The sequence below is a fragment of the Sorex fumeus genome, unplaced genomic scaffold (genome assembly GCF_029834395.1).
Source record: "Sorex fumeus unplaced genomic scaffold, SorFum_2.1 ptg000010l, whole genome shotgun sequence".
In the NCBI taxonomy this organism is placed as follows: domain Eukaryota; kingdom Metazoa; phylum Chordata; class Mammalia; order Eulipotyphla; family Soricidae; genus Sorex; species Sorex fumeus.
In genome coordinates this window covers 19,723,766-19,795,854 of record NW_026606067.1, presented here as the reverse complement: position 1 = coordinate 19,795,854, position 72,089 = coordinate 19,723,766, and the positions used below count along the sequence as shown (strand labels likewise).

At 38.8% G+C, this 72,089-nt stretch overlaps 1 protein-coding gene across 1 annotated transcript; it reads left to right on the top strand.

The window, feature by feature from the left end:
- Positions 1 to 27,603: 27,603 nt before the first annotated feature.
- On the top strand, positions 27,604 to 63,867 carry LYPLAL1 (lysophospholipase like 1). Its single transcript, XM_056110733.1, has 5 exons — positions 27,604 to 27,713; positions 32,682 to 32,781; positions 52,531 to 52,700; positions 62,474 to 62,589; positions 63,348 to 63,867. Exons 1-5 carry the CDS (start codon positions 27,620 to 27,622, stop codon positions 63,585 to 63,587), a joined length of 720 nt encoding a protein of 239 aa, XP_055966708.1. The 5' UTR covers positions 27,604 to 27,619; the 3' UTR covers positions 63,588 to 63,867.
- Positions 63,868 to 72,089: the final 8,222 nt, after the last annotated feature.

The following is a 72,089-nucleotide window of genomic DNA, read 5'->3' as shown; positions in this document are numbered from 1 at the left end:
ATAGGTCTATTCAGGTACTCTAGATCTTCTTGGTTCAGCTTTGGGAGATGAGAGGAATCCAGGAATTTATTCATTTCTTTTAGGTTCTCTTGTTTCATGGCATACAGGCTTTCAAAGTAGTCTCTGATGATCTTTTGAATTTCTTTCGTTTCTCTTGTGATATCTCCCTTCTCATTTCTGATTCCAGCCTACTCGAATTGGAGTCGAGCATCCTCCACCCAGATCCTCCAAATTCCAGTAGACGGGGGTCACACCCACCACCTGGCCCCCTGGCGCCGTGTAATCCCATCAATGGCCAAGACTCAGAGACTATAAAATTCAGCTCCCAAAACCGTGCGGCCGCGAATATCTTATCAGGACATCTTTTTATGACATCTTATTATCTCATTCCTACTTTGGACAAACTTGCAGGCTATCGAATGTAGCCTGCCCACAGGTCAGAGTCTGGCAAACTCCCCGTGGCGTACCAAATATGCCAAATACCAGTAACAGTGATGGGTCTCATTCTCCTAAAGAGCCTTGAATATTATCTCAGGGCTAGGATGAAAGAGATGTTACTGGGGCCTGCTCGAGGCAATCGACGAATAACAGGATGATGAAATGAAATTAAATGAAATTTCTGATTCAGTTTATTAGGGTTCTCTCTCTCTTTCTTTGTGAGTGTTGCTAGTGGTTTATCTATCTCGTTTATTTTCTCAAAGAACCAGCTCTTGGTTTCATTGATCTTTTGGTTTCCATGTCATTGATTTCTGCTCTAAGTTTTATGATCTCTTTCCTTCTGCCTGATTTAGGCTCTTTCTTTTGATCCTTTTCTAAGGTCTTGAGCTGAGAAGTCAAAATTTTTATTTGCATCCTTTCTTCCATCCTGAGAAATGCTTCCAGTGCTATAAATTTTCCCCTTAATATGGCTTTCACTGCATTCCATAAGTTCTGGTAGCTCGTGTCTTCATTCTCATTTGTTTCCAGGTATCTTTTGATTTCGTCCTTATTTTCCCTCCTGACCCACTCATTGTTCAGCATTGAGTTGTTTAATTTCCAGGTCTTTGATTTGGTACTCCATGTCTGTGTGTGATTCACTTCTATCAGTGCATCGTGGTCTGAAAAGATGGTTGATACTATTTCTATCTTCCTGATTCTATTGAGGTATTTTTTGTGTCCTAGCACATGTTCTATTTTGGAAAATGTTCCATGCACACTGCAGAAGAATGTATATTCTTTCTTTTTGGGGTGTAAAGCCCTCTATAGGTCTATAAGCCCTTTCTCTTCTATTTCTTCTTTCAAAACCTATGTTTCCTTGCTGAGTTTTGTTCTTGTTTATCTATCCAGAGGTGATAAGGCAATGTTGAAGTTTCCAACTACTATGTGTTGCTAGCAATGTCCTCCTTAAAATCTATTAGCAGTTGTTTTAAGTATTTTGCTCTTTCCTCATTCGGTGCATATACATTTAAGAGTTTTATTTCTTCCTGTTGTATGTATCCCTTAATGAAGTGAAAATAGCCTTCATTGTCCCTTCTAATCTTTTTCAATGTGAAATTAATGTTGTCAGATACTAGTATGGCCACCCCAATTTTTTTGAGGTAGCTGTTTGCTTGCAGGATTTTTTCCATTTTTTGACTCGCATCTGTGTTTGCTCTGACTGTTAAGATGATTTTCTCGTAGGCAGAAGAATGTTGGGTTCTGTCTCTGAATCCATTTTATCACTCTGTGTCTCTTAATTGGTGAATTTAGACCATTGCCATTGAGAGAGATTACTGTTATGGGGTTTTGTGTCATCTTTTTGTAAGGGTCTGTTGTGGTTGTAGGGTTTGTCTTGTCTTATAGTAGCCCCTTTAGCGCTTGTTTTAGGTTTGGTTTTGAGTCTATGAAGTTCCTGAGCTGCTGTATTTCTAGAAAATAGTATAATGATCCTTCGATTTTGAGTGAGTTTAGCCGGTTAGAGTATTCTTGGTGAAGCATTCATTTCAGTGAGCTTTTTCACTACATCTCGCCACTGCCTTCGGGCTTGGAGGGTTTCCTCTGATAGATCTGCTGTGAATCTAAGGAGTGCTCCTTTATATGTGATTTCCTTCTTTGACCTTGCTGCTTGCAGTATTGTGTCTCTATCAGCAGCATCGATCATTCTAACTATGATATATCTTGGAGTGTTTTTGTTAGGGTCTCTTTTAGCTGGCACCCTTCTGGCTTTTTGAATCTGAATGGCTGCATTGTCAACCTCTAGGAATTTTTCAGCGATGATTTGTTTAACTGTAGCTTTTTCATTGAGATTGTTTCCGTGATCTTCTGGTTGTCCAATGATTCTAATGTTGTTCCTCTTGGAATCGTCTCCTAGGATTCTGATTCTCTCTAGAGCTTTTTTGAGGTCCCTTGCCATTGTTTGTTGTTGCCTGTTGGCTTGGTGCAGCTGATCTTCCAGCTCACTGATTCTTTCCTCAGCTATGGTCATTCTACTTTTGAGGGCACATATTAAGTTTTTTAATTCATCTACGGAATCTTTAATTCATGATATTTCTGTGCATAGCTTTCCAATTTCTGCTCTCATTTCTTCCTGTAATTTGTCGATTTTTTCTGTCTTGTTACTGGATATCTGTCTGACTGTTTCATTGAGTTCATGAACATCTTTATGACTTCATATCTGAATTCTTTGTCAGAGAGGTCCCTTAGGTGAGTAGCACCTACAGAGGCTTCTAGACTCTTTTCATCGACTCCCCTTGTGATGAGGATTTACATTGCTTATTCATGTTGGTGTGTAGGAGTGGTGACTAGATTTCTTGGTATGACCAAACTACCTGCGGCCGTGTGAGCGTTGAATCACTGAAAGTTAGGTCATGCCCACTTCTACAGAAGCTACGCCCACTTAGGAAGGGGGGGGCAGTGGAACTTCATGTGTGTGAGGGGAGTAAAGACTGGATGGGGGAGAAGACCAGCTCAGCTTGAGGGACGAAGAGGAAGAGGCAGAGGCTCAGGGCTGCTTTGTCTCCCAAGGTCTGAGAGGACACCTGGGGGGCTTTCAGGGAGAAATCCAAGTCCTGGGTTCGAGAAGCAGCAGATAAACAGACCTGGGTGGGGGAGAAGATCAGCTCAGCTTGGGGGACGAAGAGGAAGAGATTTTCTGACTTTTAAATCAACAAATTTTCTATAACATGGGGTCCTTTCTTTTCAATTTTTCTTATCACTGAAGCCTGAGATAGAGTGACTGCCCAGCATGTCCCTCTCCTTGAATATTTACGGTGTGGCTTATAAGAGAGAAATACGCCTGATTCAAACTCCGCTGTGTTTCAGAAGGGAAGTTTCATGCCAATTCTCTAATAAGTTCCATAGCAATTCTCCAACACCAACTGTATGTCCTACAATTCAACTCAGTGCAAACACCATTCAGCTGGAGACGGCACTCAAAGAGAGGACCAGTCTTCCACTCTGAGGCTGCCTTTACATTAGAATCAGTCACAACTCCAGAATGTCTCATCTTTTGATCTTCTCACCAACCATCAATGGATTGGAAGTTCCATTGATTCCCTGCTTGGTTTTGATTAATTTGCTAGAGTGGCAACAGAACTTACAGGGACATTGAACTTATAAAATTATTGCTTTGTTATAAGTGGACAGTATTTAAGTACAACCACATACAAGAAATGTATGAGAAAAGTTACCAAAAAAGAGTATAGGACTTCAATGCTTTCTGATTTCACCATTCTCCCAAAATTCCAGGGAGAATTTACTCAGTTTACTCAACTGGAAGTTCAATAGATCCCATCTTCTGAGTTTTTAATGGAGGCTACATTATATGGGCATGACTCATTAACTTATTGACGGTTTTATTAATTTAGTTAAAAACAAATGTATTATAAAGTAATAGAATGGGAGACTAACACCCAAGAATAGTAGAGATAAGTACCAGGAGGACTAATCCACAGCTTAGATGCCGGCCTCACATGCTGGGGGTAAAGGCAGCTCAGACAGAGAAGGGACCAGCAAGTCAAGAGTGCTAGGAGGGCCCGCATGGGATGGGAGATGTGGGCTGAAAGTGGACTATGAACCTAACATGATGGCCACTTGGTTCCTCTATTGCAAGCCACAACACCCAAAAGGAGAGAGAGAACAAAGTGGAATGCTCTGCCACAGAGGTGGGGTGGGATGGAGGGGACTGGGTGGCGGTGGTAGGAGGGATGCTGGGACTATAGGTGGTAGAGGGTGGGCAATGGTGGAGGGATGGGTACTTGGTTATAGTATAACTGAGGCACAAGCACAAAAGTTTGTAAGTCTGTAACTGTACCTCACGGTGACTCTCTAATAAAAAAAATTAAAAATTAATAAATAAAATAAAATAAACAAATGTACTAATTTATAGACTTTACCCTCTAGAGGTCAAATAGAAGTGACAGAGAATTCCAACCCCCTAAATATGTGGTAGATTTCACATCTAACCAGATCCTAATCTGACATATCTTTCAAAGTCACATCATTAGCATAACAAAAAAAGATTGATTGTACTCAGCATTTAGGGGAAAGTTCCAGAGGTTAAAATCTCTATGCAGAGAAATGTGAACTAAAGACCATACATTCCTTTAAAAAAATCATAATATCTGAGATTGGAGTGATAGTACAGCAGGTACGGTGCTTGCCTTGCACATGAGAAACCTGGGATCACTCCCCAGTATGCACTGTGGTCCACCAGGCCCACCAGTAGTACTTCTGAGTGCAGAGTCAGGAGTAAATTCTGAGATTCACAGCATGTGGCCCTAAAATAAAACAAAATGAAACAAAATCACTATATTAGACAGATATCCTAGAGCTGAGTCCCAACTCTGTTATTTACTCTGTACATAAAATATCCACTTCTCTTAAGTACACGTTTAAGCCTCTAATATAAATAGAAAGGTTTGCGAAGGATTGTGTGAAGAGTCTTTAAAATTATAAGCTCCAAGAACAAAAATTAATAAATAGAAATCATCTCCCTGAGGTTAAGGATCATAACACAAACATTTGATCAATCAAAGTACCTTATATAATGTACTCTTGATAGCATTGAACTGTAGCACTGTCTTCCCATTGTTCATTGATTTGCTCGAACGGACACCAGTAACGTCTCCGCTGTGAGACTTGTTACTGTTTTTGGCATATTGAATACTCCATGAGGAGCTTGCCAGGCTCTGCCACGTGGACAGGATACTCTTGATAGCTTGCCAGGCTCTCCGAGAGGAACTGAGGAATCAAACCCTGGTGGGTCACATGTGAGGCAAACGCCCTACCCATTGTGCTATTGCTCCAGCACAGCAAAATGAAAGTAAAAGAAAAAAAAATTTTTTAAATGCTTGCTGTGCCAGAAAGTGAAGCAATGCTATAAATGATGGGGGAAATACTCAAAGGACATGTGATCCAACTTGGCTGAGCTAATACTATCCAAAGCTAAAGCAACTGGAAGCAAAAGATTAACTTCTCAGCGGCTCTCAAATGTATAGAATCTGTGGTATTTCTCAAATCCAAAAATGTTTTCCCAGGGCTGGAGGGATAGTACAGCAGGTAAGGGACTTGCATCACACACAGGCAACCCATGTTTGATACCCCACATCCCATAATGTTCTCCAGGACCACCAGGAACAATTCTTGAGTTCAGAGCCAGGAGTCACCCCTGAGTATCACTGGGCATGGCCCAAAACCCATCCCAAGCTTTCCTATTCTAACTGGCAAATGTTAGCCTGCTCTCCAAGAATTGAAGGATTGAGCAGAATCTTAATAAACAACTCAGGCCAAAGTGATTGCTTTCCATACAGACAGCCCAGTTTCTATTCCTGGCATCTCGTAGTCTCCCAAGCACTCATTGCCAAGAGAGCAGAACCAGAATCAAGAGAACAGAACCAAAAATCTGGTAGGCCCAACTTCCCCCCCCCCAAATTCTTAGATTGATATTTAATTTCTCAAAGTACATATGACTACTTTATACAATGCTGCTCTCCCACATATTTCATATAAAATAAGCATACAAAAGATATGTACCATATTTATAGCAACATGTGCCCAAAGGTCCACAAGAGAATTCTTATTAGACAAACACATGGGCCCATAAAGGTCTCCTGTATCTTTTTTCTGTTTTATAGCCCCAATCTTATTTCCTGTTTTTCCTTTTGTGTTTTCTCTTATAGTCTAACTACATCATATTACATGCATCCCTTTTATCATGGTGAGCCAAATGTTTTGTAATGGAATATTTTAAAATTTTTACAGCACATGTTCAAATTCACATCTTCCACTTAGGTTGAGGCCTATCTGGTAAAAGTTCATCTATGTGAAATCTTCTCTGAGGATAACTCCCCCCCACCCAAGAAGCCAAAACAGTTTTATCTTTTGTGCCATTCTGTAAGTTATTCATCCTAGGATTATGGTATCTTGAATTAATTACAATAATTCTTCCTAAATTAGTGACTTCCAAATCTGGTTAAATATCAGAAGTACTGGGGTCCTTTGTTAGGTGTTTGGGGGAGCCCACACCCAACAATGTTCAAGTCTTAATCTAGGCTCTGTACTTAAAGATCAATCGTGGCAGGATTCAGGGTTCAGGGGACCATATGCAATGTTAGAGAATCAAATAGAGATTGTTTACATTCAAGCAAGTGACGAGACTACTGTATTATTTCTCTGACCCAAACACTGAAATCCTTTTAAAATTTACAAATACCTAGAACCATAATCTCCAGTTGTATTGTAACTGGAATGATATTAGGCATATTTTAAAATTCCTCAAGTGATCCACAAGCACAGCAAAGTTGAAAACTACCATACAAGGGACAGAGCAATAACTCAGATGCAGAACATTTACCTTGTATGCAGCTGGCCCAGGTTCAATCCCTGGAACCCCATATGTTCCCCCCTTTTACCCCCTTTATTGTGCTCAGAAGATCATTATGTGGTACTCGGGAGAGTACACAGGTCAGCTGTGTGCAAGTCAAGTCCTTAACCCAATATACTATCTCTACAGCCAGGATTCAGACATTTAATTTAAAGAAAATTTAATATAACTACAAAAGTGTTGCATACAAAATCTATATTAATTGATCCATATTAATGGCATGCTACCTTACCTTGGGAAAGCATTTTTACTTTAACATATTTTCTCCATAGCCTTTATACTTTGTTTGAAGATATGTTTACTTAAATTTTTAGTTTAGAGGTATATGACTACCAAAGATTAAAAACAGAGCCAGGGATAAAAAGTCACTAAGCTGCCAAACTGTTCCAGCAGAGGGGCTGAAGCTATAGAACAGCAGGTGGTGTATTTGCCTTGCACACAACCAACATGAGTTTGATACCTGGCAACCCATGTGGTCCTTGGGCATCTTCATGATTGATTCCTGAGTACAGAGACAGTACAGTACTCTTGATAATTAAACATTATTAAACACTTGTTCCATATTGTTCTATATAATTTTACAAACTGATTTAATCTTTACCACTAGCCTGTAGGATGGTGGCTATAACTATTTCTATCCAATGAAACATCTGATGATTGGACAAAAGATGTAGGAAGTGATATTTAATCCCAGAAAACCACTTCATGAGCATTACTGCATTAGGGTCAGCCATCTAATGAACTGCATTAGATCCATGACCAGCCCACCTTCACTCTTTTTCTCTGGTTCCTGGGACCTCTGGGTGAGAGCCCACAAAACACCTGCTTACAAAACACTGTACTCACAGAGGTACCTAGGCCCTTCTACAGTCTCTGATACTCTTCCCCTAGCTCCAACACTGGTAAATGTGGGACTGAATGAGAAAACATGTTGCATACAGATCGAAGGGAAGATGCAATGCTCCCATGGATAAATGATCCAGGAGTTCCTAGACCACATGGGCCAGGTCAAGGATCTTTCTGTATGTACATCAATTTCACCATGGGCTAGGACAGCTTCAGGGGATAGCTCCACTGACAGACATATGTCTTGTGGTATACCCTATGATTTTGACATTTTTAGTCACTCATATGAGCACCCTCCCTTCTACAGCTGGTCCAGTGGATAGCATTTAAGGTGAGAAATGATGCAAGTTTGAGCCATTACCAATACCATTTTACATTCAAATTCTTGCATATTCAGAACTTCAAAATGGCATTTTACTTGAAAATAGGGCCTTTACAAATACAATTCATGAAGAATTTTACGACAAAATGATCAAGGCTAAGAGGGCACCCTTTAGTTATATTCAATGACTAGATTTCATATCAGTAAAGGGACAGAGAGGTTTGTAGACAGGGACAATCAAGCACATAGAACTCAGACAAAACAGTCACTTAGGAAAAACAGTGACCCAGAACTGCTGTCATCTGAAGACCAAGGCAGAGGAGGCAGGACACTATTGGTGCAAACCAAGAAACAAGCAAAGACTGCCTGAAGTTGCCAAAAACTGGAAGAAACAGGAAGAATTACGCCTGGGGGGAAGGGTGGTCCATCATGCTGACTACAGAATTCTGGCCTTGGGAAATGTGAGTGACACACTTTTTCTTTTAAAACAACCTATTTTGTGGTAATAATTTTACCTCAACCTTCTGGGACTAATTGAGCACTCCCATTGCTTATTCTGTAAAGAATTAGGAAAGGTAGTTCAGTGACTTTTAAATTCATTGAAGAATCAGAGATTCTAAATATAGACGTAAGTTGAAAACTCTGTAAATCCCATGCTAAGTGGAAAAGAAATTCTGTTAATCACATTTCATATGGAGAAAATACCAGCTATTACTGGCAACAAGAGCAAAACATACTTATAATTGAGACTTTTTTCCTAGTATGATATGCATCGACACAACTCTACCAGGGCATGCTCTTCAAAGACACGTTCTATAAAAATAAACTTAAGGGAAATATTTTAGAAAAATATGAAGTACAAAAATGTAATAAACTATTATCATATTTCTGCCTCCCAATAACCATTACAAGAAATATTTTGAATATTCATATTACTAGTGATTAGTACCCACTACAGTTTAAAATATATTCCACAGTAAAGTTCATTTAAGATATTCATGAATCTGGACTTTCCTGCAACCAAAAAAAAGTAGAGACTATCTAAGGTTTTGGGTTATCTTTGATTTTATTCTTTTTAAAGCATATTTTAATTGGGTCTATTGATGCAAATTAGTATGTTGTACAGGATGATTATTCAAGTGATACATAGTAAAGATCCAAAATTTTAACTTATTGGGTAAAATAGAGTTTGTAAAAATTGTATGTTTTGCAATCAAAATGGGTGTTCACACTATGGTGCCTGTTACTCAAATGTAGCTGAGACTGGAAAAAAATTTCCAGGTGTAATTAAATGGTCTTTTTCATATTATCCACCCATACAGTTTTCTGATTGGAATGCAGTAATTATTAATAGAGCCTGTTCACCAGAAATCTTGGCCCCAAATGACAAAAGGAGTCACCCAAGTCTGATTCCGCATGCCAGACATATGCCTCTCCATGACATCTCTCTGCTGTGAGCCACACTGTACTAGTCAATTTTAATACAAGTGAAGGACACAATAATAACTCTGTTTATGGACTTCTGATATTCTGTGGCTTCCTTAATTTCTTAATTCTTTAATGGATTTATTTCTTAAATTATTTCTTAATTCTTTAATGGATTTATTTTTTCATATCACAAACAAGGAGCCAGGGTAAGGGCAGATTGTCTGAGGTTCAAAGCTCTCCCTGGGCTACACACTCCAGAGCTCTTCACAACCCTCCCTGGCAGGATGCTCTCCCATATTCTGATCCATGTCTTGCATCTGCAAGTTTTCTGCATCAAATTTGTCATCAAGTCCTGTCCTCTTCTTCCCTCCATTTTAGTTATCATCATTATCATTGTCATAGTTGTCATTGTCATTGTCATCATTGTTGTCAACATCATTGTTGATACTGTTGTCATTTATGTCCAACATTCAAGTTCAACTTTCCTATTTCACTTCTCCAGACACCTGTTTTGTCTAAATGACAATTGTGGGCATGAATGACCCTCTGGCACCTTTAACAATATCTACTCAAGTCTATGTGCCCCAAACCTGACTTTCTTGGTGGTCTCAATTGACTCCAGGTTAAAGTTGGAGTATTATCGCAGGTTTCCAAGAGTGTATGTTCTGTAGTTCACTGAAGCTGTCCACATTTCTTTTCCTTCTAATCTCCAGTCCAGCTGTTGTTCCCCAGAGATTGTGCCCTTTATAGCTGGACCCTCTGGCTTTGTGGTTTTCCTTTCAGCTTGATCCCAACTCTTATTTTTTATTTTGGACACACAATATCCTCCCTCTTTCTCATCATAAAAATTCTGTAAATTCCTAAAGATTCTCTTCTGTCTTCCTTCCTCTCCCATGCAACCTAGGAATTTTCCAGGTCTAAAATTATCCATGTTCATTGTACTTTGTATGTAACTTCCTGTTCTTTTCTTGCTCACATTCCCTCATTTTACTCAGTTAGCACCTGTTCAGGCTTTATCCTATCATTAATTTTCTAGCCATATGCACCTTCATGGATCCATTCTTTTACTACATGGTCTACACAACTCTTCATTATCATCAATCTGATCAATAGTCTGACACTAGCTGATGTAATTCTTTTTCATAGTCAATACAAGATCAATGCATTTCTTAATTCTTTTTAGAAGCTCCTGGTACAGGTTTGATTGTAATGGATATTAGCTCTTTAATACTTTCTATTTGCATGTGTGTTTATTTAAAAATTCTACTACAATTCTACCATAGAGGTAGGAAGGTGAGTAGAGGAGCAGGGATGTTGTTGGTGGGAACGATACACCGGTGAAGGATGGGTATTGGGACAGTGTATAGTTAAAACCTAATCATGAACAACCTTGCAACTGTATAACTCACAGCAATTCAGTTAAAAAATAATCAAAACAAAAATTTTACCTAATTATTATTCAGTTTTTTTCTCATAAGCCTACTTAGATTTTCTGAAGACCTTAGTCTCTTCCTTATTCCATTCTTTTTAGTAAATGGATATTATAAAATATAATAATTCTTAGCTTTTTTCTCTTCACATTTATTTTTGTCTTCATTTCTTTTCCAATTTCTTTTAATTTTAAAGGAAGAATATCCTGACTTTCCAAGGCATTCTTTGCATCCCCTTCCACTTTCGTCAAATTCTATTCATTCCTTTGCCTTGTCCTTGTTTTTCTTGTTAACATTGTGTCTGGATCATCCTCACTAATGATAATACCCTCCCTTTAATCTCTGTCTTCTTCAAGCTATACAAGTAAGCCTTTTTATTTTATTTATTTAAAACCAAGCTCCCGGAAGAGAACAAAGCAGAGTCTCCTGCTCCCATCCTTGGCTGTCCTCACAGAGCCCCTTGGAGGAGGGCAGGTTGAGTTTCTCTCTGTGCCCTGAAAAGAGCCCCGGAATCTGAAGACCTCTTAGACCCAGCCACAACCATGCTGAAACCACTCTCCACACAACTCGGACGAGCCTCATGCATGAAGGAACCAACAGAGGAACCCAGGTGAGTGGGACCCGTGGCTGAGATTTCCAAGCCTGCTCAGTTTGGGACTGGAACTCCGCCACCCAGATTCCCCATCTTCCAGTAGCTAGACAGTTACACCCACCAACTGCCATGTAACCCCATAAACGACCAGGATCCAGAGACTATAAAACCAAGCTCCCGGAAGTGCGCAACTGAAAATGCAGTCATGCAACCTCTTATTCTCTAGTTCTCACTCTTAGAGAACCTGGCAGGCTACTGAGAGTAGCCTGCCCCATATATGCCTGACTGGGGATTAAAGGCTGCCCCCAAAGCCTCCAGCCCAGTCGGAGAGCCTGGCAAGCTACCGAAAGTATCCCACCCACATAGCAGAGCCTGACAAGCTACCCGAGAAGTACTTGATATGCCAAAAGCAGTTACAATGGTGGTCCTCATTCCCCTGACCCTGAAAGAGCCCCCACTATGCCATCAGGCTACACTAGCATGTGACAGGTATGAATGGAGTTGTTGTTGGTGCCCGCTAGAGCAAATCAATGAACAACAGGGAGATAGTGAAAGTGATAGTGATTTATTTATTTATTTATTGCTTTTTGGGTCACACCTGGTCATGTACAGGGGTTACTCCTGGTGGTGCTCAGGAGACTATATGGGATGCTGGGAATTAAACCGGGGTCAGCTGCGTGCAAGACAAACACCCTACCTGCTGTGCTATCGCTCCAGCCCCACGTAAGCCTTTTTAAAGAATTAAAAGGTGTTTGTCTATTCAATATTTCTTAATTAATTTATTTTTATTGAATCACCATGAGGTACAGTTACAAAAATATGTTTGGGTTTCAGTCATACAAAGTTCCAATACCATCCCTCCACCAGTGTACATTTCCTGCCATTAATGTCCAACATCCCCACTTTCCCTCCTGCTGCCCCCCACCACCCCTACAAAGCTTGATCTATGGCAGGCACTTTTCTTCTCTCTCTCTCTCTCTCTCCCTCTCTCTCTCTCTTTCTCTCTCTCTATTTCTCTCTCTCTTTCTGAGTGGTTCCTTCTCTATCCCAATTGCCTTCTCCCCCAATATTTTAGGCAGGCTGCCAATCATGGACCAGTCCTCCTGGTCCTTGTTTCTACTGTATTTGAGTATTAGTTTCATATGTCTATTCAAACTTACTCTATACTCCAACTTGAAATTCTTTAGTCAGACTGACTCTTAGTCTTTCTTCTCCTCTGGAACTGCTCTGATGAACAGCTATGCATCTTCCTGCTATGAGAAGACCCATACCATTGTTTAGTCCTCAGGCTTCTGCCCAGACTTGATCAATACACCTCAGGACAGTTGTCTCCTGTGCTTTCATGACATTCCTCGATATTTCCTGACTTTTCCTTCAAACATAGGTTTTCTAGGAAATCCTCTGTCCTCTTTTTCTTGCTACTCCTCTCCTCTTAATTTTTATCTGACACTTACACACTGATGACTGCCCAAATTTACTCCCATTCCTAATCTAAGATGCTGACCCATCATATTTCCACCCTCATCCAACTTCTACTCACCCTAAAAGAAACTGAAAAGTTGGACTCAATGTCTCCACTCTGCATATGCCCCTTTTTTCTACATTCTATATTTATTTCAATAGCTTAAACAAAATGTTCAACTCCAAATTCAATGGATAACAGTCCTAACATTCTAGCTTTCTAATATATCCCACTTCCATCGTGAAAACACTGACACTCTCAACTAGTTCATTCCCCCTCCCAGTCTACTGGAAAAAAATAGTTACAATGAGAATCTTTTTATAACCTTTTTCAATATCCAACAAATTAGCCTTAAATTTATTTATGTTACCATAATCAGCTAGTTACATTCAGGATGATAGCAACTCCTACATTTAAAGAAAAATTTTTCTGATTCAAGATAGGTTTCTAAGTAATAAATTGTTTCTTTTGTCTTCCCAAGTGAAAATATACACTATACAAAAAGACTGATTGAGAAAGCCAGTGTAAAATTTTTGCCTGTGTGATTTTTATTTGAGTGATGGTTCCTATTTTCTTTTATTGCTCAAAGTACCAGGTGCTCATCTTGAAGCCATTTCTTCTGCTTTCCAGATGCTCAAAGATGGACTTTTCCCAGCAAGTGGCTACATAACCGCTTTATTTCCCATGGTTATTTCTTAATTTTATTTTTTTTAATTTTAATTTTTCTTTTATTATTTCACCAAGTTACAAAGATATCCATGATGAGTTTCAGGAGTACAGTAATGGAGCACCAGTCCCTTCACCAGTGTCCCCTTCCCTCTATCAAACAGCTATGTGGTCAGCCCCCATCCCCCCCATCCCTTCCCCACCCACCTTCCATCACCACAAATGTTTTTCCTGTAAGGCACTGTGGTTTTCAGTACTGTGAAAGCAAATCATGCGTATCACTTTACCTCCTTTTGGCACCCAGTTGTCATCCAAATTGACCACTTCCCCTCATCACCATCCTAGTGGCTGCTTTCCTGTCCGAACACCCCCTCACACACACACTGTGAAAAAGCCTCCACATTGGACCAGTTCTTCTGCCCTTTGTTTATATTATCTTTGGGCATTATTCTCCTACAATGTTTCTTTGTATCTGGCAAATGAGTGGCATAGGTCTGTCTGACCCTCTCCTTATGCAGTTCACTCTTCATGATGCTGTCAGGATCCATGCACATATCAGCAAATGACTTATTCTTTCCTAATGACTGCATAGTATTCCATTGTGTATGTGTACCACTGCTTCTCAGTTCAGTTGTTTGTTCTGTTTTGGGGCACTTGGGTTGTATTCAGATTTTGTTTCTTTGGACTAGTACTACAATGAACATAAGAGTGCATATGACTTTTATAAATTGTGTTTGGGCCCCTAGGGTATATTTCCAGGAGTGGAATTGCTGGGTGATATGAAAGTTCAATTCCTAGCATATTTAGGAATTTTTATGTTTGCCAAAGAGGCTGGATCAGTTGACATTCCCACCAGCAGTACTCACTTCTCTTTAGTTTACCTGTAGAAGTGAGATTTGTAAAATTAAAGTAGACATGTTTACCTTATGGGTATTTTCAAATAGCCTTGCCAAGCATCATTTGTACTTGCTTTCATTTCTGTCAACATTTTTTTTCAGAGAAATACATACAGAGGACATCTGGGTGAATCCCAAGGAAGTGAACTGCACACCAACAGATTTTCAGATCTTTTTTTTTTAATTAGTGAAACTCCATGAGGTACAGTTGTAGACTTACAAACTTTCGTGTTTGGGTTTCAGTTATACAATGATCAAGTACCCACCCCTCTACCAGTACCCATTCTCTGCCACTAATGATCCTACCCTCCCACCCCCACACCTCATCCCCCAACCCCACCCCACCTCTGTGGCAGGGTATTCCCTTTTGCTCACTCTTTCCTTCAGGGTCTTTTAGTTTGCAATAGAGGTATTGAGTGCCCATCGTGTTCGGTCTACAGTCTACTTTCAGCACGCATCTCACATCTTGAGTGAGTCCTCCAAACATCCTTTACTTGATGTTCCCTTCTTTATATGAGCTGCCTTTTCCCCCAGCATCCCATGGTTATTTCTTTATACCTCACATTTCATGTTTGTTAAAGATTAAAAATAGACTTCAGGAAACAGATCTTTAGATGTCTCATTTATTTCTGTAGCACTGTAGCACTGTCCTGTCCTCCCATTTTTCATCAATTTGCTCAAGTGGGCACCAGTAACGACTCACAACAAATTGTGAGACTTATTGTTACTGTTTTGGGCATACCGAATACATCACAGGGAGCTTGCTAGGCTTTGCCGTACAGGTGATATACTCTCGGTATCTTGCTAGGCTCTCCGAGAGGGATGGAGGAATCGAACCCAGGTCAGCTGCGTGCAAGGAAAATGCCTTGCCAGCAGGGCTATTTCTCCAGCCCATTTATTTCTATGAAATTCTTTTCTTCAGTTGGCATAAAAATGAAAAATGTAGCTTTCTAAAATGCCTGCAAAATGTCTGGTGTCCTGGCTTTATTTCTGGAATAAGATTAGCAGTTTAAGGATGAAAACAATTCACTGAGTTAAAGATGGTCCCGGACATTTAGATGCTTTGAGATGGTTTACAAAAAGACTACTTTATATTTACCACATGCAAACAAAGTCATTGAGACAATCAGACTGCTTCTGTTTTTTCTGGGAGCACATGAAGGGGATCATTGTCAGTGCCAACCTACAAGTAGGCACGTTTGACACATGGGTCTCCCTTCCCTCTGTGGTTAACTGAGAATTTGAGCATATTTTTCAAGGCTCATTAGGTTTGCAAAAGCTCTTCTTCTTCCACTCTACTTTTCAATGAGAAGCTTTATGGAGAAGAAGACAGAAAGCCTGACTGTGTGTTGATTTTTAAGCCTCCCTCACAACATAACTATGAAGGGTTTTAGCCAAGCTTAGTTGTACTCAAGATGGAGCTTTAAAAAACTTAAAGACACTCCCCCTTGTTTGTCACATGCTAGGGTGTGTGAGAGAGCAAGAAAGTGGCAGCCAAGGATTAAGTTTGTTTACCTTAAAAATTTTAGCCTGTAGTCAATCATTTCACTTTAATGTGCTACATAATGCTACAGTGATTGTTTGAACACATTTTCTGCTGGCCAAGCCAAATTCTTTGAAATCAATTAACTTTGCCTTCTTGAAATTGTCCCCTTGGAATATCTGAAGCAATCATATCAAAATCCAGCTATTTAAGTGAAAGTTTTGCATTATTTTAAATACATACATCTTGCAGGATGCAAACGCATTTAGATTAGCTATTCAATGATTCATTGATCTGTTTGTTAACTTCTTGATCTACATTTCCTCTCATTATGTACGTATTAACAATTACTTAAAGGAGCCAAACATTATACACTAACAATTATTATCATATTACTCCATGTTATATGTTTTGTGATGCAATATCACACAATAACAAGGTCCATAAAAATCCCATCCCCTACCCTAAAGAAAAGCCATAAATTTAGGCTAATATAAACTTGTCTGAGCTTTTGCTCTCAGTTTCACACCAGGGCGTGGTGCCACGCAGCTGGAGAGCTGAGCTAATAAGTGTTGAAAAATGAAAAATGCTGCTTTATGGCATCACATAAACTGGCAAAAAGAATCCTTTTACCTCTACTCCATTTTTGACAAACAAATGCCAAGATGGAGATGTTGTAAGAATAAGACTTTATAGTATTAGACCCATGAGACAAACAGAATTTTCTTTTGGGATTTTCGTTTTATTGGATACTATATGCAATAAGAAGTGGTACAACATTTATAAAATCTAATCATTTTTGTCCAATTTTGAGTCTCAAAGGAGTGATTTCCAGAGAAACTGTTGGAAATACTGTCTGATGATCCATTTCTCCAGTAGTGAAACAGGATTATCCTTTTACCAAGAGAATCAGCTTTCCCTAACAACGTAAATACGATACTAGGAATGTGCAGATCGAGGAATGTGACATTTGACAAATATTTGTTAATGACTATAATAGAATTCAAAGAGTAATGCTAAGTGTGCTTGTGTAATTTACATTCTACAATATCACCAGGACCCAGCTGTTTTTCTTGAGTGGGTTTGCTTCCTAACTGATGGCCATTCACTCACTCTCACACTCAATAATGCACTAGCCATTCATTCAGCACACAATCAGCAAACATGTTTGCCATGTTTTTTTGCGTTTACATGTCCAAGTCACATAGACTTATTAAATTATGGTAACTTCACTATTAGTGTAAGACATATCAAATGTATCATGAGAAGGAATTTTTTTATTTAAGGGAAAGAAATCAACTTGATAGAGCCAATATAAGGAAGCGAGGAGAAGCAAGCAAGTATATTGTCAGTGTATATTCCTTCTCCATAAAGAAGCATTTTAAAGTTGAGTGAAAAGAGGAGACACAGCAGCTACTGGTCCAACCCTGTGACTCTAGGTATACTTAGATTCCTGGGCAGGGAATTACTGATTAGTGTTTGAACAACTGTAATTGTATATTCCATAAATGTCTTAACTGGTTTTCTGTAGTTTGAAATACTTTTTTCTCTCTGCTGAAGTTGTTAAAATCTTGTCCACAAACAACTTAGAGTTATTATTATCTACTCGATCTCATAGCTTGTGTACCATTTTCCTCCCCACTGTACATAAGCTACTTCATAATAATATCAAAGTCTGATGATTCAATTCACCAACAGAATTAACTTTGGGCTGGAGCGATAGCACAGCTGATAGGGCGTTTGCCTTGCAAGCAGACAACATGGCCTACCCTAGTTCTATTCCTCCACCCCTCTCGGAGAGCCCGGCAAGCTACCGAGAGTATCTTGCCTGCACGGCAAAGCCTGGCAAGCTACCTGTGATATATTCAATATGCCAAACACAGTAACAATTGTCACAATGGAGACATTACTGGGCCCGCTCAGGCAAATCAATGAACAATGGGAGGACAGTGACGTAACATTACAAACATGCTATGGCTATTAGTTGTATGAATGTCTTTAATGCATTCAGTCAATATCTGATGAAATACTCAGTGTGCCAAATAAAATCTGCGGTTGTGAATAGAGAGAAACTGAAGGCAAGACTTAGATTTAGGGAAAATCACCACGTGTACCTGTATTATGTGCAGATTAGCAAATAACAAGATGAAAGGAGAAAAATATTATTAGCACTTATAAAATGAAGAAGCCACTGGGGAAAACTGTTTTCTCAAGTCCCCAAAAGCATTTGAGCATATTATATTTATCAGATGAAGACTACAATTCGTGAGCTGAGTCATATTGCCCTTTGTATGTTACACCACTTAATAAACTACATCACTGGAGTATTTCTTGGCAAACACTCATTTTGCAAGTGAAAAATGGTTTCAAAAAATGAATCTATTTTGTTGCTACTATTATTATTCTGTTTCACTACTCTTAAATGGTAAAACCAAAAAATGGATGAATATGAGTAGGTACTCACTTTTAAGCAGATCATTTTCAAATACATCTCTATTTTTTCTAGTTCACTCTGCAGCAAGATTCTGACTTTATCAGAATCTTATTATCAAGCATAAGAATGTTCAGGATGTGCTCAATACTGGAATTTGACACCAACACAAGATGTCCAGGTAGGTGAGTCATCACTGATTTGTATCACTTACACTGGGACTTTGTAGCCACTTGAACTCAAGTCATCAAAATACAAACTCATTATACTGGACCCAAAATACCCCTAAGTACTCAAGTGAGTTTAAGTGACCCAATTGTAAACAGCCAGGCTGACAGGAACCCTTAAAAGAAGACCACAAAGTACATCTTCGAACAACGTGGGAGGTAGGCCAGAAATTTCAACACAACAGCATGGAGAGAAGGATTGTGGAATTTGAGGACTCTCTTGAGAAGAGGATTTAGCTAACCACAGGTCAAACAAGACAATAATTATAAACAATGACATTCTGAGACAGATAGCCTTAGTCACAGTCACATTTTCCACTTCAAGGGACTTCATTAGAAGATTCAGATCCTGAAATAATTGCCAACATTAGCATAATCTTGAAATGGAAAGAACAATGTATTTTCTAACTTTTGATGTGGAACATTATTTAAAAGGGGGAAAAACATGTTATTTTTAGGATTTATGTGTTTTGTCCTTTCCCTCTTAAAATGAAATATCTGTAAAAGCTTCTTAGATTGACACTAAGGTTGATTAGATTGATTAGATTGATTGCTTGGACACAGTTATGATAGATTTAAAGATAATAATTTCCCCTTTTATCATCATTATTTGCAAAAATACAGGTCTTTGGGGGGTATAGTTTAACATACCATATATGTTCAGGATTCATCACACCTACCACCAAAATTCCAGAGTCAACCCACCACCCAAACAATCTGTCTACCCATTTTCCTACCATCTTCCTTTCCCTCAGATCACCACAACGTTTTCTCCATGTCAAGGAGTCTAGTTTATTGTTGTTTTTGCAAGTTAACTAGCTTCAATTATTTATAGTCAATGCATAACTAAAATCATCGAGACATGAATGATATTCTTAATACCACACTCCGTACTCTTCTTATCTTCCTTCCTCTTCTTCAGAAATGAATAAATCCTCTTAATGATATAACCGGGGAAACTCTATGCCTCACACAAAGCACAACCTGTAGGGAAAACTGCAGGCATTTTGTATTTATGGTCAAAGGCCAAGGGTTCACAACAAAAATCATGTCCTATGTGAACTGAAATAAGCAAGAGATTTCATTTTCAATGCATTTTTATGTTTTCTGGAAGTTTGTTTTAAGACAAATAACATATTTATTGACAGTTCAATCTTTTCACAATCCTGATGAATAGTTTTAAGACAATGATGAGATTTAACTCTGCATGTGTCAGAGGAAACATTGAATGTGCCCTCTTTCCTGGAATTCTAGCATGTCTTCTCTGAATAAGCAACACATTGGTGGTAGTTATTACTCTGAGTGGCTTCCAGATGTTAACCATGTGACCGAACAGAACTATTCTCTGATGAAAATGGCTAAAGAAGGGAATTATTAGTATATACAGTGATTTTAATAACCATGAAACTCAGGGGTTTTTCCTATTAACTCCACCTGCATGATGTAAAAATCATGCACAAGTAGAATACTATTTTTGTAGAGATGGGGAAACTAGATAACATATGAATCTAACTTTTTTTTAGACCTAACACAAAAATCACTATAATTTATCTCCTAGGGATTAACTTTTTAATTTAAATTAGTGTGTGCTTGATACAAAGGAATAGACCTTCTTAAAGTCTATGGTAAGGTATGGTTTTTATCTTTCTCTTTTAATGTTTCATGTAACTTAGGTAAAAATATACTATTAACTTTTTTTGTAAAAATTAAACAGTGATACATATTACATGTTAAGAAAAATAAATGACCTACATTTTTGCAAGTGAAGGTATGTACTTTTTCTGGTTTCCTTCAATCATATTATCAGAAGAAAAGGTAGCAGGCTTCATGGGTGGCATTTGTCACTGAAAAGCGAGACATGAAACAATATTTTTATTAGAGCCACCCCACTGGTATTCATAAACAATCATTAATATTTTTTGATTCAGACTTCATTGCAAGTAGAATATCCAAATTGCTCAAAGAAACTACTCCCCATGTTAACAATTTTTCAAATTCCATCTTTGGTGTAAATTGAAGCAAGAAGTTGAGATAGGCAAGTCTGCAAAATATTGACAATAGTGTTTTCTGAAAATTAGAGTTACTGAGTAGATTGCTTATTTATCTCTCACACTTTTTCTATTGGTGCAGCTATACTTGTTGATATTTTAAACATTCTTTGTCTACAATGTATTTTATAATGACATGTAAATATAAATAAATGGGGACTATTGAAGAGAATTAAGTGAAAACTCTCTCTCTCTCTCTCTCTCTCTCTCTCTCTCTCTCTCTCTCTCTCTCTCTGTCTTTCCACAAAGATACACAAACACACCTCTACTACCCGCCTTCCAGTGAGAGAAAAATGCTCTTTATTTTTGTTGATATTAAAACTTTTAGGTGCACAGTATGAAAGTGGGGGTTGGAACATATAAAAATTAATGATAAAAATACCTAGCTGAGAAATCAGAGAGAAAAAAACACAGGGGTAGAAGGAAGTACAGCATCTGTGGGAATATCATCTATGTTGGTATCTTACATAGAAAGAGGGAAACTAGGCTTACTGTCTCTTTAAATCAATCAGAGTTTGAGATGTTCCCCTGAAGAATTTTTGGAAAACTGGTAAGGCCTTGAATACAGCCAACTGGGATTCCATCCCAATCACAACATCTGGTTCCTTGAATACTGCCAGAAATGATCCCTGAGCAACAGAGTCAGGAGTAATCCCTGAGAAAAGCTGAGCATGGCCCCCAAAATACCAAAAATAAATGAGTCAAAATTAAAAACTCCTTCCTTCTGAGTAATATCCAATAGTCTAGACACTGGGAATATAAGATGGAAAAAATAATTTGCATTCAATGTCACACAAATAGACACAGAAATAGAAATTATTCCATATTTAGTTTATGTTGTAAATTTAGACTTTGAGATGTGTAACATACTTTCTTAACATGAAACATTCATGTAAAAGTGATCTCATTTGTTTATTGTTTCTATGCTTGGATTGGCAAGCATTGTCCTAAAAAAGTGTTTTCTAAAAATAGTAACTTACTCTAAAGTGCATTAGATGCATTGAAAGTGGAAAGAAACCTTTTTTTGTTTTGATCTTATTTGGATCTTATTTTCATGCCATAGTTTTTAAAATTTTTACTTTTATTTGTTATCATTATTATATTACTAAGTAGGGCATTCATGTTTATAAATGAACAATAAATATCAGAGCTATTTATATCCTATTTATTTCTATCATAACACTTATTCATAAAGTATATTTTACTCATGAGTCATTGAATAAATCTTAAAGACAATCTGCATAGAAGTCACAGTTTTTTCTATGAAAACTGGATAATAGAGTCGCTAATGCCAAGTGAACATATTTTTACTCTTTTTGTATTAAGTACAGTGTCTCTCACTTAAACTCTCCCTGGTTCAGAACTGGAATAAGCTATAACAATTAATCTTATGTAACCTTGGCCTTGAGTGTACAAAATCATAGACTAGAAAGTCAAGCCTGACATCCATATATTCCTAGGGAGTCCTCTAAAATATATACAAAAGCGTGCAAGTGGTGTGTGTGTGTGTGTGTGTGTGTGTGTGTGTGTGTGTGTGTGTGTGTGATGTTCCAGTCACTTGAGACAGTCCCTACTTTAAGTTGAACCTTAAAGTGCTGGCCCATCATCAATCTGGTCAGTGCCATAAGATAGTACCATTCCCCACAGACATGCTGACATTGATGCTCCAGTCACATATGCCCCATTCCCCATTCTTCACAACCTGACTTCCTGAAGTGTGGATCTTTCCTTTCTTTATCCCTGAAAACCAATAAATTTATTTTTCTTCATGTTCTAGCTTTGCTTCCAAATACAAGATTTCTTGGCTATTAGTTTTTTTTTTTGGTTTGTTTGTTTTGTTTTTTCTAAAAAAAAATCTGCTTCCCAAGTTCAAGTTCTACTTGGAACCCTGATGGTGGCTGTCCTTGATTTCTCCAAGTCCTGGCCAGGCACCTCTCTAGCTCTTCCTGGCTTCTAGCCTGCATACCCCCATACAAGCAGACTGAAAGAAAGCAAAAGTTCATACTTAATTAAATGCATAATTTAATCCCAAAAGTAATCTCTAAGATACAGTTCTAGGTCCTTCTGGGGAATAGAAAGAAAATTAAATACTTCCTGACCAACAATGATCCTCAACCTAGTCACACAGTTTCAGGTAATCCATTTGCTCTTAAAAGACGTCATTGAGTCCTGAGAATAGTGGAGGGAGTAGGAGACCCCACATGTATAACTTGAAGAATTTAACTAAAAGCATTTTAGGTGCCCAGAACTGAAGTTCTGACTATATTTAAAGCATATGATTGTTCTTTTCTAAAGAGTTTAATTGTGATGTTTGATAAGAATCCAGAAACTTCAGGGATTTCTTTTTCTCTTTTAACATTTTCTCTCAATAAATAAAGTATGTGTTTAAATGAGTTTGCTTTAATTTAAAAATATATAAAACTGAGCAATTTTCCCATATTTCATTTAATTTAATATATAAAAACCAACCAATGGAGAGAAAATATGACCTATTATTTAAAAATAAGAGAAACAGGGTCTTACTGCATACTGTCTACATGATGAATGCAAATTGTTTCACTGTAATCATTTGAGAATACAAAGTTTACTACTTCAGTTGGCTAATCTGTCACTTTTAAATACTTTTAAAGCCAAGAAGTGTGCCAAAACATATTTCTAAGGCAGCAAAACATAAAAACAAACATTGATTTATCACTTGTTTAATTACAATAAATATTGGAAAACGTGAATAAAGTGAGATACTTATATCCTTTGCTTTGCTTTTTATCTGATTTTCTTAATTTAGACACTGAAATTTCCACAAAGTAGGGTGCAATGATAGCAGATATATATATTATATTTTGACCAAAACCAAATAAAGAACAACCAAAAAATGCAGATGCAGAGATAAAATATATGCAGTACAAGAGTAAAACATATAAAATATATAAACATAAAATATAAAATATAAGCAGTAGAAGATTAAAACAATATATGCAGAAAGACATGCAGAAAGAATAACACAATATATGGAAGAAAGTATTTCAGAGATAACTTCCCTCCTCAATCTAGTAAGGCCAAAGAGCTGCCATAAAAGAAGCAAACAGCCATTCTGAAACTTAATTACATTTCAAAGTAATGCAGCTACATGAAAGGAACATAAAAAGTTTGTTCAATAGTTTCCCTACCAGATGGCATTTCTAAATATAGTAATCTAAAACCTTCTGTTTGTTCTATAAATAAAGATGAAAGGAACAGCAACAATAGCTAAGCATTTAAATCACTGGGAATAAAAGAGCATTTTGATTAGGTTGAGAAGAATCTGGATTATTCTAATAGTGGTCCTGAATCAGGGGAGGCTCAAGTGTTAGGTGAAATTCAAAATCCCAACTTGCAGGTACTGTTCATCTACCTGCTCAGACTGGTTCCAATCCAGGTGGAAGAGAAATCACAATTAAACAAGACTAGAGTAAATCTGAAAAATCACAGAAACTCCTAATAAATGGACTAGAAAGGACCTCAATCCAAATGCCAGAAGTTTGTGTTTTAAGTAAAATATCTGGGGTATGGCCTTGTCTTCTTTTTTTGAGCTAACAAGTAATTACTGATAAAAGTAACTCCTGAACTCTGAAGTCAAGTTCAACATGTGAAACCAGATTTTTCCAAATACAGACTGTGTGACCTCTGCCCAAGTTCCTTACCTCACATTGGCAATAACAGATATAAATAGCACAGATTTTTGAGGACATTTACTCCATATAGTGCTTGGCACCTTTTAAGTCCTGATCGCTGTCACCTGCTTATTATTTGATTACATTTCATTAGTTATCACCATCCTAAGTGTTAAATAATTATGTTTCAGACTATTCTTTTGTCTTTGCTATCTCTAAAGCTTGGAGGCAATACCCAGGAAGGCTTTCTGGCATTAAGTATTATTGTAAAAGTGTCATCAAAGCCCTACCTGCTATGTCTCCATACTCATTCTCCTACTATTACACAGTCCTCCTCTCACTTGGATCTTGCATTTTATCGAGTCATGAATCTGGGCAAGTCTAGAGATAGAAGCATTTAAAATAAAATGGTTGTCAGAGATAAGCCATCCCAGACTGTCCTATTCATGACTTCATTTTGGAGAGCTTTCATCCCAAGATCTATTGGCTTGACTGAAATAATTCAGAGTTCCTTTTTGATCTGGTTAATTAATGGAATGAAAGACCAATTCCTTCACAACCTTGGTACAAAACTTTGATAGCATAGAGCGTAATTTGGCAACTGAACAGTGAAAGTGAGTGTTTAGTCTCATGAAGGATAATTACCTTTGAACAAATAAAAGAGAGGTTGTAAATGCTTGAACTTGATGACAATTACAATGAGTGGGAGACCACAGGAAGTTCTGCAGGACATTGGTTCTTTGTTTATTTAAAAGAATAACATTTTATTTTATTTTTTAATTGAATCATCGTGAGATAGTTAGATAACTTTCATGTTTGAGTTTCAGTTATACAATACTTGAACACCCATCCCTCCACCAGTGCACATTCTCCACCACCAATGTCCCCAGTATTACCGCCCCTTCTTCCAATCTTCCCCCTGCCTCTATGGCAGACAATTTCCCCCATACTCTCTCTCTCTCTCTTCTTTTGTGCATTATGGTTTGCAATATAGATACTGAGAAGTTATCACTTTTGGTCCTTTACTTTCAGCACACATCTCCTATGCTGAACAATTCCTCCAACCATCACTAACTTAGTGATCTCCTCTCTATTCCAGCTGTCTTCTCCTCCAGCTCATGAGACAAGCTTCCAACTATGGGTCAATATCCCTGGCCCTTGTGTCTACTATCCATATTATGTTATTTTATATTCCACAAATGAGTGCAGTCATTCTATGTCTGTCCCTCTCTTTCTGACTCATTTCACTTAGCATGCTACTCTCCATGGTTCTTATATGAGGAATGAACCTGCTGTTGAGGCTACAGCCCTCAGTATAAAGGATGTCTATGATTAGGTTATTGTAGAAATAATCACTCTAGAGATAACTGCCTTTGGTAGTTGAAAACAAGTGATAAAATGTAACTTACTATTTGAAATGCTCTAAGAGTATAGTTTAGCCATGTGCAAAAATTACTAAGAAATTTTTCTCATCCTACAAAACAGAAAATCTATACTTATGGAACATTATCTTGCTTTTCTCTTTTCTCTTCAGTACCTGGTAATCACTGTTCTGCTGTTTGTCCTTGTGAATTTGCCTAGTCTAGATACTAATCTAGATACAAAGAACAAATCCTCATGTAACTGGATTTGCCCTTTGATCTGGTTTAACTCACTTAGCATCTTAGTTTCAAAATTCATCCAGATTGTAGCAGATGTCAGAATTTTGCTACTTCTGAAGGGCTATATAATATTTCATAGTATTCATATACCATACTCTGCTTTCCACGTATTCTTCAATGAGCATCTGTCTCTGATTTTTGGTTACTGTGATTTTTGTTATGAACACTGAGATTCAGGTAATTGGTGTGAGTGTACCTTCTTTCATCTCCTTTGTCTAGTGACAGAATTTTATGTGTCACGGGGTTGTCTTTAACTTGCTAAGAGCAGACCAGTCACTGTGCCATATAACATGTACGAGTTCCAATTTCCAGTTCCTCCACTTCCACGTCGACATCCACGTTGGCGTTTTGCTTCTTTTTGACTCCTTTCAATAAAAGCCACCTCCAAGAGGAAAGAGAGAGAGAAAGAGAGAGAGAGAGAGAGAGAGAGAGAGAGAGAGAGAGAGAAGAGAGTGGGAGACAGAGAAAGAGGTACCTGTCATAGACGCAGGCAGTGGGAAGGGGAGTCAGGAGGAAAACTAGGACCATTTGGTGGTAGGGAATGCACACAGATGAAGGGACAGGTATTGTTGGAACATTGTATGACAAATCCATTCATGAACAACTTTGTAAATGTGTATATAACTGACTCAATTTAAAAATTAATAGAAGTGATAGCCCAACGGGTAGGGCATTTGTCTTGCACATGGCCTACACAGCAGACCTGAGTTCGATTCCTCCACCCCTCTCAGAGAGCCTGGCAAACTACTGAGAGTATCTCATCCGCACAGCAAAGCCTGGCAAGCTCCCGGTGATGTATTTGGTGATGTATTCGATATGACAAACACAGTAACAAGTCTCACAATGTTATTTGGTCCGCTTGAGCAAATCGATGAACAACGGGAGGACAGTGATAGAGGGGAGGAGAAGGAGGAGGAGGAGGAGGAGGAGGAGGAGGAGGAGGAGGAGGAGGAGATGGCAATGAAGAAAAGAAAGAGGAGGAGGAGGAGAAAAAAAAGAAGAGGGGGAGGGGAAGGGAGGGGAGGAGATAAGGGAGGAGGAGGAGGGGGGAAGGAGGAAAAGGAGAAGGAGAAAACCACAACAACGAAAGAGGAAGAGGAGGAGGAAGAGGAGGAGGAGGAAGAGGTGGAGGAGGAAGAGGAGGAGGAGGAGGAGGAAGAGGAGGAGGAGGAGAAAGAAGAAGAAGAAGAAGAAGAAGAAGAAGAAGAAGAAGAAGAAGAAGAAGAAGAAGAAGAAGAAGAAGAAGAAGAAGAAGAAGAAAGAAAGAAAGAAAGAAAGGAGAACAGAAGAAGAAACCTAAACACTGTAAAGTCTAACCCCTTTAGCTAGCTCTGCAACCGATTTAAAAACGACAGCGTTACTGATATGGCCAACCCAGGCCGAACCGAACAAGCTACTAAGGAGCTGTGCATACAAGAAGGCGCTGGGCTTTCAGAGTGCAATCCCCACGGCAGGCCAACTAGCGCCTCGCGGGTTCACCTCCAAAGCGGTCGCCGGAAGCCCCTGGTGAGCACAGCCCAGGGAGCAGCGCAGCCGCCCGGAGGCCCACGCCGGGCGCAAGGCGCACGCGCGAGCCCGGGCGCGCGCCCGCTTCGAGCCTGCGTGCGCGCGCTCGCGGGATGGGGCCGACGGCGCGATGGCGGCTGCGTCGGGCTCCGCGCGCTTGCAGCGCTGCTGGGTGTCTCCGGCGGGCAGACACAGCGCCTCGCTCATCTTCCTGCATGGCTCAGGTGCACGGCGGGCCCTGGTCCTGGGACACCTCTTCCTGCTTGGCCCCGGCGGGCGTCGGGAGAAGGCGCCTGGCCCTCGTAGGAGCCGTGGCCGGGGAAGGGTGGCTCCGCCCGCCCGGTCGGGCCGGGCACGGGGCAGGGAGGGTCACCCGTGCCCCGCAGCCCTGTCCCCCCCCCCGCCCCCTCTGGTTCCCGAGCCCCGCTCGGCGAGATCGCCGTGCACAGTGCTCTCCGTGCCTCCCTGCCCTCGTTGCTTGCCCCTCACCCGCACACTAAGTCTTTAGGCAGGTAAGTCTGGCTGGAGACAGACAGTGCCACTCAGGGCCTTGGGTAACTGGCCGCTGTGCTCAGTCACATCGGAGCTCTGGCGTTGCTTGAGCTGGTCAGCTGAGTCAGTTTCAGTTAGAAGTTTTCTCTATCCTGAGGGACACTCTTGCCTGTCCTGCAGTGCCTTTTTCCTTTCTCTCATCTGATTCCTGTCCCTTTTCCTCTCTTTCTGGCTCTCTTTCTCTCTCTTTGTCTCTCTGTCTCTCTCTTTTTTCTTACGTTGGCCACCCTTAATCACCAGTGGACTCGTTTTTTTGTTGTCGTTTTCATGAAATGTGATGCAGCCAGTGAGTGTCTTTAAGGGGCTCACTGCAAAACAAACAAACAAAAACCCAGCTCAATTCATTTGAGTCGCCAGTGGACATCATAAGAAGGTGCATTTTTTAATGCCAAGTAAATTGGAATAAAAAAAAATGGGCCAAGAGATTTGATGGAGAAAGTGGTTTCTCTGTGACCTGTGGGGTTTGGTGATAAGCTCTGGAGGAGATTGGAACAGTGGAATGGAGATTGGAAAATGGGCAGTTGTGGGAAATCAGGCCAGGCTGGAAATGATTCCAGGCAGAGTCAAATGTAGGTAGTTTCTGGCCTGAGATTGCTTGTCCATTAGCAAAAGTAGTGGTGGAATTTGGATGCAGTTCTAACTCCCCGTCAATGCCTTTGTGAGCTAAGGTGAAAAAAACCTTGAGCTCTGTTTCAAATGAGAAAGCAACCAGCCCAAGACATTTGAAGGCAAAGACTTGATTAATAAAATGTTTGGCAAGTAACAAACAATGCCTTTCAAGGAGGACATTCTTCAGGGGTCCAGTGGTGTTCACTTATAAGCACCCACCAATCCCCCAATACCATAGTACTTTTAAAAAGTATTCATCATTTTCCAGTATCTTCAGAGAGAATATACGCCTGTTTGTCTCTTTTTTTCACCCTTAAGGGCCAGATTCTCTAAAGTAAACACACTTTACTTATTAGCTCCAAGTGACTGGCATTTTTTATCTTTTTTTTTTTTTTTTGGTCTCTAAAACATTGTACATGTATTTTCCCCTTTGGGAGCAATAGCACAGTGGCTAGAGCATTTGCCTTGCGTGCGACCCACTAGGCCGACCTGAGTTCGATTCCTTTGCCTCTCGCAAGAGCCTGGCAAGCTACGGAGAGCATCTCGCCCGCACAGCAAAGCCTGACAAGCTACCCGTGACATATTCAATGTGCCAAACACAGTAACAACAAGTCTCACAATGGAGATGTTATTGGGCCAGCTCGAGCAAATTATGAACAACGGGAGGACCAGTGCTACAGTGCTACTTTGAATAAAGAAATTATCCAAATAGTTCTGCCAACTATTCAAGCAGAGTACATAATTCTTGTTTATTGTATTTTAAGATTTTAGGACACACCCCAACTGTGCTCAGGGCTTATTCCTGTCTCTGCTCAGGGATCACTCCTGATAGACTTGGGATCATATGGGGTGCCAAGATCAAGCCGGGTCTGCCCATGTGCAATGCCAGCATCCTGCCTACTTTACTATCTCTCCAGTCCCAATTCCTATTTATTTTAGAGCTCCATTTAGTTAACCGAACTATTTGGAGTAAGTTTTACAGAAGACTTAATTATATCTAGTTATATTACAATGTTTGAGCTTCTGTTTAATCCAAATACGGGCAAACCAGTTTTCACTATACTCACAGAATATGGTGCTGGCTTTTCAAAATGTGAACTTTATGAATGGGCACTGGATATGGATCAGCAACATACATTTTGCTTTACAAGACTAAAAAGTCTAGATGAGATTAGTTCTCCCTTGGGATACTATGGTTGTCCTTATATATTCAATAATTACCTACTGTGATTACCTAGTTTAGCATCTCTATTCCCCACTGAACTTTACATGAGGGTCAAACAGGCATGTTTATTCTCTGATTTTCTGACCCTGTACTCAGAGTTCAAGAACTGAGTAAGCTTGTGTTCCCCGTGACCTGTGTATTGCCAAATATAGTGGACCTCTTCCAATCTTCCTCTTATTTGAATTGGAACATGTAGCTTTCTTCTTAAACTATTCTACTTCTATTTATGTGTTGTTGTTTTTTTTTTGTTTTATTTTGAGCATTTATCTGCTTGCATCATTAATTGTTATTCTTTAGAATTTATAAGAGATCTCTTCTTATTCTTCCTTTGCTTTTTGTTTTCTCCTCCACTGGATAAAATCCAAACTTAGAGATGCTAGTTTCCGAGATAGATGATAAAGTGTATGTCTCCAGTTTTTTTCCCCACTGAGCTCTGGGCGTATTTCTCTGGCTGCTTCCTAGCTGCTGACTCCTTCCTGCGTTCCTGCCATTGTTCAGGACAGCAGGCCTGTGTGTATGCAATGCTGAGTGATGAGATGAGTGTTCCTGATGTTTATAGCCCAGTAGGGGCATAGTGTCAACTCAAAGGCAGTAAACCAGGAGAAGGAAGGATGGAGGAGCAGGCTCCTCTTGAGTAGGTGACCACCGCCAGCAATCAGACCCATGTGAGCACTGAGTAGACAAATGACAGGACATGAAGCTGGTTCTCTGGCAAGTTCAAAAACTGTGCATGGTGTGTGCCTGCAGGAGAAGTAGTGAGAGCACCTGCAGGGGCATTGGTGCCCAGGTAGGGCAGAGCAGGAATTTTCTCTAAAGGCTCGGATAGTAGCAATTGTTTATGATTCATATGCTGCAAGTTCACCCCCATATTTTTCTGTTTCACACTGCTACCTTTTCTAGGTTCTTTCTCCTTTTTTTTTCTTTCTTAAAATTTATTTACTTGAACTTTTTCTTGCAGTCGAGGTAACATGGTGACTTACATAAGTGTTGATGCTGATGCTCTTGGTGTAGGAAGTCACTGACCTGGCAGTGTCCTGTTCTCTGTCTAAGGAGCTCTTTGGAACTGTGCAAACCACAGTTAGCGTCTCCATTCCCAGGACCTGGGATCTGCCCTGCGGCTGCGTGGGGCCTGGGATTGTGTCAGGAGCAGGAGCCTCTGTGTGAAGACCGGATGTCTCCAGCTGCTTCCGTGGTGTCACTTCACCATCTGGCTGTGGCCCAGAACTGCCTTCATCCCTCCCACCCTCTCGCAGACCCCAGCAGAGGTGCCTGTTTCTGCCGTATCAGGCCTCTCTTTATACACAGCAGTAACCCTAGTCTCAGCATCTGTCTCCTGTTCTCCTGCCTGATTTTCCCACAACTTCTAACCTCTGTTCTGCTATCTTCATGCACTTCTGAAGCCATCCATAGAAGTGTTCTCCCTTTTCTTCCCCCCAAACCCCTCTAGGGCCTAAGAGTCTGCCAAATTCCTTGATTTTCTCCATCTCCTCTTGCACTCACTGATTTTCTAACCTTCCTAGCTGCTCCCTCTGCCCTGTGCCATCTGAGATCCTTCTGTGCGTCCCTTTCCTCCATCCTGGGTTAGAGCATTAGCTGCCTGGTCTCCCTCCATTGGGTTCTCAGCACTCCCTAGACAAAGCATCACAGGAATAAAGCCCACAGCTGCCCTTACCCTGGGGCACTTAGATGCTGGGGCCGGTTCCTTGCCCTCTCAGTGGGGTCAGCACTGAATTCTCTGAGCACACGGAATAGTCTTTCACAGTATGAGCATAGATGCCATGTCTGATTTTCATAAGAAACTTTGCTCCGAGAGAGGGGGCTCCTTCTCCCCCAACCATTCCCCCCAACACCTTCAGCACAATGCCAGACACTAGTAAGTATTCAGGAAATATATTTTGGATTTTCATCTTCATGAAAAGATTCTGTAATAGACTCAAGCATTACCATTAAAATATCCAGTTCGGGGCTAAGAAGAACTTCTGTTTCTTCCCAGATTTGGAGGTGGGGCAAATACAGATGAACAGATAGTAATACTTGACTGAGTTTTTGTTATTTTCTCACCTGGGGGTGTCACTGTCACTGTCCTCCCTTTGTTCATCAATTTGCTCGGGCCCAGTAACGTCTCCATTGTGAGACTTGTTACTGTGTTTGGCATATCGAATATGTCACAGGTCTCTTGTCAGGCTTTGCTCAGTGGGCGAGATACCCTCGGTAGCTTGCCAGGCCCTCGAAACGGGGGGAGGAATCAAAACCCGGTCGATTGGGTTGGCTGTGCGCAAGGCAAACGCCCTGTCCACTGTGCTATTGCTCCAGCCACACCTGGAAGTGTATTTATCATTATTTTAGGTCACGTTTGTCACCATGTTATAAAAATTCAATTTTCTTCAAGTTCAAAATGAAGATGGAATATCTTTTTTGGGAAAATTGGAATTGTTTTAACCAAGAAAGGATACCTATGGTTGCTCCAACTACAATGTTTAAAAACTCTTGAGAAAATTTTTGTTTGAGAGAATAAGAGTGAAAAAGAACACCCAGATATAGTGATATTTTAAATTGTTTTTATCCTTGGCTTATTGATTGGTTCCTGAATTTAAAACTCAAGCTCAAACAAGTTCTCCAAAGAATTCACTAGCCAAAATATTCCTTCCTTTTTTACCATTTCATTCACATCAGTTTTTTTTTTTTAAACTGTGGGCTTTTTTAAAATTCCAGTCCAGCCTTTGCATGACAAGAGTTAATGGATTTCTTTTAAATGCACAGTGGTATCAAAATGCTTGGTTTTAATCTAGATTTTGTGATTCATCAGGTGATTCTGGACAAGGAGTAAGACGGTGGATCAAGCAGGTTTTAAATCAAGATTTAACATTCCAGCACATCAAAATTATTTATCCAACAGCGCCTCCCAGGTATGTAGTAATTTATCTCCTCTGCCGAGTATAATTCTTGTGGCATGAAATACATATAAATACATGGACCAGCTGGATGTACTGTAGGCGTAGCTGTATTTAAAGTAAAGTAATTTAAACTGGAGTACTTTCTTCTACAATCTATGTTTTTCTTTGTGCAGTTATGTTGGACCAGGACAATAGGCCACTAATGGGTGCAGGCCTCTAGCAGCTACATTTCTGCTCTGTAAAGGACAATCCACTCCCCCAAAAGTACCCAGTCCACCATCTCCATGGGGCCTGGGTTTACAGAGCCTGTTTGAAGTTGCTCCTCCACTGGACATGTTCTCAGTGATTAGTGTCTCTGTTCTTTGGAGGGCCGAGGGGCTGCAGTGTGGTCAGCTGTGTATATTTTAGAAAAACAAATAATCCGAGGCAATAAAAGTTTGAATAGCATCATTGTCTTGGAATCAATACAAGAAGAAATTGGCACCTGAAAATATAAAGACCTCGTCATCTTTATAGTACTAAGTTTTCTTTAGTTTTAGATTTAATCTAGGTTAGAAACATTTAAAAACAATCCCGCTTTCTTCAAAAGTCTTTTAAATCTCAATTTTACCCAGTGAGAATGACATTCTGAAACATTGCTACCTTATTTTAACTGTTTCTAAGATTACTAAAATGAAGAAATAAAGATCTCAGAAAGATTATATATGTACGTATTTCACAGACATTTACTATAAATAAGATCTATACTGTGAAACACTGTAGTTCAAATCTCTATCCTTGACATGAAGGAGTAAATAAAAATTAAGAATAATAATGCCATTATAGTGTACTAGTAGTATGCAGATCAAGTCACTGTCACTGGCATTGTCCTCCCATTGTTCTTTGATTTGCTCTAGCGGGCCCAGTAACTTCTCCATTGTGAAACTCCTTGTTACTGTGTTTGGCATATGATATACGTCCATCACCAGTAGCTTGCCAGGCTTTGCCATGCGGGCGAGATACTCTTGGTAGCTTGCCAGGCTCTCAAGAGGGATGGAGGAATTGAACCTGGCTCAGCCAGGCCCGCTATGTGCAAGGCAAATGCCCTACCGTTGTGCTATCACTACAGGAGTTCTGGGCTGTAGTGTGCTATGCCAATTGGGTGTCCGCACTAAGTTCGGCATCAATGTGGTGACCTTCTGGGAGTGGAGGACCACCAGGTTGCAGACCAAGTAAGTTTTTTTAATACTCTTTTCAACAGTAAATATCAGAATCATCTGCGGACCCAGCAAAATCATTTTGGATTCAGCATATTGCACATTTTTGTAGATCTGCTTTAGTTCTCTTTGTTTTCCATATTAGAAATAAAATTACACTGATCACTGACTCTCAATGGTTGTGAAACTTTTGATTTAGGTTTTTCTGACTGTTGGAAGGGATCTTATGAGCATTGTAACAAGGAAACTGATTTAATATTTGGTCATATTTGAAAAAGTATTTCAATATTGCTGTGAAGTCATTACTTTGGTTTTATGAATAGTATATAAATCATCAAGATTTAATTTCAAATGTTTCACTCTCAAAGTAATGAGAAAGTTTACTTCAATATGCAATTTAATATAAAAAGCTGAAATATTTTAATTTTCAGATGGGTTGGGATTCTGTGGGTTGGTTCATCTTAGGGTTCAGGATTCACTCCCAGTGATGCTTGGGGAACTTTGTGGTGGTGGGCATCAAACCCAGGGCTCGCATACACAAAGCATGCATTCCAGTCCTCTGGACAATCTCTCACACAGAGCTAATGATTTTCCTTCAGAAATTTTTATTTCTGATTATGTTCCATTTTGTTTTGTTATGTTCGCAAGATACCAGATTCTTTTAGCTCCTCAACAAGAGTTCTTTTAGTTCCTTCAGTTCAGCTCAGAGTTCCCCAGGCTTTAGGACTACTAGTGGTGATTTAATATAACTAGAGTAAACAAAATTTTGTTCTGGTACAATGTTTTAGAAAACTTTTACACTTTTCTAGATAAAACCAAAACTTGAGTGAACTATAAGTATTGTAAAAAACTGATGACTACTGTTAAGAATTTATTACAATCTTTAATATGTTTGATGCCTTACTTTTATAAATAAAAGTTGAAAATGAATATGTAATTATAAATTCTGCCTTTTTCTCATTCATTTAAATTTTAAAAATTATATAATTTTTACTGTAAAATTTTGTCATTTAAATGTTTTATAAAACTGTTTAGTAGTTATAGGACAATTAAAAATTATTTTTCTCTTTCACACTGTCTCACTATCTTGGTTCTTATATTCTATTTGTCTCTATAAAAATATCTTTTTATCTTATTTTCAATTGGCCTTTTGGAAAAGTCCCTAGAGTTGTCAAAAAATCCCTAGAGAATATTTATTCAGAGGTCCTGAATCTTCTTTTTTTATTCACTGAATTTACTTATCCACATTTTTTTCAAAAAATGCTTTGCATTATTGTCAACAGTGTATTATCTTACTCATTTCACTCAACACTTACTAGCAGTAATTTCTCTTTTAAGAAAAATATCTTTTTTTTTGTTTTTTATATAGGAGTACTGCTTTTATTCAGCCACTGATTAGCTGATTAAATTGGGTATGAACTCCACCTTTCTTTTTTTTTCACAGTTTTATTTATTTTTTTGTCTTTTATTTATTTATTGAATCATTGTGGGAAGAGTTACTAAGCTTTCAGGTTTAAGTCTCGGTCATACAATGATCAAACACCTTTCCCTCCAACAGTACTCACATTTCACCACCAAGAACCCCAATATACCCCCCTCCCACCCAACCCAATGCCTGTGAGGCAGATGATTTCTACTTAACTCTTCTCTACATTGATTACTTTCATCATTTCGACAAAAGATGTACCATTATTGTTTAGAATTTCCCCCCAACAATCAGAATTGCTGAAAAGGCATTGTGAAATACTTTGTTTTCTATAGCTGGTTATGAGAATCATATAATGTTGTGCAGCTGCTATTGTGGCTACGCAGTTTTGGATTTCTGCAAAAAGCCAGATAATTTAGTGATGGGTTTCTGTGCGTCTGGTGTTATGGTTGTGCTGGAGAGCCGCTTGTGGGGGGTAACTCAGGACCTTGGTAGGGCGTGAAGGATGAACCGGTACCACCCTCCTTCCCATGAAACTGCAGTTGCCCTGTCACCGCTGGCTCATACATGGCTTTCCTATACGCTCTGAGGCGGTGGCCACCTTGCTGCCGATGGGGAGAAAAGGCGGGAGCAACACCCTTTCCCTCTTGGGGAGTCATGGTGCCATAGTTTAACGCACGGTCCGTTCACTTTTCTGCCGCAAGCGCCAGGCTCTGGATTAAGTCCTTTTGCCTCTGGAGCCATGGCCGTGCAGGAGAGCCACTTGTGGGAGGCAACTCGTGACCTCGGTAGGGCGTGAAGGACGAGCTGGTACCGCCCCTCTTCCCATGAGACTGTGGTTGCCCCGACACCACTGGCTTTCCAATAAGCTCTGAGGAGGCGGCCACCTTGCTGCGGGGGGGGGGGGGGGGGGAAGCGGAAGGGATCAACACCCTTTCCCTCCCGGGGAGGCATGACACTGTAGTTTAACGCATGTTCCATTTACTTTTCTGCCGCAAGCCACCGGGCTCTGGATTAAGTCCTTTTGCCACTGGAGCCATGGCCATGCCAGAGAGACGCACATGGGGGGCAACTTGTGACTCGGTAGGGCATGAAGGACAAGCCAGTAACACCCCCCTTCCCATGAGACTGCAGTTGCCCCGTCACCACCGGCTTACACCTGGCTTTCCAATAAACTCTGAGGCGGGGCAGCCACCTTGCTGCCAGGGGGAGAAAGGCGGAAGGGAGCAACATCTTTTCCCTCCCGGGGAGGCATGGTGTCGTAGTTTAATGCATGGTCCATTCACTTTTCTGCTGCAAGCTTTCGGACTCTGGATTAAGTCCTTTTGCATCTGGAGCCATGGCCGTGTATGCAGTCCAGATACATTTCTGCCAAAAACCGCTGGGTTTCGATATTTGTTTCTGAGTCTCTGGGATCATGGCCATCAGTCAGCTTGATCAGGAGCCAGAGAGGCAGTTTGTAGGCGGCAACTCGGGGTCTCGCTGGAATGGGGAGGAAAGGGCCAGTTCCACCCCCATCTGGTGAGGTCCCACGTTTCTCGTCACTGCAGGCCCAAACCTGACTTTTCAGTGGCCTCTGGAGGATGGCGGTCACCAGGCCACCAAGGGGAACAGGCCAAGGCACGAAACCTATTCCCACCTAGAGTGGCCCAGCCCCAGTAACCTACTGGAGGAAAAGGACACATTTCTGCCAAAAGTCTTTGGGTTCTGTGATTCGTTTCTGAGTCTCTGGGATCATGGCCGTTAAGCAGTTTGATCAGGAACCAGAGAGGCCATGCCTCCACTTATATAGCTGAGTTGGAGGTGGTTTGTGGGTGTGTCTCCCACATACCTAACTTTTGGCCGTTTACTTTCTTGGTAAACTTTGCCCTACGTTTTTGGGGTCTGGCCAAAGCACAGCAGCCATTTTGGGGTATCTGAAGGCCTGACGGTGCCATCAGGCTGCTGATGCACTCGCCTCACAGGTACAGATTGACCTGCTGGCGGCACCATACCCCCAAGATAGATATCTTTTAAATTAGTTCTGCTTGTTACTGAGACTCTCAACGGGTTATCAGTTATTAAATAATAAATGATTTCAAAATCATTAAATCATGTAGTCTGTTATTAACCTAATCCATTAAGATAAAAAGACCAGTATTTTATCCATGTTCACTCAAGAGTTATCAAATTTTTCATGTTCACATAATTAACTGATTAGAAACAAGATTTTGAAGAAAATATGGAAAGTGTGAAAACAGGCACAAACCACTAATTTCTTAATAATTTGTATACTAAGTTAATGGATATTAGCTTTGGAAATATGTAGTCACATATTTATACATTTGCGCATTTAGTTATATGTGGTCCCATTCTAATACATCGTGTATTAATAAGAATAAATCATATGGAAGACATATCCAAAATGAGCGATATAGTAATAAATAATTGGTGTGTTATTCCTTCCACTTATTTCAAACCAACATTCTGGTCTATACTGTACAATATTAAATCCCGGAGAAATCAGTTGCTAAGTAAGAGAAGTGCAGACTTTTAGAATTATGTCATCTTCACTGGAGTTCCTCAGCCAGAGGCCACACGGTCTCCTGTGCAGCACCAGAATATCTGGGCCTACAGGTGAAAATTGCATAAGTGGAGAGCTGTGGTACAAGACTAGAGAGCCACAGGGCATGGGGAGAATGGCAAGTACTTGAGGTTGGAAGTAGGCCACTGTTGCAAAACAGTTGAATAGTAAGAAATTGGTCATTTCTGGATCTTAATTTTCAAGTAAACACAACCAGATTGGACTCAATATCTAAGTCATTTTTGCATCCAGTAACTGTGTAGAGCTTCATTTGGGACTCTTCATAATGTTTCTGACATGTACTGAGGGAGATCCAGCATTGTCAGACATTTTTTTTTCTTTTCCTTTCTTTTATTTTTCTTCTTATTATTATTTTATTAATTTTTTTGTCTCTACTTTTGAGATCAAAGGTTCAGAGGAATTCCCAAGATATAACATTGGCCAGCAGGGCTTTGAAGAGCCATGGGATTACTGTAAGAGGAGCAGTAAAGGATTGTTTTTTGGGTGAGACCTGTCCGTGAATCCTGGTACATATGGGAAGTCTTGAATCAGGTTTGCTCCCTCTTCCCTGAGTGTCTAGTTTTCTGAATTGTAAAGTGGGGATCATCATTGTATCAACCTCAAAGAGGAGTGAGAATTGAACATGTGCATAAATCCTTAGCGTGCCATCTAACATAAAGTAAACTCTGAGCACCAGTAAGTTTTAACAGTCGTCTGTCTATGATACCTGTGGCAGAATGCAGCCACATTATTATACAAGAATTATTACTGATAACCTTAAAAGGAATATTCCAGCGTCATACTTCTTGGTTATAGTCTCAACCATAAATTGGGGTGGCGCTATTATTTTCATAAAGATGTAGAGATGCAGAGATGCTTTGATTTTCCAGCTGACATAAAGAGGACTAATTACATTGAATCACAGTCACGGTCACGGTCCTCCCATTGTTCATCGATTTGCTCGAGCGGGCCCAGTAAGATTGTGAGACTTGTTACTGTGTTTTGGCATATCGAATAACATCACAGGTAGCTTGCCAGGCTTTGCCGTGCGGGCGAGATACTCTTGGTAGCTTGCTGGGCTCTCCGAGAGGGGCTTAGGAATTGAACTTGGCTCGACCATGTTGGCTGTGTGTAAGGCAAACACCCTACCCCTTGTGCTATTGCTTCAAAATAGAAATCTTAAATGTTCTGATAATCTAAAGTAAGGGCTATCTAACTAGCCTGAGGCCTGCTTTATAATGAACCATGATCTGTTTTGTTAAGAAAAGTTTCCTGACATGATCACATCCATTTTTTTACATATTATCTCTGGCTATTCTGCAGCCACATCTCAGAATCTAGTCATTATCCCCAGACCCTCAATGGTTCACAGACACAGCCTCTATCTTACTGTCTGACCTTTTGCCAAAAAAATTGTCTGTACCCTAGTCTGAGCCTAACTTCTTCAGCTGGCATTTGTGACCCTTGTGGGATAGCTAACCTGAATGGGGGTTGGGGGTCATTTAAAAATAGACTTATTTACAATTTATGCATCAGTAAATGTTTGAGTTGTATACCTGTTTGATGAACCTGTATTCTCAGAATTGCCACAAACTTTCTTGGGCAAAAGGGAACTTGAGCTGAGCACTTGAAGAAGCCTGCTTAGGACAGGGGGTGGAATCTTTTTCTTTTGTTCTTTCCCCCTTCAGAGGCCACTTGACTATTTATATCATTCAAGGGCCTCATTAGAACAGACAGCAGAGACACATCCACATCTGTCCAGCCTGGTCCCAGGCCTGACCCCATGCCCTAGGGGCCCTGGGCTTACTCCTCCATCCTGGTATAGAACAATAGCCTTCCAATTTGTTATAGTCCAAATGACAATGAAAAATGCATCCCACTCATCTTGTGCACACTCCTTAGTGATTAAAACATGAGAGATATGTGGGTATATTTTTGCTGTATGTGTTGAGCACAGAAAACGAAAACAAAAACAAATCGGAAATGTTCCTGCAGCTAACAGCCAAAGCTGAGATTCACTGGTCCAGCAAGCAGGAGTCTGGTTTCTGTTCAGCAATGGTGGAGCTGCAATTAAAACAGTCACAGTGAGAGAGATTTACACAGCAGGAACTAGGAGACACTGCAAATTAGGGCAATGAGAAGAAGTTAAAATACGGGATCTCAGAGAAGACCACACTTGCCATGTTTTATTCTTTTGTGTGTGTGTGTGTGTGTATGTGCGAGGAAAAATTATAGGTTAAAGGCATGCTGGTTGTGTTTTTATGAAGTAGCATCCAATTAGAATTTTGAAAAAAACTGTACAGTTAATTTGGGATGCAGAGTTTTAAACTAAGGGTAATCCACACCCCCAAACTTTTTTATATTAATCCCAATAAGAATCAACTAAGAAATTTATCAAAAATACGAAATGTTTAACTATACCTTCCTAGATTCTGACTGGATGGGATGAAGCCCACGACATGCATTTTAAGGAATTCCATTTCTTAGGCAGCTGTTCCCCCTGTCCAGCTGTTAGAAAAGATGAAGTCATGAAATTTACGTACAAGTGCTTCTACATGGAAAGTATCATGCTAAAAAGTGAAATGAGCCAGAAAGAGAGGGACAGACATAGAAAGTCTGCACTCATCTGGGGAATATAAAGTAACAGAATGGGAGACAAACATCCAAGAATAGTTGAGATAAGTACCAGGAGGTCTGCTCCATGGCTTGGAAGCTGGTAGCACATGCTGGGGGAAAAGGCAGCTCAGATAGAGAAGGGAACACCAAGTAAAGGATGTTTGGAGGATTCACTCACGATGCTAGATGCCTGCTGAAAGTAGACTATAGACAGTACATGATGGCCACTCAATACCTCTATTGCAAACCACAACACCCTAAAGGAAAGAAAGAGCAAAAGGGAATGCCCTGCCACAAAGGTGGGGTGGGGTGGAGGGTTGGGGTAGAGGGTGGGAGGGCTACTGGGATCATTGGTGGTGGAGAATGGGCACTGGTGGAGGGATGGGTACTCAATCATTGTATAACTGAAACCCAAGCACAAAAGTTTGTAAGTCTACAATTGTACCTCATGGTGTTTCACTAATAAAAATAAATAAATAAATGAATAAAAATTAAAAATAATAAAAACATTTAATACAATATGATAAAATTCCTATTCTCATTTTCCTAAGTAAGTTTTCAATTCTGTAATCTAGAATATACTTGTATTAAATTCGATTTTCAACTTGGATCCCATTCTGGTAATAATGATGTTTTACCTGTTATTAATAAAACTTGTAACACTCTAGCACTGTCCTCCCGTTGTTCATCGATTTGCTCAAGTGGGCCCAGTAACGTCTCCATTGTCAGACTTGTTGTTACTGTATTTGGCATATCGAACATGTCACGGGTAGCTTGTCAGGCTTTGCCGTGTGGGCAGGATACTCTCGGTAGTTTGCCGGGCTCTCTGAGAGGGACGGAGGAATCGAACCGGCTCAGCCGTGTGCGCAAAGCAGACGCCCTACCACTGTGGTATCACTCCAGTCCAATAAAATTTGAAAAAAATAAAAATAAATAAATAAAAAGGAAAAGAAAGCCAGGATTCAATGGCATGACCATTGTCCTAGCTTTCTGTCAACCCCTCCCCCATCAAGGTGATGCCGACTGTAAGGGAACATTACCTCAGTGAGGTATTTGTGGAATGGAATGAGAAGGAAATGTTTTAAAGCTGATCTCGCTTCATTGGTTTGGTGGCAGTGACATTGGTCTTTGCAGAGGTGGTAGCTCCAAGTCAACAGTTCTGCCATCAGTGTCCAGCCATTTGTCCATAGGAACAATCTCCATTGTTACTTTTTTCTCTCCTAGTCACTCTAGTTGATCTTCAGTTTTATCACTTTATGCATACAATATGCATTTCTCTAATATGAGTTATTATGCATTTCTCTAATATGTTCAGCCCTTGTTTGTATGTTTATTGGATATTTAAATCATCTTAAAATTCCCGTTTCCCATTGAAACCCTTTCACCATGTCTTTATTTAGTTGCCTATGATCAATTTATTAGGGCTTTATATTTTTCATCATAGCTTGGTGGCAAAGATAGATATATAAATCCAACTATCTTGCCCATCACTCTGGTTTGCACTTTCAAGGACTTAATGAAAGCCCATGAATAACAGTCCTGAAATGTCTCTTGAAAGGCAAAATTCATAATGAAATGCAAAACAATCTTAAGTGTATAGCTCAGGATATTTGGGTGAATTAAGACAAAGATGTTCCCAATAGCTCAGAAAGTTTTCTTATGCCTCCTTCCATTCAGTTTCCACCTACATGTAAGCTCCCATTGTCTGATTTTCATCACTGTGACATAGTTTTTCCTGTTCTTGAATTTCAGTTAAATGGAGTGATTTAATCTTCTGTGTCTGGCTTCTTTCCAGCAACCTAGAATTTTTAAGATCCATCTGTGTGTGTTATTAATAGCTCATTTTTAAAATCCTGAATAGTTTTTATGTGTGAGCTCTACACGATTTCTCCATTTTATTGTCACTGGACATTTAGATCATTTTAAGATTTTAAATATGAAGACTAATGCTTCCATAAGTATTCTTGTCACAAATCCTTTTTTATGAACATTTTAATTGATTCTTATCTAAACTCTATTCCCTCAGATGGTTTGTCTAATCTTATGCCAATACAAAACTTTTGATTACTCTATTTTTAAAAGAAATCTTGAAATCAGATGCTTAAGTTCTGTTGCAAAAGTTTACCTTTGGTTCTTTGCACTTGATTTTTTTTTTGGTTCTTTATATGTAAATTTTAGAATATCCTTATCAATTTTATAAAAATGTCTATGTGGATTTTTTAGTGAAATTGCCTGGCATTGCTTGCAGTTCAGTTTATGTAAAAATGTGTTTTCTGCTTCGCACTCCTGGTATACATGACCATTTATTTTCATCTTTATTTTTAAATTTTATTTCTAATTGTTTCTGGTTTGTAAAAAAACATTTTTTGTTTGTTGTTTGGGAATTCTGTTGTCTTCCTAAATTATTTCTGTTATTTGGTGGGTTCCTTATAATTTTTTGTAGTTATAGCATCTTGAATGAAAGTTTTTTCTTCCCCATCTTCATTTCTTTTATTTCATTGTCTTGTCTTTCTGCACTTGTTGCACTTCCAACACAGTGTTCAATAGCATTAAGAACCTTCCTGTGTTACTGTCCTAGAGGGGAGACATTCAGCATTTCATCACTTGTAATGTTGGCTACAGATATTTTTGTGAGCCTTTTATTATATCAAGGAAGTATCTTTGGTTAGACTGAGTTTTCTTTTTTTAATTGGTTAGATGCTTTTCATGTATGCTTTGAATATCATGTTTTTTACCTTTCATTTGTTAGTATGGATAAGTACATGGGTGGATTTTGAAATATTAACCCGCTCTTTCCTAGAATAAACCCTATTTCATTATAATTATAATTATGTTTGATCCTTTGTATCACTGTAGCACTGGCCTCCTGTTGTTCATCCATTTGCTCGAGCGGGCACCAGTAACATCTCCATTGTGAGACTTGTTGTTACTGTGTTTGGCATATCGAATACATCGGGGGAGATGCCAGGCTCGGCCATGCAGGCAGGATACTCTCAGTAGCTTGCCAGGCTCTCCAAGAGGGATGGAGGAATCGAACCCAGGTCTACCGCGTGCAAGGCAGTGCCTTGCCCACTGTGCTATTGCTCCAGCCCTTGATCTTTTGTATGTGGCTTAAATTGATTTTCTGGTGCTCTCTCTTCATGAGGAATAGTAAATGGTAGTTTTCCTATCAGGATTGTACTGCTGTCATGAAATGGGTTAGACCATATTCCTTGCACTGTTTTCTGAATTTGTGCCATTTCTTCTTTCAGTTTTTAATTAAATTCATTTGTGGAATCATCTGGACTTGAAGTTTTCTAACATGGCAGTTTTGTTAATGAATTCAGTCTCATTTGTTTATATGATGAGAAAGCAATCCCTTCCAGATTAAAATTTTAAGCTGCTCACTTATTGTAACTTTAACTAATTCCCAGTAGCCTTCTCTTGTAATTCTAGTATTGTTTAGTTAGTATTATTTTTATCAATTTATTTTTCTGATGTCTTTCATGTTCTCATTATCACAGCTCTGTATCAAACCAGCAAAGGCCACATTTATATTAAGTTCACAAACCTGAGACATAGGAATTCTGAAAAGGGACAGAGGTGGTGACAAAACTCTTTTCTCTGGTAGCAGAATGCTTCTATAGAAATCTGAGTGCCTGAGACACGAGGGCCCCTCAGATCCTACATGCCACCCAGCTTCCAGACACTCACTAGGGCCGCCTTTTGTCTTCCTATGTGCCTTGTCCTTCAGCTCATGTTTTAGACTTCCGGACATGGTGGAGGCTGGACTCCCAAAGCCAATTCCCAAAGAGAACCAGAAAGAAACAGTGGTACTTTTGTAGACCATGTATTGAAAAAGAGTCACTGTTCTTGCCTGTTTTGTGAGAAGAACCCCAAGAAGAAGTTGATGACGCCACTAAATCCGGCATCTTAGTCTCACACCCTGAGGAGAGCCTGTGGGGTAGAGACACTGGTGAACATGGAGCATGTAGTTCTGGGAGCTTCCTGGGCCTGTGGCTTTCTTAGAAATGTGTTTGTTGGGACTGGAGAGATAGTACAGTGAGTAGGGCTCTTGCCCTGTGGTCAAACAGGATTTGATCCTCAGCTCCCATTTGGTCCCCGGAACACAGCCAGGGATGATCCCTGAGCACAGAGAATGCCCTGAAGAGTGGAGGGCCATGACCCAGAATCGAAACAAAAAGATATGTTATTTGTTTCTAAGTATTTGGGCAAACTCCAGCTATTATTGTTGATGTCTCATTCCAGATCAACATAGAGAGACCTCAAATGCAAATGGTCTAAAAAAATCACTTTTGCCTTTGATGTTGATGTTTTATCTGTTGATATGTCTGTATTTACATCTTGTGTTCCTTTCTGTCCCTTTTCCATTTGGGATTGTTTTCATTACTTAAAATCATCCATTGTCATTAATCCCTTCTTTATTTTCATGATTGCATTAGGGTAGAAAGATATCTTAATTTTTTACTACTTCATATACAGTGTAGGCTTTACACAGCCATCAGACTTCTTTATGCTTGTCATCCATTTACAAACACTGAAAACAATGCCAGTTAGGGATGTGAATTTTGCTTTGAGGAGTTTTCTGTGTGTCTATTAAAGAACGTAGGAGAAGAACAATAGTCTGTTGTATTTATCCTGATTTTAGTTTGTTACAGCACATCAAAATGACTCAATTAAATTGTGAATCGGCATTTTGGCTGTAAAGTAGTCATTTTCCTCAACTCTGTGTAATAGATGTTTTTAATCAGCCAAGTTCAGAGCATATTAGGTAGAAGTTAAAATGGACTTTATGTTGATTTAAGTGGGGAAAAATGGCTTCAGTTTTTTTCAGGATGTTAATTTGCACTCTATTTAATTGAAGTGTTCAATAAAGATTTTTTATTTTTGCAGCATACCTCAGCTGGGTTTGTAATTAGAAGTTTGCTTGGCTGGGGTTTACTCTTAGAATTTCCATTTTAAAACTAGTAACAATTTTTTTTACTAAGCCCTTAATAATTTATATGATGATATAGCTTGTGTTGCAGTACAGTAGCTTTTCAGAGTGCCTTTTTTTTGATTTGGGATTTTTCCACATGGGGTGCATATTTATACTTTTCCATTAAACTTAGATTCCAAAATAGGGTTTGGCACTTCTACCTAGGTATAGCAGACAATGGGTTTGTCTGTCCTTCAGGTCTAAGGGATTTCTCTGGGCAGGGTGCTGGCCTCTCTGGGGATCAGATACAGACTAGCAAATCTGCAGAGACTACAGCTTTTTGAAGAAATCATTTACTTCTATGATTAAGTATTTCAGATGATATCTTTAAATACTTATAAGTATGTGAGAGGAAAAGGGACCCTATTTAAGGTGATACAGCAAAACTGGAGTAGGACCTTGAGTATTTTGGTGATTGTGGGGTACATTAACTCTATACCCATCTTAAGCTTTAATTTTTTAAGAAACCCTTATTAAAATATAATAAATGAGCTAAACAAAAGTTTCCTTTATATAAAATCAATAAGGGAAAGTTAACTTTTTCTAGAAATTACAGTGTAAATTTTCCAAAAATTGAAGTCAAATAATTTCCAGAGCTAAACGAGGCAGCTTAGGTACTTTGTTATTTCTAGCTGACAGAGATGATCACTGACATTCATCATTCAGCAAATACTTACTAGAAGCCCTGGAGGTGGGAAAGGCAGATTGCACTGTTCTTGAGGTAGAAAGTGAAAGGGAAATTAAATGCATGAGTTTCAAATATGGATTCCGTTAAAACCATTGCTAGGGAAACAAGGTAGAAAGGGTGTTTATGCTGATAGGGCAGAGGTGAGATCTACTTTCAATTGTAGGGTCTAAAGAGTGCTCTCCACCCCTGCGCCTTGTAGGGAGCTGATATGGTGACATTTGAACTGAATCTAAATCCTATTTATATTCAGTGGGAACAGCATGCAGAAGTGTGGCAGTGATTCCTCCAGGAGGGGGCTCGAGTCTGGAGAATAGTGAAGTCCTGCTGGAGACAAACCACAGGAGGTGGACCCTCTGCCTTAGGGTGAAGCTGGAGCTCTCTGCAGTGAGTAAGGGCTCTCATCCAAAGGATAAAGGTGACTGTGCAATTTCAGGACTGGGAGTTCAGATCAGAACTGAGCTTGGTATGGAGCTGAATGTCAACTTATTATATTTCAAGACCGTGGCTATTTTGTTCCAGCTTAATATTTTAGTGATGTATAATGGTTTGATTGATTCAGAAGCCACATTTGTCCTATGCCAAGCATGTATTTATTGTGGTAAATGGCTTAGCCATTTTATCCCAGATAATTGTGTGATTTATTTGAGGAAAAATTATGTATGAGTACATAATTTGTATGAGTATGAGTACATACTTATGTATGAGTACATAATGGTATGTACATGCCATTTTGTTTTGCTATTTTCACCAACAATCCTTTTGTGATTCATTTGAAAGTAATTATAGAACCTTGGGAGAATTGAACCAGCTTGATTAACTTTTGTTTACAGAAAGTTTAAGATATTTCTTTGTCTCATTGTTTTCAGTTATCAGCTTTGAGCAGAACCTTAATGTTCATAGAGAATTGAGATAAGAAAAAGCAATTGTATGGTGTTATAGTCAAGTTTAATTGGGATTCACCTTCCTGGAGAATCTATCATTGATTAAGTTAGGTAGTGTCAGAGACAAGCAGGGAAGTGAATGCCATTATCATGGCTAAGCTCTCTTCATGATTCATAATTTGATCTATGATATCACCCTTATTTAAGTGCTTAGACAAAGAGAAATAGCAGAAAGAAAGAGAAGGCAAAGGTAGAAATAAAGATTAACCTCCTAATTCCGGCTCTGAAGTCAGTGTGATATGCTCAGTTTCATTCATGAGTGCCCTGTGATTTCAGGGACTGAGTTTTGTTTGGAGTTTTGTGTTTGACAGTTACATTAATGCTATGTGGGAAGCACCTGCTTTGAAAGGTCTTTGAGAGAGTTCATCCTGAGCAGTGCTTCTGGGGCCGGGCACCTGAATGCCTCCTTTCTTCTGATTCCAATTTGTGTACCTCTCGTGAGCCAGGCCCTTTCTTAGATCAGAAGCCTCCAGGACTGCAGGATGGGGGAGCTCTGTAAGCATCATGGTAGAGAGCTGAGAGCTGGTGTAGGGTTTTAGGTTTTGGTACCCACAGAGAGCTGGGAGAACATTATAATGGGAAAATTGGGGAAGCAACATTTTGCTCTCTAATTTGTGCCACAAAATGTGGATTCCCTGACAATAATGCAAATAATGCAGTGGTAGTTAGAAAAAAATCTCACATGTACTATCGGAATTATTTGACTGTTCACAATAAAGTTTGTTAACTAGGTGATTGGCTTGTATTCCCTTTTTCTTTTCTTTAGGAACTTAGGCACTCTGATTTGGATTGTTGATGATAGATTTTTAGCCATACATTTCAACTCCAATTCCACAGCTGCATCAGTATCCCTTCACTAATGACTCCAGTTTCCCTCCCATCCACAAACTGTCTTCTTATCAGGCATACTTTTTTAAGTTGAATTATTGTAGTTTGGGTCCCACACTTACAGTAATGTTGACTGTAGTGGTTTAGACATAGGGAGATACCTTTACATTCTGCATGAGTCCATAGCCCAGCCCTTGTCCCTTTTACCTCCCTTTTACCTCTTCTTGCTTCAACTTTTCATTCATTTTTCTCTCTCTCCCTGGTATTTTCATTTCTGTACTCTAGGGCTAAAGGGTTCTACCACCTTTAATACCGTTCATTTATTTGTCAATAAATCCTATATACCACAGATTACTGAGGACATCTGGTATTTTTCTGTGTCCTTCTTACTGACTTTGTTCATGTGAGATCCACTCATTTGTGTTGGACACCAGAGAGATATGAATAAATGCTGAAAGTAGGAATCAGAGATGTGAAAGGTAACTGTGACTGGGTGCGGTAAGGTGAGGGTATGCTCAGTCAATTTCATAGAATCCCTGAGACCACTTGTGATGGGACAAGGGTAATCAACCAGAATGGTTGATGAGTGGGATAGAATCGAATATCTTAGCCAGAGTTCCTCACTTGAACTATAGAATCCAAGAAATGACTTGAGTCATGTTTTTTTTTTTCTTTTTTTCTCATCAAAGAGTCAAACAGGGCCACTCTGCATACATCCAGGGTAATCCATTCATTCTATACAATCTAGGCTGTTGGCCTTGGGCCACTATCCATCATCTTATAGAACCAGGGTTGAGAGAGACTAGAAAATTTAGAGTTATAAAATTAAAGGCGTAATGAGGATAAAGTTTGTCTTCATAAAAGAGGAAGCATGGGGGTTTAAGTTGTGTTTTGAATAGGGGTCACACAGCCAATGTTCAGATCTCAGCTCCCTTCTCCATCTTGTCCAGCCCAGTAATACAGGCCTGATGATTCAGTTTCTTTCCAGCTATGCATCCAGAGGTTTTCAGGGGCCTATAGGTAATACCTGAAGAGCAAACGATGCTCTTAAAGTCCTGCTGCAATGATGCAGGTTTTAACTGTTCACATGCAAGGCTCTCCCACATTAGAGGATGTGTTCCAGATCATAAATGCCATTCAGGAGGGAGGGGATGTGGGGAGTGTGAGAGAGCAGAGGAATGGCACAAAATAGGAACAAGATTTATGTGAGAAACATCAGAACAACACAAAACATACACACACACACACACACACACACACACACAAGAAAATGCATGCCTTAGGAAACCAGGAGAAAATGTTAAGATTTTATGGACTGATTTATAGTGGTTTTTATGATATACCTTCATATTTCAAAAGACATTTAACAAAGTTTTGTGCAATGGGTCTAGTTTTTAGTAAATGAAAGATTCTCTGTGGATGAGTTCTTCTTAAATTTGAGTTGAGTCAGAGCACCTTTCTTGTTTCCATATTTCTCTGAGAAACTCTCCCACATGTAGTCTTCCTTTCTCCTTGGTTTATTGTGAAGTGACTGAGCAGTGCAGAACAAGATGGGCACAATTATGTCCCCATTAGCACAGTCACAAGTCCTCAGGACTGGGTGCTTCTGGGAAGCAGATTCCACATTGAGGGGGCAGGGATTCTCAGGATGCAGCAGGTGAGAGAATGAGTCAAGAGTTCCTATGATCATTTGGCTTCGCTGACTTTGGAGGGTGCTTATGTGTGCTGAGTGCAAGATGGGGCAAGGGAGATGGTGGAGGGTGTGCTCTGCCTCTGTGGTCTTCATTGCTTTAACTTCTGATGCATCACAGAAAATACTATTGAACCCTTGTTATATTTTCTGGGAATATGCAGATATCCCAAGGATCCTAATTTTCAGTCACATACAGAGGAAGCAATTTAGCAAGAGAAGAGCATTATTTTCAGTTGGACTCTTGTGTCTCTCCTCTGTAGGAAATCTCCATTTTCCATGTTTGTCTTCTATATTCCAGTGTTTGCCTGTAGCCATATCCTGAGATGGGTTTTTCCCTCTTCATTTGCTTTTACTAGGATCAGACTGCACGCAAGACCCCTCCCAAAGTCATAGTAATTGGTAAAACAGAACATCTTGACTACTATGAGATAGGCAGACATCTCAACAGACAGCCTCAATATAAATAGACAACAGTAGCACTGCACTGTAGCACTGTCCTCCTGTTGTTCATCGATTTGCTCAAGCAGGCTCCAGTAATGTCTCTATTGTGAGACTTGTTGTTACTGTTTTTTGGTGTATCGAATATGCCACGGGGAGCTTGCCAGGCTCTGCCTTGCGGAGGTACTCTCAGTAGCTTGCCGGGCTCTTGGAGAGGGACAGAGGAATCGAACCCGGGTTGGCCGCATGCAAGGCAAATACCCTACTTGCTGTGCTATTGTGCCAGCCCATACAATGTCTAAAGTAAGAGTCACCCGGCCAGTCTCATACTTCAACAATAAGCATCCTTTAAAATCTCCCTTGTTCAGCAGAACACCCAGCTTAGACTATCTTACAATATACTGCCTTTGCCAATCTGAAAATGCATTCCATTTGAGACCAGGAAGGCTCTAACTGTATGAGATATTTATCTGATTATTACTTCCAAAGGCTATTTATATCCCATTAAATTCTTATTTTTTTGCAAAAATAATTTTTTTACCTATAGTTCCAAATCTTAATTTTTTTCATTGTAACACCCCTTTCTAAGAGTAATGTGTCTGGATGGTATCAAAATATCTCTTGATGGATTAACACACATTTTATGCTTAAGACCTGAAAATTAGGCTTGGAGAGGTAGTACAGTGGGCAAGGTACTTACCTTGCACGTGACTGATCTAAGTTTTATTCCTATCACCACATACGGTCTCCTGAGCAATTTCCTGAGAGCAAAGCTGGGAGTAAGCCTTGAGCACAGCTGAATGTATCCCTAAATCAAAAAAGAAAACAAGTTAGAAATTAGTAATATTTTTAAAATACTTGAATACTTGGGGGCCAGGGATCTTGTTTTCCCTCACTAGGTAATGAGGATTTTTTTGTGCAGACATTCAGTTATCTTTGAATACTTACTATTAAGTATTGATCCCTTCAGAAATTTGAAAAATATAGTACACCTGATTAGTCATGTATTTAAATTAATCAGAAAAAAATAGATAACATATATACATATTTATATAATATGTATATAATTCCCACATGTTGTGTATATAATTTTATAAGTATGTATAAAATTCCCTTTTTAATTGGTATTTTCTGAAGAATATATGAATCTAAAAGGTATTTAAAATGAAATGATTAACCATCAGAATATACTGATGGAATCATTAGAAGCATAGGAGAGTGAAAGCATTATAAAGAAGGAAGTTTTTATTTATTTATTTATTTTTTTATTAGTGAAACACCATGAGATACAGTTATAGACTTACAAGTTTTTGTGCTTGGGTTTCAGTTATACAATGATCAAGTACCCATCCCTCCACCAGTGCCCATCCTCCACCACCACGGGTTCCAGCATCCCTCCCACCCACCATCCCCCCATCTCACCCTGCCTCTGTGGCAGGGCATTCCCCCTTGTTCTCTCTCTCTTCTTTTGGGTCCTGTGTTTTGCAAGAGAGGCACTGAGTGGCAATCTTGTTTGGTCTATAGTCTACTTTCAGCATGCTTCTCCCACCCTGGGAAGATCCTCACAACACCCTTTATTTGGTGATTTCTTCTCTATCTGAGCTTCCGTTTCCACTAGCACATGTGACTGGCCTCCAAGTCATGGAGCAAAATTCCTGGTACTAATCTCAGCCACTCCTGGGTGTTAGTCTCCCATTTTGTTGCTTTATGTTCCCCAGATGAATGCAATCTTTCTGTGTCTATCCCGCTCTTTCTGACTCATTTTGCTTAACATGATACTTTCCATGTAGTACCACTTGTATGTAAATTTCATGACTTCATCTTTTCTAACAGCTGCATAGTACTCCATTGTGTAAATGTACCAAAGTTTCTTTAACCAGTCATCTGTTCTCGGGTACTCAGGTTTTTCCAGATTCTGGCTATTGTAAAGAGTACTGCAATGAACAAACAATTGCAGATGTCACTTCGACTATACTTTTTTGCTCTTTGGGATATATTCCCAGGAGTGGTATTGCTGGGTCAAATGGGAGATCAAATTTTAATTTTTTTGAGAATCGTCCATACTGTTTTCCAAAAGGGTTGGACCAGTCGTCATTCCCTCCAGCAGTGAAGGAGGGTCCCTTTCTCGCCACATCCGCGCCAGCACTGGTTGCTTTTATTCTTGTGGATGTGGGCCAGTCTCAGTGGTGTTAAATGATATCTCATTGTTGTTTTGATCTGCATCTCTCTGATGATTAGTGATGTAGAGCATTTTCTCATGCACATTTTTGCCATTCGGATTTCAAGAAGAAAGTTTTTAAGCTTAAAGAAAATTATTAAAAATGCTAACATATTGAAAGTAAAACATACATTTTAGTACTCCATTTGACATTTAAAAAAATTTTCCCTCCACAGGCCTTACACACCTATGAAAGGAGGGATCTCCAATGTATGGTTTGACAGGTTAAAAATATCTATGGACTGCCCCGAGCACCTCGAGTCCATTGATGGAATGTGCGGGATGCTTACAGACTTGATTGATGAGGAAGTAAAAAGTGGCATCAAGAAGAGTCGGATTTTAGTAGGTAAGAATACTTAAAATTTGTAATTATACTTGCCTAATTCTATATATTGAATTTAGACTTATTTAGAAGTATTTGTATATCATTTGATCTATTCATAATTTCAGATAAACTTTATACATTAAAAGGTATCAAAGGTAGGGACTGTAGCGATAGTACAGCGGGTAAGGCCTTGCATGTGGCCCACCCAAGTTTGATTCCTAGTGTCCCATATGGTTCCCCAAGCACTGCCAGGAGTAATTCCTGAGTGCTTGAGCCAGGTATAACCCCTGTACATTGCCGGTGTGACCAAAAAAGCAAAAAATATAAATAAAAAAATATCAAAGGTATTAGAATTATAAACCATGGCTTTAACAATTTTATCAAAAACTTCTTTTTTATAAAATTGTTAGAGAATCCCACATTGTATTTTTAATTCAGAGACTTCATTTGCATATGAAAAATATTTTAATAAGCCTATGTTATGATAGTCTTCATATTACCATTGCCAAAACTAAACCAAATTATAGTTGAAAATGTAACATCAGATTCATAAAAAGTTTCTTTAGGGTTAATATCACATTAAAAGTTATTGTAAAAAATTTTGTTAAATATGTCCTTAGTGATCTGTTTCCAAGGCAATAAAAAATACTTTATGTAATTTCTCTAGTCTGCTTGGTGTCCTCTGCTCTGTAATTACGAACACATAAGAACTACTTAAATCTATTTCTAGGGTACATGTGAAGATGAGACAGATTATGTAGAATACGGATGGCACAGAACAAAGTATTTCTGTCGTGTTCTAAATAGCATTCAAGTGCACACTGAGACCCCATGTAGACAGGATTTGGGTAAATTACTAAACTTGCCTGTTGTTTGTTAAGGTTCTGAACTATTAGTAAGCCAAAGGAAAAATGAGAAAATGGAAAGAATATTATTTTCTGTCTTGGCTTCATCACCCATGCTCATTAACTAAAAGCATTGTGGTCTCCAGCATAGCAGCACCTCCTTTCTGGGCATCTGTCTCTTCATCCATGTTGGATTCTGCATTTCTGAGCTTCTCATATGCCTATGTCCATATTTGTGTGTAACTGAATGGAAACAGGCATTGAACTTTATGGGAGTTCTGAAAAGAGCATGGGGAGGGGTCCCTGCCTCAGTGTAGGGGATAGAGAGTGACAACATAGAATTCAGAGTGCATGCATGCACATGACAGTCATCATTAAGGAATTTAGCAAATCTTTAAACACTTCTACTGCATGCTTACTGGGCACTGTGTTTTGTGTTCACTGGGGCACACATAAATGAGTCAGGGTTCATCTGAAAATTGCTGAAGTGAGCATGGGAGGAGTTGAAGCCCTTTCCAGCAGGCATAAAGAGGAGAGGCTAAGGTCCAGGCACGAATTGTAGTAAGGTCATGAGCATGGTAGTAATGGTGTTGGGTGTTCTCTGGAAAAAGTTAATCGCTATAGCAGAAACTTGTTTGACTGGAACATGCCTTCTTAACTCCACGAGACTGAAGAAAGTGTGGGCTCAACAGTCACATCTTTACTGCCTTCAATCTGAGGCTCTCTCTTGCCTCAAATTGAAGTGATAATACAATTCTCATTCTACTCGGAAGATGTTTGTAAAGTATTCAGCTCACTCCAGGCTCACAAAACCAAATTACTTCTGGTTCCCCATTTACTGTGTATTGTATAGATAATTGCTGAGAAATTAGAAGAAAAGATTGCACTTGGGCTGTGTAACTCATTAGAAAGGTGCTCTTAGGAAAATATTCCTATTGAAAGGCTAAGTATAATAAAGATGTGAACTTTAGTGAATCACAACCTGTCACTGAATTTAACAATAAGCTAGTAAATGAGATTCCTGAAGTCATGAAATGATGAAGGGATAATGAAAGATTAGGCCAAGAAACTGTAAAAATAAAATTGTAATTCAACATTACAGACATGGAAAGTGCTGATAAACGATGTTAAGAAATTTCTTACAAACTGTGTTTTGTAAGATTTTGTAAAAATTCAAACTGTGTTTCATAGTTTGTATTTGAAAAAAATAGTTTATCCTGTAGAATTGTAACTGTTCTTTACTTCTCTCGTACCCTTCCCTCCTCTGCCCTTTCTAAATCCATAAATTATTTCATTTACTCATATTTGCAGAAATACTCTGGATCATTATATGGGTAGTAGCTAATAAGAATTTGGAATATAGATTGCATTTGTTTCAAAGCCTGTGACTCTTTCATTTGGTCAAATGTATTTAAAATGCAATACATATTAATCTAATTCCGTCATGAAACAATTATACCAGTGGATAACTTGTACAGCTTGTATTAAATTTTCCCTCTTATTATGCTCTTACTGAAATAATATGTATTGAAAGAAATCTTTGCTAAACATAAGTAAATAAAACTTCATAATTAATTTACACTAAATTTTGATATGTGCCTTTTAGTTCTGCATGTTACATTTAAACACACACAAACACACACACAATAACTTTGCTTTTTAATTATCTATTACTGTCTTTTCTTTCCTACTTATTTTTCACATAAGGAAATCTCTTGTGGTAATCACTTCATAATATCTATAAATCAGATCAGTTACTTCATAATATCTCAAAATCATATCAGCATGCTTTGCACTTGAAATGTCTCATAAGGTTTGGCTATTATTATACAGTAAACCTGGGGAGAAGAAGTCTATCACTAGTACTTGGGTAAATATTCAAATAGACTTAATGTTTTTCATGTAATGTGATGTGTTTATTTATGTTTAGTTCTTTATGTATCTGGAAATTATTTTGATTTGTTTCTCTAGCACACAATGGAAACTTTATTTTCTGGAGTACAAAAAAAAACTTGTTAAAGACAGTCTATGGGCCATGGAGGTAGTTCAGTGGGTAAGGTTCTTGCCTTGCAAGCTGTGAACCCAACGTCAATACCTGCATCATATATAGTTCCTTTCCCAAGGCCCCGAATGCCAGATGTGATCCCTGAGCACAGAGCCAGTAGTAAACCCTGAATACAGCTAGTTTGTGGCCCCAAAACAAAATAAACAAAGATAGTTGTATTTATAAAGCAAGTTAGGAATATGACAAGAATTTTACCAAAAAATTTTACCAAAGAATTTTACCAGTGAATCGCTTTAACAACAAAATTTCACTTGGGGAAGGTTTCTGAAACAATAAATTAGAATTTACTCTAAAGCCATAATAAAATACTATACATATATATGTATATATGATGTATTAAATTTGGGACTAAGCATATTAACTTCCTTAGCCTGAAATACAGAAGGGCCCAGGTTATATGTCCACGTTACTGTATTGTTAGTTACATAAATACATAGTAAAAATAAATCTTAATAACAGTTCTTTGGAGTTAAACACATGGCATAAAACATACAGTTCCTTACCTGTTCATTCTGACAAAGTATGAATTATGTTACCATCTTTTTGGTAAGCTGTGTTCTTTACATAGGTTTGCTGTTGATGCACAGAGGAAATAGCATTTAAGTCCCATAAGGAGTGTTTATTATAGATGTTATTTGTCTTTCTGTTATAATTGAATTTCTCATTAATTTGAAAACGTGACACAAACAGTAATGTCACTGCTGTTGTAAGGTATTTTTGCGTATACATTCCTTGAGTTATGATTATCATAAATGTAAATAAAAGTATCTGTAAATATATTAAACACAGATAGACACAGACCATAATAGATTAGTTTTTTGTTTGTTTTCTTTTTGGGTTACACCCGGCAATGCTCAGGGGTTACTTCTGGTTCTGCACTCAGAAATTACTCCTGGCGGTGCTCCACGGATCATATGGGATGCTGGGAATCGAACCTGGGTTGACCACGTGCAAGGCAAATGCCCTTACCCGCTATGCTATCGCTCCAGTCCCTAGAATCATTTTTAAATGTAGTAGAAAAATTTTAAGATTCAAAAGGAAAAATGAGACAATAAGTACAAAAATCTTTGTGCGTATTTCTTTTCTGTAATAAGTAATGTTTTTATTTTGTTTAGCAGCTTTTTATTTTATTAATCTTACTTGGACCACACTCAGCAATGCCCAGGGCTTACTCCTTTTGTTAGCAGTCACTCATGGTGGGGCTTAGAGGACCATATGGGATGTTGGGAATTGAACTCGGGTTGACTGTTTGCAAGAAAAAGGCTTTAACCTCTGTTGTATCTCTTAAGCCCCCTATACTTAGTTTTGAAAATAGTTCTATTTATGTAGTATATGAAACTGCACTCTCTAGGTCATTCTCTCTAGCTTGCTGAGAGTAAAAAGTTCTGAAATTTAATCTCCATGTAGTTACTAAAAATGCTAAATGCAGAATGTCCTCTAGAAAAACTACTAAAAAATTATACCTAATATTACTACAAGTATTGTAAAGGTTGTGTGCAAAGAATATTGCACACAATGAAGAGAGAAGCAAATCTTGGGGGAATGAGCATCTTCTTAGAAAAGATGACTCTTCAACCAAGTTTTCAAGAATGAGCGAGAATGTGACTGGTTAGCAGAGAAACTCTTTCCTGACCAAGCTTGGAGCATGTCAGAGTCCTTGGAAATCCTCACCTGACTTTTGCTCCAACTGGAGGACTAGTGAGCTGGACACAGAAAGTTCAGGGGCATTGTGCCAGCAGCATGCGAGGCCAGGAGAACAACAGGAGAGCATATGCAGTATTCAGTTGGATGTGCACTGTTCCAGGGTTTTGGAGGCACAGGACAAGAACGATTATACACCAGGACATTAAATAATAGCAGTAGAAACATATTCCTTGCATTGTAGTCTTCATTTGTGGAAAATGGATCCCCCCTTTTTGGAGCGATAGCACAGCGGTAGGGCGTTTTCCTTGCACGCAGCCAACATGGCTGACCCGAGTTCGATTCCTCCGCCCCTCTCGGAGAGCCCGGCAAGCTACCGAGATATGCCAAACACCGTAACAACAAAGTCTCCAATGGAGACGTTACTGGGCCTGCTCGAGCAAATCGACGATCAACGGGAGGGCCTTTACTTACTTTACTTTACTATTAATGAAACACCATGAAGTACAGTTGTAGACTTAAAATTTTTTGTGCTTGGGTTTCAGTAATACAGTGATCGAGTACCCATCCCTCCACCAGTGCTCATTCTTCACCACCACTGATCCCAGTATCCTGCCCACCCCTCTTTCCTCCCCCATCCCACCCTGCCTCTGTGGCAGTATTTCCTTTTGTTCTCTCTCTCCCTTGGGGTGTTATGTTTTGCAAAAGAGGCATTGAGTGGCAATCATGTTCAGTCTATAGTCTACTTTCAGCATGCATCTCCCATCCTGGGAGGATCCTCCCAACACCCTTTACTTGGTGCTCCCTTCTCTAGGATTCCTTTCTTAAAAAAAAAAAAAAAAAAAAAAAAACCTAAACTGGGAAGAAAAGAAGAACAACATAAAATAGGTTTACTCTTTATCTCAGTAGAAGATATAGGAGATTTATTCTCAAATCTCATTCTTTGCACTTAAGAATGTCAGGGTTTTTGCTTTTATAATTGCATCATACATGATTCCAGAGAAGGGAGATAAAAGGCAGAAATGCAGATGACAAAATAGTGACTTTTAAAGTAGTTCCAAATATTGGCAGCATTTTTATTGAAAAGCCTGGATTCAAATCCTGTATCTTGAGAAAAATAATGTTAGATTATCCTGTCTTCTTTTTGTTTTAACATTTTGGAGTGAACAGTGTGTCAAATATAACCATATTTCACATATTCTACCTATCAATATCTGTCTTAATACTCTTGGTTTCCTTTAAGCATGTTTCTGCATAATTTGAAATCTACGGAGAAAGTATTTTGTTTTTCCTGTAGGTACTTTAAGCTTAACAGATATGTATGATAAAGATGCTGCTGAAGTTGAGGACATTCATAGGGAGAGTCTTCATATCATTGTGTTTTACATTTAATATATGTAGAGTTGTTTTCACAAGAATTATTTATTTATCCAGAGCCTTGTAATAGGTTTAATGGGAGCAGTTTCTTAGGGTGTTAAGAAGAAATGATTAAAAAATACTGCTGGCAATTATAAAAATAGGAGTTGGGACTAGAATCCAGATCCATTGACTTAATCGTTTTATGATGAGATTCTTTTTTGTCCACTAGGTGGTGATAATTTGTTAAAATTATGTAATTTAGATTTAACTTGAATCTAGAATCTATAGACCTTGACTACTATAGGACCAGAATAGAATGATTTTGATGATAATCGAATTTTAAAGCACTGTAATCAAGTGCATCTGTGAGATTTTCATGAAACTCTAAACAATGTAGGAAATTAGGGCCTATTAATACAGTTTAACATTATGTGACCATTAAATACTGTGTGTGTGTACATAAGTGTAAATTATCATGTGCTCAGTGAATTGAAAATAATTAAGGTGTTTTCGCTCTGTTGAAAGACTTTGAAATCACTATTCTGTGGGAAGAGTCTAAATTATATTATACATGTAGAATGAGTAGCTATGAAAGTGAATTTTTAAAAATATGTCAAAATTGTGACTTACAGCATGGTAGAAACACTTGACAAAGTGGTCATCTATTAGTGCATTAATTTTTAGAGAAGATGAAGATGAAGAGACTATAGTGACTCCTAGGAAGACACATGCCTAGCTCCAAGATTTCTGTTTCTTGTGCAGACAACCTGATGATATCAGCTTCTTCTAAAGCTCTCCCTTCTGTAGCTCTTCCAGAGCTAAAACTTAAGAGTGATATCCTTCTTCCTTGCTTTATCATAAATATGTCTTTAAACCTCTGATGTTTCTTTGACAACAATTACCAACACTTTAAAGACATGGGCTTGCCGTTCTAATAGCTTTTAATAGAAAGTAATAAAATTTTATTTATCCTATAAATTTTGTATGAAAGAAAATATACAAATCAATATTATGGGCACAGTTTATATATTCCCAAATCATTTTTTTCACAGTTCAGTTTGAAGAATAATTACAATAAACATAATAAATGGAAGAATTGCTAAAATTGGTAAGAGGGTGGATTTTATTGCATTTTTAAAATCCCATTCAATTTATAATTATAAGTATTTTTTTCCTCTGAATTTTGTTCTTAGATAGATTAGCCTAGTTTTCCCAGTGTAGTCCATTATACATTGTTACTGTTTTGTTTTGCTTAAAGAGTTCATAAAAGCTAGGTTTATTATTTTTTAACATGTTTTATTCAGCTTGTTAATCTTAAATGTATGTTGAAATCTTAACTCTTGACATTTTTATACTTTGCCAGCAACTATAAATATACATTATAACCATTACCTACAATGAGTTTACTATTTGGTATCCACTTATTCAACAGTATATTTTATATTGCATTTTAGACACTTAGTTGGAAATTGAATTCAAATAACTAGTCCTTTGTGTTAAATTTTCTTCTTTTTTAAAAAAATACACAAAGTCCCTTTTCACAGTAGTTTCTGACTTGAAAAGTGATTGTATTGTCAAAGATGGCTGATGAGAAATTGCAGATTACCTCACAAGATTATAAAGGGGTCATAGACTTAGATTAAATCTTTCTATAATAAGATTTCAGTGAGCACATTTTTCTTCACTGTAAATTATGTGAATTGAACATGAAGTTAAATGTCTGCATATGCATTTATGTTTGCCCATAATGACATTTCCTATGTGGGCAAGTGTTTTCTTTCATAAATTTTTGTGGTTGTTATACTTGTCTCATCATGAAGACTTAAACCAGATGAAATGACTGGCTATTTTTGTCAACAAAATTTTTAAAATATACTTTTAAATTTATCTGTTAATATATTTTTGTTTACTAATATATTATCGTTCACTTTTTCTTGTGGTGTTTTTAAAAATTTATTACATTCAAATATGATTTTTAATTATTTCAGTCTTTTAAAATTATATGTCTTATTTTTGTCCCATTTATGAATTTTGAATTTCTCTACAGTTGAAATACCTTAGATTACTTAGAACGTCATTGTCCAATAAGATAACCATAAGCCACAATTTGACTAAACATAAACTGTTAAAATTAAATAAAAGTGAACATTTAGTTCCTCAGTCATGCTAGTTTCATTTAATATGTTCCTTAGGTATATTTTGTTAAAGAAATATAATTCAAGCTCTTGAATTTTTCCCAAAAACAAAAACGTTTTTCATGCCATTTTGGTATTCATGACATATGGATATCTTTTAAATCATGGCCACATTTCACTTTCTGTTTTTATTCATTACACTTAATTTTGAATTGTCTGCTTTGCAGCTATTGATACTTTTCTAAGGTGTGATTCCTACACTGTTTGTGGGTATAAGAATATTTAAAAATGGGCATTTGTTGGCTTTGAGATTTTGTTAGTGGGTCTGGAACTAACTCCAGGATTTTTACTTTTTAAGAAGCCAGATTTAGAAGTCATTAGCAGGGAACAAACTAGTCATCAAATCTTAGATATTCTAAGCTCTAAGTCAGACCACAAAAAATTCTGTGAGTTGGAATCCATAATAATGTGTCTTCTTCCAGATATATCCTTTTGGAACTGCGTTTGACTTTTATATTTTAAACACCTACCATATACTTAAGCTTCTAAACGAGGACGTTTCATCCATGAATAATAGACAAAAATCTCCATTCTCAGGATCCGTGTTCTGATTACTGTAAAGTTTCAGTATCCCGAGCTTTTAATACAGTCCATAGCAGAAGAACCTGTAGGTAAAAAGTCCAATATTGGGTTTTACATTAGGCTGGAGCAGGTAGGGCTTTTGCCTTGCACGCGGCCAACCCAGCCGACTGGAGTTCAATTCCTCCACCCTCTCTGGAGAGCCCCGCAAGCTGCAGAGAGTATCTCAGGCACACAGCAAAGCCTGGCAAGCTCCCAGTGACGTATTCGATATGCCAAACACAGTAACAACAAGTCTCACAATGGAGACATTAGTGGGCCCGCTTGAGCAAATCAAGGAACAACAGGAGGACCGTGCTACAGTGCTACATGTAATAAAATTTGACCTTATTCTACTAGAGATTCACTGGGCGTCATGGTGAGATGGATCTATAGGGTATCATGCTGAAAGAAGTCAGGGAGAGTCACAGATATAAATACAGAATGATTTCTCATATGTAGACTATGAAGAAGTATAGCATGTAACAACTGTAACAATGTAACAATGGCAACAGACTCTCAAATCTGACCTGTAGAACTGAATCTTCTCAGGGAGCAGAGTGATGCACAGTGGGCAGTGCATTTGTCTTGCATGTATGTGGTTGATCCAGGTTTGATTCCTTGCATCCCATATGATCCCCTGAGCACCTCCAGGAGTAATTCCTGAGTGCAGAGCCAGGTCGGCTGTGGCCTCCAAACAGAACAAAAATAAAAACACGGGTGGAGAGACATTGACGCTGGTGGATGGTGCAGTGATAAAATATCATATATGAGTGGGCTGTGTGTATATATATATATATATATATATTAGATATTAGAAGTGCTAATAAACAAGCCTTGCACTGTGGTTTATATTTTAAATTATGAATTCAGTGATCATAGTCTCTCTTTTCTAGAATATCTCCTTTTATGAAAACTCCTTTTCCAGCAATAACAGAACAGCATCTCTTATTCACAGCAGACCGTGCCCTATCAGATCTAAAGTACACTACGTTTCTCTTTCCCACTCTTTCTCTTTCAAGATTTCTAACTATTTAAAAGTATTTATGGAAGATCTGGCATAAATATCTTGTTCTAAATTTTTGTGGCATATATTCAGGTTTTTGGTAAGTGTATTTTTGCTTCTTTTAGGAGGATTTTCAATGGGAGGATGTATGGCAATGCATCTAGCCTATAGAAACCATCAAGATGTGGCAGGAGTATTTGCTCTTTCTAGTTTTTTGAATAAAGCATCTGCTGTTTACCAGGTGAGTTCCAGTTTGAATAATAGAAAAAAAAAACATGATTTTTTTTTTTTTATGAAAACTGACAGTCACATTGGTTACAATCACATTGGTAGTTGGACAATAACAACTGATACATTGACCATTTCTGGAAATTTATGACCAAAGTAGTCCTATTGAGTAAGTGGTCAGTAATGTCAAGGAATTGCCTTGGAAAGAATATCATCACAAAAATGCCAAAGGGGAAATGATAGAATGTATAGTATATGAAATCTATATATTATATGTGCCCTTGATATATTTTCAAAATATAGGTGGGTCAGAGCTTGGTTTTCTTATTATGTCGTGGAAATAATCACAACAATTTTATTGCTAACATGTACTTTGTAGTAATATCCCAGTTTGCAAACATTATAGTGTTCTATCTCATTACCAGCAATAGGATCAGCAAAACTTTAAGCAAGAACTGGAATGAAAAATTTCCTTAGACTATAGCACCTTGTCTCCCTTCTTCACTCCTCATGAAGAGGTTTTTCCTCTTATGCCCCATACTTTCTTCAGGAAAGTCTCTGACCATTTCAAGACCATTGTAGTAAATGTTGGTCTCATTGAGCAGCCCCAGGTGTTGCCACCATCCAGATCAGCCCTTGCGCTAAAGGAGAACTTCCTTTTCTCTAAATATTTAAAATAGATAAAAGTAGTGTTTTTCTGTGCTCTCTCCTTTCCAGGATAATGTTCTTGAGTAAATTTCTTTAGCTTTTTCATTTTTGTACCTTCTCTAGGATCTTCAGAAGACAGAAGGCACCCTTCCTGAATTATTTCAGTGCCATGGTACTGCAGATGAACTAGTACTTCATTCTTGGGGAGAAGAGACAAACTCAATGTTAAAATCTCTGGGGGTGAGCACCAAGTTTCATAGTTTCCCAGGGGTTTTCCATGAGCTGAACAGAGCTGAACTAGAAAAACTGAAGTCCTGGATTCTTATGAAGCTCCCGCGAGAAGTGGAAACCCAACAGGAATGAAGCAGAGTCAGTGGATAAACATTTAATGCCATTTTGATCCGTACTGCCAGATTATAACTTGATAGTGATAATAAAAATTTTAGAAGATACAATTTACTGACTAATGTTGGGTTTTTTTTTTGTTATTGAAATAGCAATGGTATGTTATTAATGGTAAATTTCACAAATGTCTTTATACTTGTTTTGGTACATCTTTGCGACTATTGGAAATCTATTAAGTAACTAAGATTTTGAATTTTGAATGTAATTGATAAAATAAAGACAAGGAGACATATGCAAAGGCTTTACTTCATAATATTTTATCTTCCAACTGCTCTCTAAAATTACCTTTCAAAGGTAAGGTAATTTTGGTGTCAGCAGAATACCATAAAGCTAGCAAGTTGTCAGCCAGCTTCACTTGTTCTCACTACATTATCATAAGAGCTTGAGTAGCTATTACTGGTATTTGATAATAAGCATGGGGAACACTCCCATAGCCTCAAGCACCACATTTGCAACCGGGTTCTTGGGATTCTCCTGGGGCTTGCTCTCTGCTCAACCAAATGCTGCTCTTCTTTAGTCTCCAGTTTCATTGTAGAACAGAATCAAGAGCACTTTCCCTTGTGAGTTTGTTGTGGAAATTTAAATAAACCCCACATTCAGTTAATGATAAATAGTCAATGTATCTTAATTCTAAAATGATTGTGAAATGGTTCTAGAAGGACTTTGACCCAAAAGTGAAATTATAACTAATTTAAAAGTGTTTTTAATTAAAAAATATTTTTAAAAATTACATGTACTATTTTCATCCCATTCACAGTTTTACTTTCCACTTGCCTTCACCCCCATCCTGTGAGGACCCACATGACTCATGACTGTGGGCCAAAGCCTGACTGTCCAGTTGCCTCTGGAGGATGGCGGCCACCGGGCCGCCAGGGGGAACAGGCCAAGGCACGAAACCTATTCCCACCTGGGGTGGCCAGGTGCCGGTAGCCTACTGCAGGGACCGGACACAGTTCTCCCAAAAGCCCTTGGGTTTTGAGATTTGTTTCTGAGTCTCTGGGATCATGGCCATTAAGCATTTCGAACAGGAACCAGAGAGGCCTTGCCTCCAGTTATATTGCTGAGCCGGAGGTGGTTTGTGGGTGTGTCTCCCACATACCTAACTTTTGGCTGTTTACTTTCTTGGTAAACTTTGCCCCAAGTTTTTGGGGTCTGGCCAAAGGCACAGCGGCAATTTTGGTGTATCTGGAAGTCTGAAGGCGCCATCAGGCTGCTGATGCACTCGCCTCACAGGTACAGATTGACCTGCTGGCAGCACCATACCCCCATCCACACAGAAGCTTTATGTATGATCACTCAGGCTCTGCTGTGACTTTTTTTCTACTGAATTACCATGAGATACAGTTACAGACTTTCATAATTAAGTTTCAGTTATACAATGATCAAGCACCCATCTCTCCACCAGTGCACATTGTTCACCATCAGTGTTCCCAGTATCTGTCTCGCCACCCCCACCCCATCACCCCTGCCTCTGTGGCAAGTAATTTTCTTCTTATTCTCTCTTTACTTTGGGGTATTATTGTTTGCAATACAGATACTAAGAGACCATCATGTTATATCCTTAGTCTACTTTCAGCACAATCTGCTGTCCCAAACGATCCCTCCAACTATCATTGACTTTGTGATCCCTTCTCCATCCCAACTGCCTTTTCCCCCAGCACATGAGGCCAACTTCCAAATCATGGAGCGATCCTCCTGGGCCTTATCTCTACTGTTTTCGGGTGTTAGTCTCATACTATGTTACTTCATATTCCACAAATGAGTGCAGTCATTCTATGTCTGTCCCTCTCTTTCTGACTCATCTCATATAACATGATACTTTCCATGTCTATCCACTTATATGCAACGTTCATGATTTCATCTTTTCTAATAGCTGCATAGCATTCCATTATGTAGATGTACAAAAGTTTCTTTAACCAGTCATCTGTACTTGGGCACTCAAGTTTTTTCCAGATTTTGGCTATTGTTAACAATGCTGCAATATACATACAAGTGCAGATGTCATTTCTACTGTTTTTTTTTTTTAAATCTCAGGGATATGTTCCCAGAGGTGATATTGTTTGGTAATATGGGAGCTCAATTTCTAGTTTTTGGAGGAATATCCATATTGTTTGCCATAAAAGCTGTACCAGTCAACATTCCCACCAACAGTGAATGAGAGTCCCTTTCTCCCCATATCCATGCCTGCACTCGCGGTTCTTGTTCTTTATTACGTATGCCAGTTTCTGTGGTGTAAGATAATATCTCATTGTTGCTTTCATATGCATCGCCCTGATTATTAGGGATGTCTGCATTTATTCATGTGCCCTTCTGAAATTTGAATTTCTTTTTTGAGGAAGTTTCTGTTATTTCTTCTCCCCATTTTTGGTGGGGTTAGAGGATTTTTTTCTTGTAAATTTTTATCAATGTCTTGTATATCCTGGATAGTTTACCCCTATTAATAGATATTCGGTAAATAATTTTTCCCATTTCGTGGGCTCACTGTTTCTCTTGGTCATTGTTTCTTTTGAGGTGCAGAAGCTTCTTATTTTAATGTAGTCTCATTTGTTTATATTTGTTTCCACTTGCTTGGTCAGTAGTTTTTCGTCCTTGAAGATGACTTTAGCTTCAGTATCATGGAGGGTTCTGCCCACATTTCCCTCCATATGTAGCTTATAGATTCGTCTGATATTGAGGTCTTTAATTCATTTTGGTCTGACTTTTGTGCTTGGCATTATATAGAGGTCTGAGTTCATTTTTTCCATTTAGCTGTCCAGTTTTCCCAGCACCGCTAGTTGAAGAGGCTTTCCTTGTTCCACTTCACATTTCTTGCTCCTTTATCAAAGATTATGTGATCATATACTTGAGAGGCTGTGTCAGAATACTCAACTCTGTTCCATTGGTCTGTGTTTCTGTTTCTATTCTACTACTATGCTGTTTTAGTTACTACTGATTTTTAATTACTACAGTTTGAAATTGGGGAAGATGATGCCACCCATCTTTTTCCCAAGAATAGCTTTAGCTATTTGTGAGGGGTTATTGCTCCATATGAATTTCATAAGTGTTTTGTATATTCCTTTAAAAAATGTCATGGGTATCATTATAGGAACTGCATTGAATCTGTATAATGTTTTGGGGAGTATTGTCAATGTTAATCCTCCCAATTCATGAGCAGGGGATGTGTCTCCATTTCCTAGTGTCCTCTTTTATTTCTTGAAGTAGTGTTTTGTAGTTTTCTTTTTACAGGTCCTTCACTTCTTTATTTAAGCTGATTCCAAGGTACTTGATTTTCTGAGGCACTATTTTGAATGAGATTTTTCTCTTTCATTATTTGTATATAGGAAGGCCATGGAATTTGGGGTATTGATTTTGTAACCTACCACTTTACTATACCAACCTATTGTTTCTAGAAGCTTTTCTGTAGTCTTTAGGATTTTTTAAATATAGTATTATGTCATCTCCGAATAGTGATAGCTTGACTTCTTCCTTTCCTATCTGAATGCCCTTGATATCTTTTTCTTGCCTAACTATTATGGCAAGTACTTCCAGTACTATATTGAATAGAAGTGGTTAGAGTGGGCAACCTTGCCTGTTCCCAATCTTAGAGGGAAGGCTCTTAGTTTTTTCCCATTGAGAATAATGCTTGCTGTGGGCTTTTGGTAGATGTCTTTGACTATATTGAAGGAAAGTTCCTTCAACTCCCATTTTGCTGAGAGTTTATATCATAAATGGGTGCTGGATCTTGTCAAACGCCTTCTCTGCATCTGTTGATATGATCATATGGTTTTATCTTTTCTTTTATTGATATGATGTATTATGTTGACTGACTTGCAAATGAATGCTAAACCATCCTTGTATCCCCGGGATTAATCCTACTTAGTCATGGTGTGTGATCTTTTTGATGAGTCCTTGGATTCTATTTGCTTGTATTTTGTTGAGGATCTTTGCATCTGTATCCATCAGGGATATTGGCCTGTAATTCTTGTGTGTGTGTGTGTGTGTGTGTGTATGTGTGTGTGTGTGTGTGTGTGTCTGCTTTTGGCATGAGGGTGATATTTGCCTCATAGATACTATTTGTAAGTGTCTCTGTTTATTCAATTTCTTGGAAAAACTTGAACAGGATTGGGAGTAGGTCCTGTTTAAAAATTTGAAAGAATTCACTAGTGAATCCATCTGTGTCAGGGCTTTTGTTTTTTGGGGGAGAGTGTTGATTAATATCTCAATTTCTTTGATAGTGATAGATCTGTCCAGGTATTCCAAGTCTTCATGGGTCAGCTCTGAGAAATTATAGGAGTCCAGTAATTTATCCATTTCTTCGAGGCTTTCATGTTCCTTACATAAAGCTTCTCAAAATTCTGATGATCCTTTGAATTTCTGTGGATTCTGTTATGATGTCCCCATTTTCATTTCTGATTCTGTTTATTAGGGGTCTCTGTCTTTCTCTTTCCGTTTCAGTCTTGTTTGTGATTTATTGATCGTTTATTGTGTCAAAAAAACAGCTCTTGATTTCATTGATCTTTCAGATTGTTTTTTAGGTATCCATATTATTAATGTCTGCTCTAACTGTTATTATTTCCTTTCTCCTGCCTGTGTTGAGTTCCTTTATTGGTCATTCTCCAAGATTATAAACTATGAGGTTGTTATTTGTGTGGGCTCACTCTTCCATCCTGGGGAATGCTTGTAGAGCTAAAAACTATTATCTCTTAACACTGCTTTTGCTGTGTCTCATAAATTCTGGTAACTCATGTCTTCATTCTCATTTGTTCCCAGGAATTTTTGATTTCCTCTTTGATTTCCTCTCTAAGCCACTGATTATTCAGTAGTGAGCTGTTAAATTTCCACGTGTTTATTTGAAATTTTGTTTTTGTGTGTGATTCACTTAATTTTATTCAGGGTATCATGGTCTGAAAAGATCTTTGAAACAATTTCTATCCATTTAGTTTTATGGAGGTATGTTTTGTGGCCCAGCATGTGGTCCCCATGTGCACTTGAGAAGAATGTCTATATATATATATATATATATATATATATGTTATATATTATATATATGTATATATTTGCTAAACCCCTGTATTCTATTTCTTGTATGTCCTTTCTGAGCTTGAGTCTGGTTGACCTATCATGGAGTGATAAAGTGTGATAAAGTGATGTTGAAATCTCCAATTATTAGTGTGTTACTTTCAGTGTCTTTCTTCAACTCTATGAGCAGTCATTTTAGTATTCTGCTGGTTTCTCATTAGATTCATGTGCATTTAGGAGTATGAGTTCTACCTGATGTACAAATCCTTTGATGATTAAGAAATGACTTTTGCTGTCTCTTGTAACCTTCTTCATTCTGAAGTCTATGTGATCATATACTAGTATGGCCACTTCAACTTTTTTGAGGGAGTTGTTTGCTTGTAGAATTGTTTTCCATCCTTTGACTTTGAGTCTGTGTTTGCTCTTACTATTCAGATGTGTTTTTTGCAAGCAGCAGAATTTTGGGTTCAATTTTAGGATCCATCCTGTCATTCTGTTTCTTTTCATTGGTGCATTTAGTTAGTTGACATTGAGAGAGATTATTGTCATGGGTTTTTGTCCCATATTTCTGCCAAATTTTGGTGTATTTGAGGGGCTTGTCTTGTTTTAAAGTATAGCCCATTTAGCTATACTTGTAACCATGGTTTTGAGTCTCTTAAGTTCCTGAGTTATTGTTTGTCTGTGAAGCTGTATGTTGCTTCAAGCTGTATGATATGGGTAAAGTATTCTTGGTGAGGCATTTATTTCATTGAGTCTTTTCACTATATCCGACCACTGTCTTTGGGCCCTGAGGGTTTTATCAGGTAAGTCGGCTGTGAATATTAAGGATATTCCTTTTTAAGCAATTTCTTTCTTTGATCTTGGTGCTTTTAGAAATTTATCTCTATGGTTTTTATCATTCTGATAAGGTTGTGTCTTGAAGTATTTTTATTTGGATTTTATTTAACTGGTACCCTTCAAGTCTCTTGAATCTGTTTGCATGTGCTCTTCAGCTCTGGGAACTTCTCAGCAGTGATGTGTTTGACAGTTTTTCTTTCATCAAAGTTTTCTTCCTGTCCCTCTGGGACTCCAGTGGTTCTTATGTTATTCCTCTTGGCTTCATCCTGATTCTTTCCTGATATCTGTTGGTTTATTTTGAAGCACTTTCCATTTTCTGCTGTTGTCTGGAGATTCTCTGTACCTTATCTTGGATCTCACTGTTTCTGTCCTTTGTTACTTTATTGTGGATATCTTCCACTGAGTTTTTTATTTCACCTACCAAGAGTTTTAGGTCTAACATTTCTGCTTGTATTTTTGTTTGCATTTCCTCACTCCCACTTTTATATCCTCTTGTATTTTATCAGCAGTTCTTTCCATTGCTTCTTTGAGCTCTTTGTACATCCTTAAAAGCTCCATTTTAAATTCCTTATCTGAGAGGTTGTATAGTTCATTATTACTATTTGATCCATTTGGGATAGCAACTTCAGTCATTAAGCCTGGTGAATTTCTGCATTATTTAACCACTGTGACCTTTGCATTTTGGATTTTTTTCCCATGTTGTTGTATGTTTTTGTCCTGCACTGGGTCTATCTTTGTGTATTACCATGGTTTATTGATAAGTAAAGATATGTGAGGCCTGGGTTAACTAGTACTTCGAGTGTGGGGTACAGACAAAGTAACTTCTTCACTCGGACCTAACCTCGTGGTTTTGTGGTTAGAGATTTTAAAGGTATGCCATGATGGGTAGATCCGGGGAGGTGACAATAGGGGTCTACACACCTGATGGAAAAGTTAGGTGCTCCAGGGGCGGTGGCTGGCAGGGGAGAGCTTTTCCCTGGCAAGATGCTGAAAAGAAGAGCTTCCCTTTAGGTGGAAGGCCAGGATTCATGGGGGGTGGGGGTGGGGGGAATGGGCGGCCAGCCAGAGGAATCCACACAACTCTCTGCGGTGACTTTCTGATTAGAAATATATGTTGGGTTATGCACATGCTTTTTTGCATCTATTAAGATGATCATATGATTCCAGTGGTATTTTTATTAGTCTGTTAAAATTATGAATTGTATTAGTTTCCAAATAGTTAACCTTGCATTCTGGGCTAAAGTTGATCATGGTTGATTATTTTTATGTAGTGTTAGATCCATCAGCTGTTGTGTTGAAAAATTATTTGTGTGTTTATTAGGAATACTTCCCAGTGGTTTTATTCTCTTATAATACTGCTTTTTTCCAGCTCTGGTATCAGGACAATGAGCTGGAAAATGTTTACTGAGTTTGACTTTTATAGAAAAGTTTGTGTGTGATTGCTTTTATTATTCTTTAAATACTCTATTCTCAATATTATTTGCTGGCAAATTCTCTATGTTTGGAATTGTCTTTCTGGTCAGGGCCATGTAAAGTTGAGCCATACCCAACTATGCTTAGGATTTACTCCTGCCTCTGTGCTCAGAGATCACTCCTGGCAAGGACTTGAGGAACCAGATGGTGCTAGAGCTTGGAACCTGGGCCCGGTGCCTTCCAAGCCTCACCCACTGTACTGTCTTTACACCACTGACTTTTCTTCCTGCATTTTTTAAATTGTTATGTCCGGACTTACAGCAGTACTGATATAAGTTTGGGACTTTTACAGATATTGCACCCACCATTAGAGTTTTCATTACCCACTGGACTTGGAAATTTCTTATGGGAAGATTTTAATCTTAAATGCAATTTTTAAACAGTTATATTATAAGATTTTTAATCTTAAATGCAATTTTTAAACAGTTATATTATGGATTGCTCTTGAATGAGCTTTCATATGCTGTATATCTCAATTTCGGCTGCCGGAGATCTGCTCAGATCAGGGAGGGAAACTTAACCCTCCCCCATCCAAAGGGACCCGGCAAGGACAGCCAGGTGTGGGGGCAGGAGTCTCTGCACTGTTTTCTTCCGGGAGCTGGGTTTTATAGTCTCTGGGTCTTGGCCGTTGATGGGATTACACAGTGCCGAGGGTCAGTTGGTGGGTGTGACCCCTGCCTACTGGAGGATGGAGGATCTGGGTGGAGGATGCTCAGCCCCAATCCAAGCAGGCTTGGAGATCTCAGCCCCAGGATCCGCATGCCTTTGTTCCTCTGCTGGTACCTTCATGCATGTGGAGAGTGATCTCAGCATGGTTGTGACTGGTTCTGGATGTCTTCGGCTGCCAGAGATCTGCTCGGGGCAGGGAGGGAAACTCAACCCGCTCCACTCCGAGGGGTCCTGGTGAGGACAGCCAGGCGCTGGGGCAGGAGTTTCCCTCCCTGCCCTGAGCAGATCTCCGGCAGCCAAAGACTTCCAGAACCAGCCACAACCATGCTGAGACCGCTCTCCACACACATGAAGGTACCAGCAGAGGAACAAAGGCATGCGGGTCCCGGGCTGAGATCTCCAAGCCTGCTCAGATCGGGGCTGAGCATCCTCCACCCAGATCCTCCAACCTCCAGTAGGCAGGGGTCACACCCACCAACTGAT

What these genes read in the sequence shown, in the direction of transcription:
- LYPLAL1 (XM_056110733.1), top strand. Translation starts at nt 27,620, where the DNA reads ATGGCGGCTGCGTCGGGCTCCGCGCGCTTGCAGCGCTGCTGGGTGTCT. An exon ending in CATCTTCCTGCATGGCTCAG is followed by an intron (nt 27,714 to 32,681) that starts GTGCACGGCGGG and finishes GTGATTCATCAG; the next exon opens with GTGATTCTGGACAAGGAGTA. An exon ending in GAAGAGTCGGATTTTAGTAG is followed by an intron (nt 52,701 to 62,473) that starts GTAAGAATACTT and finishes TGCTTCTTTTAG; the next exon opens with GAGGATTTTCAATGGGAGGA.